General features: G+C 33.4%; 3 protein-coding genes across 3 annotated transcripts; all 3 read left to right on the top strand.

Annotated features, from left to right (window-relative positions):
• The first annotated feature begins 5,082 nt into the window (after window positions 1–5,082).
• LOC139510314 (growth arrest and DNA damage-inducible protein GADD45 alpha-like) lies at window positions 5,083–10,751 on the top strand. Its single transcript, XM_071296826.1, has 6 exons — window positions 5,083–5,346; window positions 6,196–6,300; window positions 7,662–7,785; window positions 8,632–8,724; window positions 8,949–9,099; window positions 9,350–10,751. Exons 1-5 carry the CDS (start codon window positions 5,303–5,305, stop codon window positions 9,054–9,056), a joined length of 474 nt encoding a protein of 157 aa, XP_071152927.1. The 5' UTR covers window positions 5,083–5,302; the 3' UTR covers window positions 9,057–9,099; window positions 9,350–10,751.
• Window positions 10,752–14,304: 3,553 nt separating this feature from the next.
• On the top strand, window positions 14,305–39,811 carry LOC139506622 (uncharacterized). Its single transcript, XM_071295503.1, has 7 exons — window positions 14,305–14,349; window positions 16,216–16,525; window positions 32,325–32,492; window positions 32,978–33,155; window positions 37,993–38,070; window positions 39,064–39,151; window positions 39,344–39,811. Exons 1-7 carry the CDS (start codon window positions 14,305–14,307, stop codon window positions 39,809–39,811), a joined length of 1,335 nt encoding a protein of 444 aa, XP_071151604.1.
• A 17,089-nt stretch (window positions 39,812–56,900) lies between these two features.
• On the top strand, window positions 56,901–59,636 carry LOC139510320 (actin-2). Its single transcript, XM_071296838.1, has 2 exons — window positions 56,901–57,408; window positions 58,379–59,636. Exons 1-2 carry the CDS (start codon window positions 57,283–57,285, stop codon window positions 59,381–59,383), a joined length of 1,131 nt encoding a protein of 376 aa, XP_071152939.1. The 5' UTR covers window positions 56,901–57,282; the 3' UTR covers window positions 59,384–59,636.
• Window positions 59,637–60,948: the final 1,312 nt, after the last annotated feature.

Below are 60,948 nucleotides of genomic sequence, written 5' to 3' on the forward strand. Positions count from 1 at the left end.
ATACTTGTAAGGTGTCATTTAATCGCGCTTTTGTTGCATGTTTTCCCCCACTTTTTCATGTGCATGTCTTGTTGTATGTGTTCATTTTAAAAATTATACCCTCTACCGTAAAAGAAGATATATATGGTGAACTTTGTATTTCAAGCACGTTTAATTTTCTCCAACCTATAGGATAATACTCTCATATAAATACGTTTTATATCAACACCATTAATCATTTGATACAAAAATGTTGTTATACAAATACGGATATTTCTTAGAATTGACGACCATCCTTTAAAAGTTACGGTCATCATTTAGATATTACGGTCATCCTTTACAAATTACGGTCATCTTTTAACCAATTACGGTCACCCTTGTTATGAATTGCTGATTTTGTTACGGTCATCTCGATTGTGATTTACGGTCATCTTAGCGATTTTTTTAAATCGAATTTCCTGTTTCATGCACATTTCTCGGAAGTAATTTGTGATTTCCGTGTGAATCTTTTATAAATTTACATCGTATCGATGTCTCCTTTGTAAGGAAAATGATATAGAAAACAGAAAATACAGATACTGACCTATTTTTTCATCCGACATCTTGGGATGACCGTGAATGCAGTTACGGTCATCAGCTTTACCCCAGTGATATTGCACTGACAGTAGTTAAATGTTCGGTAAACCTTATATTTCAAATTTTGAAAAACTTACTCTTTAGAGGACAAACATCGTAAACGATAGAGTGGTTTAGAGGACAAACATCGTAAACGATAGAGTGGTTTAGAGGACAAACATCGTAAACGATAGAGTGGTTTAGAGGACAAACATCGTAAACGATAGAGTGGTTTAGAGGACAAACATCGTAAACGATAGAGTGGTTTAGAGGACAAACATCGTAAACGATAGAGTGGTTTAGAGGACAAACATCGTAAACGATAGAGTGGTTTAGATGACAAACATCGTAAACGATAGAGTGGTTTAGAGGACAAACATCGTAAACGATAGAGTGGTTTAGATGACAAACATCGTAAACGATAGAGTGGTTTAGAGGACAAACATCGTAAACGATAGAGTGGTTTAGAGGACAAACATCGTAAACGATAGAGTGGTTTAGAGGACAAACATCGTAAACGATAGAGTGGTTTAGAGGACAAACATCGTAAACGATAGAGTGGTTTAGAGGACAAACATCGTAAACGATAGAGTGGTTTAGAGGACAAACATCGTAAACGATAGAGTGGTTTAGAGGACAAACATCGTAAACGATAGAGTGGTTTAGAGGACAAACATCGTAAACGATAGAGTGGTTTAGAGGACAAACATCGTAAACGATAGAGTGGTTTAGAGGACAAACATCGTAAACGATAGAGTGGTTTAGATGACAAACATCGTAAACGATAGAGTGGTTTAGAGGACAAACATCGTAAACGATAGAGTGGTTTAGGAGAATATGTCTCTCTCATTCTTTTGTGTGCTCATAGTGTTAACCAGCTCCGTGTTGAAGGCCGTACTTTAACCTATAATGGTTTACTTTTTAAATTGTTATTTGTATAGAGAGTTGTCTCATTGGCACTCACACCACATCTTCCTATATCTATTTTAATGTTCCAGCCGAACAGATGGAGTTACTCGTCTTATTTTTGAATAAAATTTAAACCAGTTTGCCTCGTAGTTTCAGCCTACTTTGCCTCCTTATTTCATTACGACATTGACAATACACTTTATTTCTACAACATGAATGGAAATGACAGAGAATCACGTTTACGAATAGAAAAACAAACTTTTAAAAAACAATTTCGCTGATAACAAATTAAACACAAAGTTATATATATGGTGCAAATTATCTATATCCGGTTCAATATTACACAAATCTAGGTGTGAACAGATCTTGCCAGACAATAACATATCTTACCCTCTTGTTGACGTCACTTTTCTCACCTTCAAATATTTTCATTTCATACAAGATTTTTTTCGCCGCATATGTCAAGGAAACAATTGTAATTAATATCAGTTAGTACCTCAGAATGTGGGTTGATCTGGTTTAGAATATGGATTGATCTGGACTAGAGTGGACTGAACTGGTGTGGAATGTGGATTGATCTGGACTGGACTGGACTGAATACTTGACAAGAAAGGCTAACTTTTTTTTTAAATATTGCTTTTTCATTTTTATTAACTGTATCAATTTTACATGAGTATTTAAGTTGGTTTACATTTCTATGCCATGCAAACGGGAAAAGAAATAGTGAAATGATAATTCGCTTTTAGTAGACCGGCAGTTTCGTTCAATTTTGTCAAAATAAGCTAAGAAACATCACTTGCAAGTGAATAATTCGACCTCATTTAATCCGTATTTATGTGACCTTCAATTTATCTGTTTAGCTATAGAAATGAGTTACACATTAAAGAAGCGTTTCAAGTAATTAAAAGGAAAAGAATGTCAACATTGAAATTAAAACAAGAAACAAACAATAGGTTGACTGATTCAATCCACAAAAAAACTCATTTTTATACGGGTAAAAACTATGATCTCTTTAACTTACAAAATGAAATCAAAAGACCTAGAAACATCAAATTGCACGTGTTCGCTATTTATCTATATCTATATATCGGGTTATATGAACGTCGGCAATCTTCGGAGGTCATCTCGATGGTAAGTTAGATGACGTCTCGACTTTAATACAGACGAACTGCTGATACTTATTATCGCGTCTATGCATCGCATTTATAATTTGGATTTACTGTTTATTATGTTATAAAAATCAACAAGATAATTTGAGTCAAATCGGAAAGATGAATTTGACAGCTAATGCCCCTTTACAGTAAACTGATTGAATTCTGGTGCTGTTTAAAAGAACCATCAAGAACATGATGATAATTGTATAAATATATATAAATCATCGCGTTATCTTAAGAATTACACTCAGTCAATGCCAATTTAAAATTAAAAAAAAAAAAGTATAATATGTAAAACTTGTAAATAACCATTGCACATCGAACTTGCTTTGGGTCCTCAGCATTTGATATTTTTGTTTATTCAAAACTCGATTTTAAGCATCGATGATAAGAAATGTATTTCCGAAAGCGCATTTTGAGCATTAAATAAGCTACAGTATCTTGTGATTTTGTAGTGTCTTATATGCAGATTCTTTTCTCGGATTTATTTAAGGAGCACACACAGAAGAGAAAACATCGATATCGCTGTATTTTCAGAACTGAAATTTTTAAATTAATGATACAATATAAGTAAAGGATGAAAAACTCGCGATATAGTTTTCCTGCGTGAATCTTTTGATTCAAAATTATCATTTCAGGACAATGTCAGATCATGGTAGTGTTCAATTAAATTTCTAATAAATAATATAAAATATGTAAATTTTTACAAAAACCAAATCATTCACATTAAAATAAATCACTGAAATCAATCGCCATGTTGCAAAACCATATGAGGGGTAGTTCTATTAAACCATATGAGGGGTAGTTCTATTAAACCATATGAGGGGTAGTTCTATTAAACCATATGAGGGGTAGTTCTATTAAACCATATGAGGGGTAGTTCTGTTAGACCATATGAGGGGTAGTTCTATTAAACCATATGAGGGGTAGTTCTATTAAACCATATGAGGGGTAGTTCTATTAAACCATATGAGGGGTAGTTCTATTAAACCATATGAGGGGTAGTTCTATTAGATAGAAAATGAGGGGTAGTTCTATTAGAAACAAAATGTTAAACTTATTCCAATTCTAATTTGGTTTTGTGTATAACTAACCTCATAAAAATTTCTTATAAACAGGTTGCAAATAGGAGGAGGAAGTTTGTCTGAGATGCACATACCGGGAAATATATGACGAATAATACTTGTTTTTAACTTATACATCTATTAATTGCACAAATATGCATGTTGGATTTAATAAATACATCATCTATCTACTAAATCTAATAAACTTATCAAATTAATGTATAATATCTGAACGTGGGTTTCGGCCTTATTTCGTTTTTGTGCAAAACTCAAACTGTTCACTATTAATTGTCTTAGTCTAAATGGTGCATAGTGTGAAAAGGGAGATCACCTCAGTTCTGTTTGGTTTATATAAAAGTCATTTTCTCGCAATCTCGTATCGGGGAAAGTCTGATTAGATATAAAAGAAGATGTGGTATAAGACAACTCTCCCCATGCAAGTCACAATTTTCAAAAGTAAATTTGATTAGAATGTTATACAAAATGGAATTATGTCATAAACAGTACAACAGACACTAGCTGTTAAATTATTGCAGTTTTTGAAAGGATGAAAGGAATATTAACGTTTAATGCCCAAGATAAGACGTGATCAAGAACGTTGTTTGAAAAAGACCCACTTATTTAAATATGACAAGCTTATGTAAGTCTGCAAAAATCAAAAACATTCTCAGCAAAAATCTGAGCTTTGTTATCACTGTGCATGAAATTCATCTTATCACGGTAACACCCCCCCCCCCCTCCCCCCCAACAACAAAAAAGAACAACCAAAAACCAAATAGTGATAGGAACTCTGGGGAAAGGATTGGAAAGCGTTACATAAAGTCTTCTCTAGTTACAGAAAACCATCAACATTTTGAAGATTACAGTCAGTGATTATATATTTGTAAAAGACCTGCAGACAATTACTAGTATCAACCCTGTAATTGTATACTTCCATGTACATTAGAAACGTTGGTTTTCCATTAAATTTAAATTGCAGCACAGTGGCAGATCCAGGGGGGGGGGGTGTTCCGGGGGTTTGAACCCCCCTTTTTTGGCCGATCAATGCATTTGAATGGGAGCATATAGTTGGAACCCCCCCCCTTTACTCTTGGTTGGGAACCCCCCCCCCCCCCCTTTTAAAATGGCTGGATCCGCCACTGCAGCAAGCATACAATAGCTTTATTTAAAATTTGATTAGTCTAAATAAATATGCGTACAGTATTACCTTTTGAAATAATTATATCGATAATTTTTATAAGTAAATGATCTACATTAATTTTCTTTTTCGTGTTGAGATAAATCATTTTCGAACAAAGCAGAATTTGAAGTCTTGATAACTATGATGCTTTAAGTATTGATTTACTTTTTAAAAAAAACAGTTACCAGCGAGAAACATCTGCTGTCGGTTTGTAACCACGGAAGCAGTACTATAAATAGCTAGCCAATCAAAGCGTGGGATTTCAACGGGAACTACCTTTAACTCCGCCCAATACGGAACAAAGAGCAACAAACAAAGATTCAATACACATTTTTACACTTTGTTTTTCCCCAACGGATCTAAACAACAGAAACCTTGGATTTTTGCGTCTTTTCTTCATTATGACATTGCCTGAAGCGAAAAATATGACTGGAGATTGCAAAGCGTAAGTTTTTTTCTGTATTTATATATTTTTGGCAGTAAATCCTGCGTGTTTAAAATTGCGCAATCACATTGTTAAAGCGCAAAATTCATGTTTGTTATGCAATTAATGTTCCATGATATAAAGCCCTTGTATGAATCAGTTACAATTAATATTTTCAAAAAAAGCCTGTAAAATTGTACTTATTGCATACATGGGACCATACATGTGCAAATAAAAAGGGGGGGATGATCTGTCAACTTGTCATAACATACGTTGCATTTAAGCCATGCATCTAGGCATCATCTTGGACGGATTTGTATTATTTTGTATTATAAACGAAAATTTAATTCTTTGTATATAAATTTACTGACGTCTTTGTTCATGTAGCCACGTTTTTGCTGACCCCGCCAGGTCACGTTGTGTAGGCATGCCTATAGGTAACAAGTAATATTTACATCTCCAGACGGCTAGACGAAATGTTATATTTGCACGTTTAATGATCAATATATGTTTATAGTTAAATTGATTTCCTTTCCTTTTTTTATTGCCTGTGCTGCATTTACAAATGCACATCATATTAAATGTTTATAAATCGGAAATTTACATGAATATTTATATCCATATTTGAATATTTAAACCTTGATCGATGACGTCAAATACACATCATGGCTCAATGTCCTACGCACTAGTGAAATTATTTTCTTTGAATAACTCGATACTATTGATTAATATCTACGCCATCATTTTATTCAAAATTGCGAAAAAATTAAATATATAAAACAGTCGTGATGACATATTTTCAGGATTTACAAAATATATTGCTTAGTAGTAAAGCAATCGTCTTATATTGTAATATTTCTGGTTTTATAGGAAATCCATGAATATTGGAGAAGCTATCAAAGAAACTTTAATTAGGGCCATGACTGAGAACAGAATTACATCTGGGATTTATTCATCAGTCAAGATTCTACAAATGTAAGTTGAATATAACTTGGTATTATTTTTTTTATGAACAGTACTGTAATGACGGGGGTTCCCTGGGTGGTTGTTACTTGGCATATTACACCCTGAAAATTGTAGACGAGTGGAGCGAATCATGGAAAAGAATTGTATAGAAAATGCAGAAGAAAAAACATTTTGTCATGCATATTGAGCTTTTAGTCACTGAATGATAATTTGTCATACTGGTCATCTGCTGACTGTTTACATGCTGATTAATTCATTGAAGATTGTGACTAATAAAACCGCTAAGTCGTATGTGGATTGCGGCCAATTTGCCTACACAATCGTGATAGAACGAAAAACGCATTTTGTAGCTTGATTGTTTGTGAATGAATTGTATATTGAACTATATTTGTTAGTGTTAAACGCACATGTTTGTGATTCTGAACATGACATAAAGACATAAAGTAAAATTGATCTCCTCAATCATTGCTTTAAGACTAGTACTTTATTAAGGTCTGACAAGGGGCTACTTCCAACATAGTGAGTTACTTTCACTTCGGTGATCCTTGCTGTATGTTTAGAGTTCAGGAAACCCCAATCCTAGGTGCCTTTACACGATATGACATATTAATGCAATGAATCGAAAAGGATATATATAGCTTAAAGATATATGGTTAGTCCATGTGTGTTGTTTGAATTGACCTCTTCCTAATTAAGTTACATGAAATACTTGCCACTGGACGCTCAGCAAACAACACGCAATTAATGTATATTAGATACTTGTTACGTTCCCATTTGTTATTGTATATTGGTCAGATGATTTCACATATACATGTACATAGACACAGCTGGGGTTGTTTATATTATAATGAAAACATCGTGTTATTCCGCTTGGTTGTATGTATGTATGTTTATGTTTAATAATAATTATATTACATGTAGGGCTGGTTTGAAATTAAAATATTGATTTGAGTAGAACATTCTTTTAGAACTGACATCGTTTGGATTTTGAATTTTGATAGGCTAGCTGATTTATCTAAAATTGTACGTTCACGTTTAATAAACTGCAGGAGCTAACATATCTAAATAGTGATATTTCACAGCCACTTGTCTCATAGTGTGTTGACCTATATACCTTAGACAAGTGCCTTTTGTGTATTTGTGGGTTAGAAAATCTAGGAAACATGTGAAGAACAAGATCAATATATAATTTACGTACAGCAATAAATAATAAATCTTCAAAGAGAGAAACATCAAGGTTTTGATGTGAAGGACTGAGGTGCATAAATAGATAAGAAAATGTTTCCCTTCAGTCATGACAACAGTGTAAAAAAGAAAGATTACTATAACTCCAGTAATATGTTTTAAAACAGTTTTATTTATTTTTCCAGAAGTCCGGAGATGGTGATGTTATGTCTTATCATGGATGCACATCCTTCCGAGGACGTATCAATTCACATACAGCATACATTGATAGAAGCATACTGTCTGGAACAGGACATTCATTTCTTAAAGGTGAGGAGATATGTCTGTTGTCAAGGGCTCTAAGTTCTAGTCTTGCATGGGCATATTTGGTAGATACTATTTGGGCATACACCATCACATCCGTTTGTCATCCCTTTCTTATGTAAATACTTCTGACCAGCCACATTACAGTGGCGGATCCAGGGGGGTCCGGGGGTTGGAACCCCTCCCTTACTCTGGGTTGGGAACCCCTCTTTTTAAAATGGCTGGATCCGCGCCTGCATTATGCCATCTTTAAAAACATTTAATGCCTTTACCAATGCTCAACAAAGACTATGAGTATTAAGAAAGGGAAACTTTCCAAACAAATAAAAGTACCAATGGTGTACACTTCAATATCAGTATTTTAATGCATAGTATGGAACTCTTTATTTTCAAATTAAAATCAATCAAATAATTGTCTGATATTTGACGATTCGTCCTTTTAGTTGTATTTTCAAAATATTCACCTGAATTTTCAAATTAGTTTTTAACAATTAACATATCAATCAAAAGAAGGATTTGTACATTCAAAACTCTATTCTGATAAAAAAAAATGTTAATGACTATTTTATTTTATCAAAAAAAGATCCATTTATGTATTTTCTCTCAAAGTGGAATAGCAGACTGTTAATACCTATAGTTGTTTTAAAATTTCTCTATCATTAGGTATCTAGTTGAGAGTTGTCTCATTGGCAATCATACCACATCTTCTTTTATCTATATCAATTTAGCAGAGAAATTATTTAATATTTTTAGAACTAAATTGAGGACAATGTCCATATAAGCACCACACCTGTACAAAATCGTCTATTTTCAGATCACTGTTTTATAAGCTTGTGTTTATTGTATTTCTAGGTGTCTAATTTAGACAAAATTGGAGAGGTGTTGGAACTCCCTGCTGGTGAATTCAGGAATTCTAAAGTGGATTACAGCTGTGTTCTTGTCCAGGTAGGTGAATTCCTCTTTACATAATTATTTATTATTTTTAATTTTTATCATGAATTTAAGCTTTTATAACAACTTCTGTTAACCTATATCAGACTTGTATCAGGATTTATATATTAATAATGTAAAATAAAAAAATTGGTTGAATTTATGGATTGATGCTGGTGATTCACCTAAAATGCACTTTAAAATTTTATTGGTGTTCATATATAATTTTATTTTTGCAGCACCCAAAATTCCAGAACAACTTGGATGACATGATTGGAGAATTCTGTGACAAATCTTTATTAGCAGACGACATGTTCGCACCACCTGTCATAGATCTACCAGTATGAAAATCCATGATTCCTAATGTTATTTTCATCAGCCTGGTTCCAGGTATGTATGTTTCATTTCTTGTCTGAAAGAATTTATTTTAATTGTCGTTTATTACATGAAATTATTCTAAAACGTGTGCTTTTGTCGACGCTATTTCACTCCAATAAAAAAAATAATTGAAGAATTAAATGGAATTTTGAACAGGAGACTTACTGGAACTTGATTGTTAATATAAAATCGATAATTCCAAATTTTGTTTTAATCATATATAGATGTATAAATGTTATTGAAATATATTGTATCCTTTCAGGTAAAGATAAACAGTGTATAACTGCTGTGAAATGATTGTCAAATCACGATAGTTAAATTATGATTGTCAAATCAGTTCAACATTAATTCCGTCCATACCAGTCGAGTATCGACACTTTTTGAGAAATAGTGATGGGGCCACGATAACCATAACCACCACGATAAACCAATCACAAGACAGCTTACTGACAGTAAAGACTTTAGTGTTGAAAGAGAAGAGTTCAGATTGATACAAATAAAATCTTTAAAAAATGGAAATGCTTTCTCAAATGGTTAAGAAAGATACTTTCAGACGACTTATGAATACATATTTTGGTAGTTATTTGAGACGGAAAAGTAACATCGGGAAATCACGAATGTATTTGAACTTGGTTATTGACGAAAAAAATACTTGTGAAATGATTGAAAGATGACACAGAAATTGAAATTTAGACTAAATACCGGTTTAACTCATGTACCTTCCAGGGTAACGATTTCCTGTCATATATGTGACACCTTTCTATTCGACCGGCCGCTTAAAATTTGCAATTGCATATTGCTATCATGTCGTCGTTGTAGTCCGAAGTCATATGGTTGGACAATAACTTTGGTATAAATGAATGGATCTCTATGAAATTATACCACAATGTTCAATAGCACAAAAGCGAGATTTGGTTTGATTATGGGGGTTATTGTCCCAACTGTTTATGAATTAGTGGTAAACAAGGGGCAAAAAATGCATTTTTCTGGTTTCTAGACAATTATGTGTGTTTAGTGTTTAAGTGTATGGATCTCTTTGAAATTGTACCACAAGGCTCCATACCACAAAGGGCAGGTTTTGATTGACTTTGGAGGTTATTGCACAAACCGTGCAAGAATAAGAGACAACAAAGAGGGGAGGAACGATGTGTTTCTGTTTTCTGAACAAATACTTTCAAGTAATAGTCAACGCATCTCTATGAAATTGTACCACAAGGTTCCGTACCACATACAGGTTGTAATTGATTTTGTGGGTTGTGGCCTTTAATCGTTTAAAAAATAGTGGCCAAAAACAAGACATCTTTCTATTATTGAGTAAGCTGGTTCTAACATTAATTATTTCTTATCGTTATAAAGAAACAACAAATACTGATATGGCATTACTGCCGCAGTTCTTTAAGCATGTCCCTTTGTTTATTGAAAAATTGCAGAATTGTCTTTCACTTACTTACAAGCGGGAGCATAGGTGTCCAATACTTACATTCTTCATTTATTTCACGTGATCTATTATGCTAAATTAAGATTTTCTGTTGGTTGGTTTGTTTGTTGCTCCAGACTAATATATTTAACAGACATGATCCAGTATAAATATTTATATACTCGAGGATATCCTTTTTCAAGTTTCGTTGTACTTACTTCTGATTAAATTCCTAATATATATTTCATTTTATTCTTGCATCAATTTCAATAAGTTCAGTACGGACGTATCGTGCATTCCTGGTGCAGATGTTTGATAGCAGATGGGGCATTAAGATTTACCCTTGTCCGTATGGTCCCAAAATTGGTTACGGTAACCGTTTTCTAACTTAATGGTTAGGGTTAAGGTTAATTGAGTTATGTCCTTTTATAACATTGTATTCTAGCGGGACAACATCTGTGTTCCATGGATACATTTCCCAGTTATTTATAGTTTGACATACATTTTCTGCCCTTACACGAATACACATATCTTATAAAATGACATCTAATTCTTTAGTATTATACACGGTACATGATTTTAACTACACAAGAACTATTAAACTCTATAAAGCAGAAATTTTCATTTATTATTTATTTAACCTTTTTAAATTATGAAGAAAAAAAATATGTGCTTTCATTTCTGACATGTGGAAAAACAACTTAAAATTCAAAGTTAAACGTCTTTGGCAAAAATGGAAGTAATGGAATTCTTTCTTTGATGCATTGTTCAGCATCAATCAATTCATGAGGAAAATGCTATTGGAGCTATTTAAATTTAGTAAGTGATTGATTTTTACTTTCAATAAATAAGTACTTTGAACTTGAAATTCTGCTGTTTTACAAGATCAACATTTCAACCTTAAATTAGAAAATAAACTCGTTACAAAATATCGGTTACTAGAAGTAGTACTAGTAGGAAACACTACAATTTCAAAAGTGTATGTCATAAACTCACGCAGAGTGTATAGCTGCATACGAATGTACAATTTGATCGCTATACAAAAAAATGCACATATGTACAAATAACAAATAACATTAACTTTAGAAAGCTCTTACAAACGAATATAACATCTAGACAATACATCAAGATTCATTAAATGCAAGTACAAATAGGCATATCAATATTACCATAAATATAATATTTATTAAATAAGAAAAGCAAACATATAAACATGAAATAATGCCTGCAAGTATAACCAACAGATTAAAATTAAACAGAAAATGGGTCAAACTCGCCGCTTTAAAATGTCACATATTAAGCACATAAATAAATAGTGAAAACAATCAAATGCGGATCTAGCATGTTTAAAATTCACAATATAAAGCAGAAAGCACTGTTGAAAGAATATAGCAAGACATGACCGGTCAAGACATAAATAGCAGGAATAAAATTCAGTCAGAGTTTAGTATTTAAAGACACTTCAGATCAAATTACCACACCAGCTAGATATGTAGTTTTTAAACTTTTCAAATGAAGCCTTATTTCGGGCCTCATTTTGGACTACGAATTTCGATGTCGCGCTGCTTAATAACTAAAACAAATTTACAACCGTGTTTAAAATATTATAAAATCGTTCAATATGGCAAAAAAGTCATCTTCAATATTTCCTAATTATCGGTGTTTGATAACAATTCATTTCAATTCAATGTTTTATTAAAGTCTCATCTCTCATTACATCACAATGACCTTATTGTGAGTATTTTCCACCACCTATTGCAGTCCATCAAAAGTATGACCAATTGCAATTCGCTGTCTCAGAATCTAAAGTACTATGGGTATTCTCATTGTTCGTACTACTAATTACATCTATGGTAGTACATACGAAAACAAAATGTTACGTCATTGTTGAAATAGCGTTGTTTAGGTAGTTTTTACCAAACGATAACCACTGAACAACCCGTTCATGACTTAGGACAAACTTGTACATATAAATGAAGCGGGTTTAAACGGTTTTTTTTAAATAAGAGTCAACCTTCACCATAAACCTAGATAGTGATGTAACATTACAACATCCAAAAGAAACCTTCCCTATGGAAAGCGAGATAACTCAAACATTTTATATTTCAGAAAGTTCTATTCGTCAAACACTTATTTTGTTAACAAATAATTCTTTTCGTTAAAAATTATGTGCGGATAATGAAAACAGTCTTCAGTTCTGTATGTACAAATGTATGATTTGATCATCTCCTAGCTTAATCATGATGTTTTTAAGGAAGTACACCACTAATATAATTCAGGGTCCCATTGCTTTCTATGTTAAATTCCTCCATTTCACGTAGGCACACCTCTTTTATTTTAAGTTTAAATAAAGTGGCAATCATTGTCAAAGCAACACTTTATGGTGTCTTGTACTGAAAAAATCAACATGCCTTTAATGGCATATAAGAAAGAACTGGTTCCCGGAACTTTGGATGTACCAAAACAGGTACTTCAGATCTGACAAACAGACAAAATGTACCCTCTTTTTAAAATTTGGTGCAGTTTTTTTTAATCATTAAAAATTAAAAGTCCAAAAGTGTTCTACAATGATCACCAGTCCTTCGGCTTTCATTTGATGCCAGAAATACCTAAATATCCTACATATTTTAAAAGTTACACTCATGCGTAGGAACTTTTTTGTGTTAAATATGTACTACTTTCTGGTATGGCCAGTATGTGCTCTCTGACCGGGCCCGAATTAGTGGTGTTACACCTTAATGGCATAATTGTTACTCAAACATAATTATGTCTAACTTCCGCTTCCTGTAATGTTACAAACATGGTCATCAGTTGGAATAATCAACCTTCTGTAGTTATGAAAAAATCACCCAAAAATATCTAAACTTGAAAAATTTATATATTGTGTGCCAGTTTTACGGTGCTGGACTATAGTGTTCTTCTAGAGACTTTTAGTGCAAATTAAAGATCATTAAACATATGGAGAATAAACTTCACAAATAAGTTGTTGTTCGTAGTACCAAATTATTCATTTCTTACACGGACAATATTTAAGCCGATGTTTCAAATGACGAAATTTATTGGAAAGCCTGGTAATTCAAACTCCCTGAAAGTTTGATTATAGTAAAATGACATGATATTAATTTCTTCACAACAAAGTTATTTTCTAGTTTTACACAAAAAAAGAATAACTAGAATACATATATTAATTTTACAAATTCTATGTAAATTGAACAATGAGTTTCAAATATCTCAGTCAGTTTAATGTACTCTGCTAAAACTATACAATAATTTTTCTGCTGTCTAGATGATGTGATTTAACTGTATGTTAGGGAAGCCGTGACCTTGAACTTCGATGTTCTTGGCTGCACTAGATTTTCTTAGCTTTGTTAATTTGTTATGTTAATCAAGGAGATCACTTGTGACTTTCTTTTTTTTTGTCTTAATTTATGACACTGTCTTTTGTTAAGCTGTCAGGGGTTATGTAATAAAAGAATTTAAAAACTGTGACAATTGACAGGTTTTTGTCAAGTGATATATCTGTTAATATTTGCCTTGAGGATAATGTTTGTTATATTTATTTTCTACGTATGTAAATATTTTCAAGAAATTTGCACGACCGTTTGAAATTTGTAAAAAAAATACCTCATCATTCAAAATATGAGCAATACTTCAATATTTTTTATTAATATATCTTCCTACTGAATATTTTCCAAGGTACGATTTTCTATATCGTTTGTGGTGTAAGGCATTCAGCAATCATTTAGTGTCTTGCATCGGTTTCGATTTTAAGCCATGTAAGCCTATCAAGTTGGTCGACGATGAAAACAATAAAAAGTAAAATATTAGTACTGGAAACCTTAAGGGTAAGTGTCATATGATTTCAGATAGAAATATTAAAAGTTGAATAACGAACAAGGATGGACGGCAAGTGATGATCATGGCTAATAGAATAGAGAATGAAAACAGGGAATATATCAAAGAGGCAACAGCCCGACAATATAGCAGAGATCCGTCCAACCCATCAATTTGTCTTCAACGCAGCGAGTTATTCTGAAATGTGCTACAGCTGGTCCCTAAATAATAATGTATTTTAGTTCAGTGAAATGGAAGCCACATTTAATTTCAAAAATACAAATGAACCAAAATTTGAAAGAAAAAAAGACGTACACATTGAAATGACTTACAAAGGTTTGAGGTTCCTAAATTGAGAAAGGCGAAAACAATGCGGCAGAGTAGAACATGTTTTGTGAAATCCAACCATTCTCCTATACCTCTCCCCAATGATGAATAAACAATAGCACAGTAATACACACATCTACAGTGAAACACATTTCAAAAGAACAAAGTTAGAAAAGCAAACAGAAAAAAACTAAGCATGGCAACGATAAACATAAATAAACAAAGAACTACTCGAATTTACTGACATGCCAGCTCCAAACCTTAGTTAAACTGATTGAAAGATTATGTCTTTAACATATAAAAATTAACCACAAAACCTCCAATTTAAAGTTTAGTAGCATACAATCACAAATATATGAGTAGGAGAGAACATATTCCGTATTATGCACACAACTGGTTTTAAAGTAAATGTGTTTATTTCCGATGCAAAGTCCCAAGAAATGCCATCTTTAATAACTTTACAACAAAATCGTAACTATATCCACAGTGAATAATAAAATTGGTGATGCGTCTAAAAGACAATACGACCAAAGAGCAGAAAATAAGTCTGTTTAAATATTTCGTTAGCTGTTGGTGTAAACGAAGACGTTTTTGGTGTGAATGAACACTTATTTGAGTTTACTTTAAAAGAAGATTGATTTATATCTACGAATGTTGATAATGTTTAGAAGTGTTGAACAGTTTGTGATATCAAAAAATCTGGTGTTTTTCAGTAATACAGATATTTTTTCGTTAACTGGCATCAAATACGTTGTTTCACACACGACCAAGTTGAGATATATAAACACCTTAAGATCGTGCTAAGAGAACATCCTCATCTAAAAACGGATAACTAACATTTGGAAATGAAAATCGTCTTTTTTTTACGTAAGAAATATGTTTCGTCCGTAAATGTGAACTGTAACAAATTAATTACAAATTTATACTATCGGTATTTTGTAAAGGGAAATCACTCGTGTAAGCCTAAACATGAATTATGATAAAAGTAAGAATTCAAGTTAAACGAGGAACAACTCGAGAATTCTCTCTAAAAGTTTCTAGAATATGAGCAAAGTTTTGTAAAAACTCGACATATATCTCCAATATGTTACTTCAGTTAATATGAAATTTATTTATATTTACTTTTTAGTAGATACTGCATTGCCAATCGTTTTAATATATCTTTTAATTGTTCTTTTTCCGGTTTCTGTTCATCTGTTATAATTTTCGAGATAAAGCGATTTTTATTCTACACATTTTATCATACATGTTTTTTTACTTGTTTACAAGGTTTTTGACGATCACTAAGTTAAATCTGATGTTGCAAATTAAGCCATGACGGTCTAGTAAGTTGGTCAGCGATCACAAAATTTACAAGTTATATACGAACCTGAAACCTTTCATTCAGAGCAAATTTGAATGAATTTTTTAAAGTATTTTCAGATGGAAATTTTTGTGAAGTTTAATACCGGACGGTAACTGGCGAGGACGGACGCAAAGTGGTGATCAACGCTTAACTTTTCATCCATACAGACTGTAAACTAATTTGATCTAATTGATGTAACGAAAAGTGTTTTGTAAAAAAAAAAAAATCAAATGTCATACATTTTAGGCCTAGCTCTGTTGAACGTTCTACTTTCAATTTTTTCTGTGGAAGTCATAGTTTAGTGTATGTAGATTCATACAAATATTTAGGTATTTGGTTCAGTGAACATGTAACATGGAATAAAGCCGTCAAAGAACTCTCTAAATCTGCCAGCCGAGCTTTGAGCTGTTTGACTGTGAAATTTTACGCTTATGGTGGTATGACATATCAAGTGTTCACAAAACTGTATGAAAGTTTGGTACAACCAATATTGTTATATGGTGCATCGATATGGGGACTTACTTTTACAATTTACAATTTACAATATTTTTATTTTCCAAATTAAAGGGCCCATTAAGAGCATAACATTAATTACAACATGACATAAACATTACAGAGTGATTAAAGAAACATAAAATAATAATTGAAATTCAAATGCATGAAGAAAGGATCAGTGGTCAAGGGGAGATAATTTTGATATATTTTAGAGTATCTAACTAATTTTCTGATTTTCTTAGTTGCAGGCCTTTATCCAGGTATGCACATAAAATAGATAAAAATCTGCTATCTTCATTAATCATGATCCATGAAAAAAGATCATTTATATTTAAACTATCTAAACTGGGGTATTTTTTTTATATAATCAGTGATATCTCTTCTGAGGTTATTGTAAATAGGGCATTCCAGAAGAAAGTGCATTTCATTTTCAATACAATTTGTATTACAATATAAACATATCCTCTCATGTCGAGGTAATATTTCATATTTACCACATCATTGGTAATTCGTTCATGTCTGCCAGTTTCTATTCTTAAACAGTGATTGCTAAGTCTGTATTTTGTTAATAAATGTTTTTGTGGGTGCTTTAAATCTAAATAATTTTCATAGTCAAATGACTTTTTGAATGAAAAATAAGTGTCCAATTTGCCTTGATTCTGTAAATAAAAATCTCGCATTTTCTCCCAATCATTTTGAAAATTTAATTTGAGCTGTTTTTTCAATAAGTTTTTAAATTTATTTTTTCCTAGATTTTTACATATATTTAGGTCAATACCCAATTTTTCACTGTAGAAAATGATATTAGAGAGCCATGAATTATTGGAACTGGTTTGACCTTTACTTTCTATCATTTTTAACTCAGCATAAGCATTTTTCAATAAATCAGATGGAGAATTCTCTAGTCTATGCCAATACATAAACATATGTGTTAGCAAATTTATATAAAGAGGATATCTACCCAATTCAGACAGGACTGCTACATTTGTGCACATCTTTGTAACACCAATAATATACTTACAAAATTTTAAATTTAGCTTCTCAAACTCCCAATCTTTAAATATGTCATAAAGGGACAAATTTTTCCTTTTAGAAGTAATGTTAATAACACCCCAATTTTCACAACCATAAGTTACAATTGGCTGTATACAGTGATCAAATAAATGCAAAAGAGTTTTAATAGGAGGATTAGATGATTTCAAATCTTTATAAAGTTTAAAACTGGCCTTTTGACCTTTTTGGAATAATTGTTTCCTGGCTTCATTAAAGTTTCCAGTATTTTGGATGACTATGCCAAGATATTTGTATTGTTTAACACATTCAATATAATTATTTCCTACATTGAAATTTTCATTAAGGAGTCTACCACTCCTATTGAATATTATAATCTTGGTTTTCTTCACATTTATTTCCATACACCAATCTTTGCAGAATGTGCACAAAGTATCAAGTCTCTTCTGAAGCCCTTCTTTTGAGTCAGATATTAATACAAGATCATCAGCATAAAGTAGACATGGTATCTTTTCATCATTTAAATTGACATCATCATAATTGTTAGATAATATATCTGGCAAATCATTAATAAACAGTTTAAACAATGTGGGACTCAAAACGTCACCTTGTCGAACACCAACATTATATCTAAAAAAATCAGTTATTTTGTCTTCTACTTTAACACACACTTTGTCGTTACTATACATAGATTTCAAAATGTTATAAAAAATACCATTATTTGTATGCTGTAATAATTTGTATAATATACCAATATGAATAACCTTGTCAAAGGCCTTGCGAAAATCTACAAAACATACATACAATTTACCTTTGCCTCTTTTAACATATTTTTCTATGAGACATTTTAGTACAAAAATGTGATCCGAAGTGCGAGCTTTCTTAGAAAAACCAATTTGAGTTTTGTTTATGCTATTATTATCAGATAAAAATTTATCAAGTCTGTTATACAGAATGGTATTGAAAAGTTTGCCAAGACTATTATTGATGGCAATACCTCTGTAATTTTCAGAGTTCTGCGGGTTATCAGATTTGAATATAGGAGTAATGTAGCTCTCAGACCAATTACTGGGATAAATGCCAGATAGAAGAATGGCATTAAAAAGTTTTAGTAAGCAATCTTGCATATAACTCTGTGAAATTTTTAACATTTCATTTGTAATAGTGTCTAGACCTGGACTTTTCCCAGATTTTAATTGCCTCAGGGCTTTTTGGAGTTCACCAGGGGTGATTTTAAAGTCAATCTCACTGAATCCAAAGTTTTTCTTTTCTAATAGTTCAAGTTTACTCTTTATCTCTTTTATCTTGGACTTTATGTGTTCATTTTCAGGAATTGATGACAAGTCAGAGAAATATTTATACCAAATGTCACCATCTATGTTGTTTTTAGTTTCTGAATTATTTTCAAGACGGAGTTGATTGACAAGGTTCCAATAATCCTTTGGATTTTCTGATTCTAGATTGCTTAAACGGTCCAAAATATTTTCTCTAAATTCTCTTTTCTTTTTCCTCCTTAGTTTGGCAAATTGTTTATTAAGTTTTAAAAAAGAGCCACGCACTATCGGATCTTTCGGAAATTTTGACATTAATATAGCTTTATCATTAACATGTTTTTTCAAACTTTTTAAATCTTGGTCAAACCATTTTTTATGATTACATGTTTTTACCCTTTTCTTCTTCTTTTTTAGTGATACTTTGCACACTTTTTCGTATATTGAATGAATACTATATGTGGCATCATTCACATTCTTTTTGTCTAAGATAATTTTGTTATTTAAAAAATATTTTAGCTCATTTTGTATGACAGGATGTGTAAATGATTCCTGGAAATTTTGAATACTTTCTGTGTCCCATTTATACCTCAAAGGAAAGTCTTTCATATGACTTTTATTTTTCTCCAATTGGAAAGATGCTAAAATCTTATAAGTGATTTTGCAATGGCAATCAGAAAAATTTGCCTTAAAATCTGATACATTAAAATATAAAATTTGCTGGAGTAGGCTTTGAGAAACTAAAGCATAATCAACTACACTGCATCCATTAGGTTTGAAACATGTAAATTTACCCGTGCTATCACCACACATACGCCCATTCAAGATACGTAACTGATTACCTATACAAAATTCTAGCAAGTTTTTCCCTCTGGAATCAGTTATTAAATCTTTACTGACCCTTTCCTCTGTGAAACAGTCTACATCATAATTTTCATCAAATAAAGGAACATGGGAGGTGCTGTCACCATCAATATAGTCTTTTTCTGACCCAGTTCTGGCATTAAGATCCCCTACTAACAGGATGTCCCCCATAGACCCATAACTATCAGTTATATCCTTTTCTATTATCTCCAGTAGGTCTGTTTGGCTTTTGGGAGCATAGTATATCAGGCACAGATATATATCTTTGTTTAAATTGAAAAATTCTCTCTTCAATTTTAGCCATTGGTATTCTGAGGTCCCGTTATTCAAAAAATTTACACCTTTACGAATTTCTTTACGTATGAGAATCCCTAGACCACCAAAATATCTGTTATTTTTAGATTTTGGTCTGCAGAATGGATAGTACAAAAAGTTATCAAATTTCAAATGATTTTCATAACCAACATGGGTCTCAGTTAATAGAACTAAATCATTTTGTGCTAATTCTGATAAAAAATTCTTATCATTTGACTTATCATGATGTTCTGACAGCAACCCCCCAACATTCCAGCTGCATATATTTAGACTAGTTTTCATATTGTATCTTATAATAACGTATATATGTATTTGTATATTTATGTGTACACACTACACTAGCCTTTTTTTTTAAATCTCTTATATCTGTATTTGGTTGTACAATATATTTGAATATCTATTACGTTGTATATCTAGATCTATTTTTAGTTGTACACAAAAAATTGAATTTACTCGATATGTTATATAAAAAAAATAGTACTAAAAAATGTTTATTGAAATAATCTCTCTACCTGAGGATTATTTAGCTGATATAATATTCAAAATAACAACACAGCTCAGTACAATTTGTTTAAAAAGAAGATATCAATGAGGTTTATACTATAGGTAATTTTAACAGTCTATCAGTATCCTCTACGGCCACGTCCATAGCCACGTCTGCCGCCTCTGCCTCCTCTACCTCTATAGGGTCGTCCTCTTCCATATCCAGTTCTTCCCTGTGTACTGCGTGGAGGCAAATTAAGGGCTTTATCGATACAGTCACGGATATTTGCAGCTAGTACAGCAGTTCCATCAGGAGTAAGATGAAATTGGTCCTGAGCTATATATCTATTCATCACTTGTCCTTTGTATGCCAAGTTGCTATTGTCGCATAGGATAACAGAGTCATCTCCCCTGAACTTGGTTTTCATTAGAATTGTTATAAGTTGTCCATCTGAGTTATAATCTTCAGAATCGCTTCTCGGTGTTGGCAAGGAGATCACGATCTTGATATTATTGAAACGTGAACGTATATCATTGCATATCCTAGTCATTCTGTCAACACAGTCATTTGGAGTTTTGTTCATTAACTCGTTCGTTAAGGAGTGTAACACAATAACGTTTGGTTCACTCTCAAGCTTTTGGAGTTCTTTTTCTGTTTCGTCAAGGGTATATGCTGTAACTTTGTGCACATTGTAGTCTGGTGAGATTCTAGGGTCTATGTTTTCAGTATTTGAGGTGCCCATGAGAATAACTGATGGTTTTGATGGTCTAGATATTGGCACAGTTTGGAATTCTCCGTCGCCACTACTGGCATGTATTTTTAAACTAAGAATCTCTTTTTCTTTGTCTTCAATGTCTTTGCCAAGAGCAGTAAATGATGATTCTAATGATTCTATTTTGTTTTTCCTTACCTGCATCTCCTTGTTAATTTCACCAAGATCCAGGTCTAGTTTATTAATTTTGTCACTTTGTGATTTATTTTTCTGTGTAAGCATCTCACATTTAGTTTCCATTTTGGTTTTCAGTAGTTCTTTTTCAAGTGTAGTTTCATGATTTATATGCTGAATTTTGCATTTTAGTTCTCCATTTTCTCTTTCTAAATTAGCCTTTTTGTTAATCACAGATTCTACTTTGTCCATCATTTGAGCAAACCTTTCTTCATTTTGTTGAATGGTATGTTTATATGCAATGTCCATTGAAGTCATTTTCGAAACCAGCATGTCAGTTTGTTGTTGACATATTTTATCAAGAGCGTTAGTAAAATGTTTTTCCATACATGTCATAAATTTTTCCATGTTATTATTTTGGTCCACTGTCTGAGACACTACATTTTTTTCGTGTTGTTCCATTGTTTCGTTCTCATTGTTTTTGTTGGATATTTCTTTAGTGCCTGATGGGCTCTTTACGAAGGTGTTATGGTTAATATCTAAGGTAGCCGTATCCGTGATATCTGATTGTAATGTTTGTTTGGCATTTTTAATCTTTGTTGAGTCTTTGTCTTCACTAGTTGACAAATTATGGGCAACAACTTTCTCAACAATTTGGAGTAAGACAGGGAAGTCAATTGTAACGAATGTATCTTTGTGATTTCCTTGTATTTGAATCAGGCCAGTGTTTATGTGTAGTTGTATTTTATACAGTAATGGATTTGGCTGATCTGTCTTTGTTGATGGTTCAATATACGAGATGTAACGCTTTGATCCAAGGGTACAGTTTATCATGGGGAATGCGAAAGGCGACCATGTGAGCAGCTTCCGCGTATAGATTTTGGTCTATGGTTTCAATTAATGTTTGTTTCCCCTTATCAGTTGTTGGCAATTTAAATTTATTTGGCATATGTTCGGTATGACTTTTTACCCCAATATACCCCAACATACCCCAATATACCCCTATACACCTAAAATAAGAGTTTCAACATAATATTATCGAATAATAATATCATTTAAGGCAATTCTATGTTATTTTAACACTATTAATACTTTATTTTATGAAAATATTTAATTTTAAATCACGTTTTTCATTGAAACTTGTTCCGTTCTTGTCAGCCGCTTACGATCACAAAATGACTTTTTACCCCAATATACCCAAATATACTCGAATAAACAGTTTTAATACAATTTCGACAAAAAGGAATGATATAACATGTAGAAATATTAAAATTTAACTCAGCTGTTTACATTTTTGTGCATTTATAGGCATTAAAAACCATTCTTTATTCAGGTATTGACGAAGGTTTCACTAAAAACCAGAACGAACGAACCTAAAAATATAACGGTAATTTTCTGCAATTTCTTTTTTTTTCCCTTAACATGTGGAGATGGAAAATACATATTTGTGTTTGACTTTTCTTTAGAGTTAGATATGATGTATATTTTTAAAATGAAACTCGAAAATTTTTCTCAAATTTTGAAAAAAAAATCTCAAATATTTTTTCTCAATCAAGAAAGAGCTCCCAATCTGTCAAATCCAATTCTCAAATTTTTGTTTTAAGTAATAATCCTTATATGTTTAACGTTTAAAGTTTTCTTTTTATGTTAATAAAATGTATCTATCTTTCACTCAGTGATAATACTGTAGTGGTCCTAAATGTATGTATCTTTCACTCAGTGATAAAACTGTAGTGGTCCTTCAACAACATCTATTAGAATTTGATTTTATTCAACAAAATAATTTGTCCTACATGTACGTATAGCTTTGACCACGGACATATACCGAATGGTCAATATCAATCATCAATGAAATTGCTCTATGGCATTTTTTTTAGCTCGTTGAATTAAAAAAAAATCCATGTGGGAGAAAGTGTTGGGTTTTTTTTTTGTTAGAGAAGTTAATGAAATTTACTGGTAAATGGAGTTACAATGAATCATGGTAGTAATATTGTGAATCTTCTCAATTTAGGAATGATGGGTTGAACCTGGTTTTATGGCAAGCCAAACCTCTCTCTAATTGGCAATGTTAAAACTATCGCTATAATATGACAATTTGTATTTATGGCGAATAATACCCTATAAAATCTTGAAATTACTAAGGCAAAGTTTTTGCTTTTTTTAATTACGAACATCAAAAGTTCTTACTAATCGTTGGCTGAAGAAGAAAAAAAATCAGGACGCATGTTTGCTCAGTCAGTCTTTATATTTCTGTGCTCTATGACGACTACATCATAAGTAGGAGAGATCTATATGGTGAGGGATGAATTAACAGTGTTATAAAAAAAAATACGATTTTTTTTTAATGATTTTGATATATTTTTCTTTCTAAAATCAAATCTTCCATACAAATTCGCATGTTTGCTATTACAAAGGTATATATAGCTATATTAGATATCAACAACCTGAATGACACAATTGTCACAGGAAAATGATTTTGAAGCTCCGTTAAAAATGAGGAGAAAGTTGAAGATATCATATCCCGTTGTCACAGTAATATTTTTGCTCTAGTCCTACAACAGGAATGTACCCACCACCTAGTATGCAACATGTTTCGCCTTTTACACAGTCACAAATATCACAACAGAGACCACCATTGGTGGATGAAATATTTCAACACATGGACAAGAGAAACTTGATAAACTTGAACAAATTGATAGCCTTGTTTCTTCAATTAATGCCAAAGTTGTTCGTCTTGAACAGGGTTCTAAATCTCTCCATGACCGTATGGAACAGGTAGAAAGGTGTTCACAGCACATCAGCACATCAGCGATAACTATGACAAACACAAGTGTGATCTTACGGAACTTAAAACAGAGGCCAATAACATTTCTAAATCTTTAAAAACTATTAACAGTAAGGAAGTTAAAAATGTTGGCCATGAATTTCGATCTTCTTTGTCCGATATGAAGAAGAAAAATGACAAAATAAAAGAAAGTTTTCTGGACGTCTAAATGAAATCAATGTCGATCAATTTGATATTTTACAATATTCCAGAAACTGAAGTTGAAAATTGTCCGGATATTGTACTTGACTTTTGCAAAGTTACAATGAAGCTCGAAAACTTAGATCAAATTCAGCTGTCAGATGCCCATCGTATTGGTAGAAAAGGAGAAAAGACCAGGCTAATATTAGCCAAATTCTCTTCATATGTACATCGTGAACTAGTGCGAAAAAAACGCTAAAACATTGAAAAATTCTTCGTTTGGAATATCAGAACAGTTACCAACAGATGTTCAAAATTGCAGGAAAGAACTATTACCACTCATGAAAGAACTTAGAGACCAAAACGTAAAAGCCTACTTTGTCAGGGACAAAATCCATGTTGGCGGCCAAGAATATAAACCTTAGCGGTTTCCCAGAGAACATGCATACACTTTAAAATATGTATCATGGAACATTAATGGCTTAGAGTCTTGTTATGATGACAATGATTTCTTGAACTTAATAAATAGTTATGATGTCTTATTTTTATGTGAAACATGGTTAAAAAAAAGACATTTTGATAAATATTGAAGGTTTCACTATGGTAACTTCTGTTAATGGAAAGAAATATATAGGTCAAAGAGAAGAAGGAGGTATTGCTGTTTTTTGTACCTCACGAAAAGTCTAATTCTAATCGTATTTATGATAATGATTTTCATGATGATATAGAAAATACTTTTAAATAAATATAAAGGTTCAGTTATTGTTTGTGGTGATATGAATAGCCGCACTGGCGAGCTGAATGATATTCTTGAGACTGATAATTTAGAAAAGTATATCGACTGCGTTGAGCCCGATGAATCTCCTATCGATGCTCGATGGACAAAGTAATAAACGCATATGGACGCAAGTTAATACAACTATGTTACAATTCAGGACTGGTCGTCTCGGTAATGATTCTCTTGGATCTTATACTTTTTGTACATCTAGGGGTCAAAGTGGGTCAAAAGTCAAAGTGTAAATGATTACTTACTGGGTTGTCCCGAAAATTATGATATTATCAAGAACTTTGGTGTAATAGACTTTAATGAATTTTCTGATCATGCTCCTTTATAAACCGTATTTGATATGACAGTGCTTTTGCTGTTTTTGGTAAAACTGTACAGAAACGTAGCACAACATATGTAAATAACCAGATAATTTTGTTTTGACTGCTCATATGATTAAAATAAGAATTATATTTTGCAATACTTGCTAACATACAATTTCTATGCAATCAAATAGAAAATGAGCCTCATCTTCGACAGTATTTGAATAACATTTATTACATATTTTGCTACTTCGGGGAATACCTAGCCTTGATACCTGGCCCAATCATACTGCGTCGAACATGTATTTTCGAATTAATTTAAAAAATTATTGTTGGGATTTTTTCATAAAATATCTAATGAACGTTTTTACTGATCTTGAACTGAAAATATTTTACGTTTTATTTACCGTTATAACTTTGATAACCATTTCAATGAAAAATGTGTGTGAATAGAGAGTGTATATTATTTTGTATAAAAGTCATTGTATATTTCTCGATTTGAGTATAATTGGTTTGAACTTTACCTTGCAGCAATTTAGCCTCAGGTGTACACAGGTGTATATTCAATGAATGTTGTCACTTCGAATGAATTAACAGAAAGGGTATAGCGAGTTTAATACACCGATGACAATTGAGAAACAATAATTTAATTGTTTAAATTATTGAAAATAATTTTTTAATTTCGGAAGTGCATACAACATAAAAATGGAACAATTTCCGATTGCGTTTTATGCATTTAGCATAAAATTAAAATATTATGTTTAAAGAACAGTACTTTTTACCTTAAAAATCAAATGTTGAATTTCCCAAATTAAAAATTATTGCACATCTGATTTACGTTACCGGATTTTTTTTTTAACTTGTGTTTAAATCTGGCGATTTTTAAATGCTTAGTATCGCAAATCTTAGGCAATTTTAAAGTGTTTAATTGAATAAAAATACAACAGTGCAACATGCATGATTTTTTTTTATTTTCTTTTTAACATTTCGTTCTTACTTATTTAAATTCATCTGACAATCACTAACTAAATTATTTGTGAAAAGAATTCCAATTATCATTAATTTCATTAATGGATATACATATATTTTAATTCTAAACTTATACATTATTTTGTTTGAGGATTTTTGTTTACAATTTTTTTTTTATATTCCATGCACGGTCTCTAAAAACACCGCAAAGGACCTCCTTTGTGCACAAAGGAGCACAAAGGAGCACTAAGGACCCCAAAGAAGTTTGATAAGAGCACAAAGGACCTGAAATTTCCTTTAAAGCATAAAAATATTATAATTTCTGAAGAAACATGTAAAAAAATTAATTAATTTCAATAAAAACAGGATAGCGGTCAATTATCAAAATTAGTAGTAAAGTAGTTGGTATAAAAACCTATCTTAGTAATGTATAACTGTTGTTGACGATTTTATATAGAATAATTCGTCACAACCTCGTTGTTCTTGAAACAATCTTTACTTGTATACTTGTAAATAAACTCATCATATATGAAAGTTTCCTGACGTATAAGTGCCATTGAGGATGAGTTCCAGAGGTCCTTTTTACCAGACAAAGCAGAGCGTTTCGTTAATTTGATTGTTGGGACAGACGAGGCCAACCACTTGTATACAGATAAACAGAATTACCATACATGCTTATGTTGTCAGAGAACTATCAGAGAAGATTTCCCATCGTCGAATGGGGTACACGAAGGCTTCCAAGAATGTACAAGTGACATGTCTGACTCTAAACAGTTAGTAAACGGACTTAACAGTGACCTATATAGACATGCATCGACCGCTAATTGTTCTTGATATTTGAAACTGCATGCATATATACGTTTTTGGGAGTGATTATTTATCTTGTGTCTGACGAAAAGTAAATGCCTTTATGGTTATATCTTACCATACGTTCGTTTTGGTTTGGTGAGTGTTCTCTCAAAATAGTAATTCAAAAATTGTTTTAGTGAGATGTAGATTCACACCAATACCGAATTTCGTCTATATATTTCACAAGTATATACCATGGAGAAGCTCTGAAGGTATATACTACTCCCATTTTGTTTGGATGTCAAACATCGATGTTTATAGCAATATTTAATGAATAAAATGATGATGGTAGAAAGAAATAGGAGCGTCATGTGGCAAATATTACATGATCTCGGACCATGAAGTGTCAATCTGTATTTCAATACAACCATAATGAGTAGTATTAGTTACATAGTGTGTTAGTGACCTAATATGATATATACATGGTCAGTAAATTCCATATGGGGTGAGAGCGAAGTAACAATAATACACATAACAGCACTCCTTCTAGTCCTTCGTGGACTAAGGAGTCCTTCGCAGTGTTTAGACGTACCGTAAATTAATATGAATTCAATAATTTAAAACAAAATCGTATCCATCACTTGGTGCATGTCTGTTGTCTGTTCATACAGTTATAACTTTCTGAATTCGTTTTTGTGCAGAAATAAATTTCATAGTATAGTCAGAGACATGTATAATACAATGTATTATGTGTCTCTGGTATAGTTAAAGTATGTAAATTTATTCAAAGGGTATCTTGTGGTCTTGTGGTATGTATATATATATATATATATAGTTGACATTATCAAATGTTGGATCCATTGTTTGCTGTTCGTCCTCTGTTCATTTAATCCCCACTTGGATTAAGACCAATCATTTGGGCTGTTGTCTGCTCTTGGTTGTTTTAAAGTCTCTTTGGCACATTCCCCGTTTCCATTCTCAATTTTATCTGATGTTCATTTTTATTGTACATGCCATAAAATGTATTAGCCTTGTTTACATGAAAATTAAGATCAGAGAATTAAAATATTGTTGAAGAGAAAATATATATCCGTGTTGAATTTGTCTCAATTTGTATATTCAAGTTTGATATCCAACTTCTTAATCCGCAATCCACATTTATCTGACAACCTTGTATATTGTATATTCTTGATGGACTACCATCATTCTCACGTGACCATCAGGGACTGAGACAAATATGTTATGGTATAAACTCTGTCAAAACCAAAATTATTGACTATATCTAATTTAAATTCTTTTAAGCTAGTAAAACATTTCTTGAATGAGTGAAATTATGAAACAATTATTTTTTAAGTTTTCTGTTGTGTTTTATTGTCTGTTGGTCGTTTTTTTTTTCGTTTTATTTTGCCTGGCATTGTCGGTTTGTTTTCGGCTTAAAAGTTTGAATTTCCCATTGCACGTTATATTTTGCCTTCCTTATTGTGCAGCAGCAAATATTTCATGCTAAATTGTGGTCGAAAAATGTGAACACTGAATGAATGTTCGGAGAAGTTATATAGGTTTATAATTTAATAGAATGTATAATTTATACCTTAACATATATGGCATATACATGAACGCCATGCAGTCCTTTTCTTTTAATTAACACATGGCATGGGTAAAATCTCTTTGTTCTTACTGTGCTATTATCTGGATAATGCACATCAAAGGTGCGCATTAACTACCTCAGATATACTGCAGTCAAATCTATTTTTACCTTTAGGGGTGTACGTAATAGATACTTAGGATACTCTCGGTAATGAACACCCTGCTGATAAAATGAAAATTGTATATCAAAAGACAGAAAAATTCGACATATTTTTTTCTAATTTTCATTAAAAAAATACGCCAGATTGCACAATAAATTAAGTTTGAAATTTCTTATTTTTGGTTTAAATTTGAAATTAGGTCTATTTTTTCCTTGTCATTTTCAAATGTGTAGAAGTCGGACCCAATATCGGTTACCAACTTTTTTTTTCTTCATTATCTTTTTGTTCTACGTGTATACAGTTTCTTATAAAAATCGCCGGACAAGCCATTTACGTATACCTGTTACCTAAAGACAAGTCCATTTCCATACTACTTTTGCAAATAACGTTCCTAACGCACGACTAGCAGCCTTTGACAATTCTTTTGCGTTTTAAAAAAAAGTCAAATGTTCATCAAACCAAACTCCAATATACTTGTAACTGTCACTATAATCGATTACTTTATCAGAACATTGGAATATAAAGTTTGATTTACTACAGGATTGTGGTCGAAAATGAACAATCTTAGTCTTATTAATGTTGATACACAATTTCCACTCTGAACACCAATCTGTCACCACGTTTAGCATACTTTGTAAACTGTTCTCATCTGGTGCTATCAATGCGATATCGTCTGCGTACAAGAGAATACTCAATTTGAAGTCATCTATATTCACGCCACAGTTTAGAGAGTTTATACGTTCAGTCAAATCGTATATTGATTATCGGCTGATAAGACGAGTGCCCGATAATTTAGATATAATTGATAAGTAATAAGTCTATTGGGGGATGCCGACAAATATCATCTACATCATAGGTCCACACTACGCGCAGCCAGTGCCGTGCTTTAGATATTTCAAAGGAAACTACATAGGGCACAGTGTGACATATTCTGAGTAATTATCTGTGGCTATAAATGCCAGTGATTCAAAATTTATCGTGTTTATGCTTTTTAGTTTGTTAGTATTTTATGATATTCGAGTGATTTGCTGGTTTCCCTTTTCAATGCACATAGAGAATTCGGGACCATTGAGGCTTTTCTTTTTAAATATACCTCCTATCTAAAAATATGTTTTTTTTTCTCGTTTTCAATCCTAACTAAAGGCTGGAATGAGACAACAAATGGAAGTTTTTTACGACCTTGGCTGACTATACAACCCTTGCATAGTCGGTCTGGAATTAGTAATAAATTATGAAGATAAATGAATTAACAAAATATACGGAATTTCTTGACTTGATGTCTTTTAATGTTATCATTTAGGTCAAGTTTATATATATATCAGACGTACTTATAAATATAATTATTTTCTGTGACTGTATCTTGCATTAATTTGTAGGATCCTTTACTATAGATAATTGAGCTGATCTGTAACAATAACATCTCCATGCCTTATATATCCTGTACTGTAGTACACCGCTAGATTAAAACTGACGAGGAAAGGTAACACACGGCCACCGAAAGCTTTATTATTGTGAAGCCCAGGTGGTCGTGTGGTCTAGCAGGACGGCTGCAGTGCAGGCGATTTGGTGTCACGATATCTCAGTAGCATGGGTTCGAATCCCGCGAGGGAAGAACAAAAAATTTGCGAAAGCAAATTTACAGATCTAACATTGTTGGGTTGATGTTTAGACGAGTTGTATATATGTATATATATATATCACCAAGGATTTGTATAGTCTAACTATACAAATCCTTGATATCACAAACATATAATCCTTCAAAACTTGGTTGATTTTGATAAATGACTAGCCTCGACTTTAAAATAAGAAAGCAATCCATTGAATAAATGGTTCTCAAGTTTAACTGAATCCCACACGGCCACCGAAAGCTTTATTATTGTGAAGCCCAGGTGGTCGTGTGGTCTAGCAGGACGTCTGCAGTGCAGGCGATTTGGTGTCACGATATCTCAGTAGCATGGGTTCGAATCCCGCGAGGGAAGAACAAAAAATTTGCGAAAGCAAATTTACAGATCTAACATTGTTGGGTTGATGTTTAGACGAGTTGTATATATGTATATATATATATATCACCAAGGATTTGTATAGTCTAACTATACAAATCCTTGATATCACAAACATATAATCCTTCAAAACTTGGTTGATTTTGATAAATGACTAGCCTCGACTTTAAAATAAGAAAGCAATCCATTGAATAAATGGTTCTCAAGTTTAACTGAATCCCACCGTAAGATTGATGTCCATTCCAGTCTTTTAATCTCCCCATTCAGGCCGGGGTTGTGGCATCAGAAATTATTTTTTTCGTCTAGATGAATGGAATTTAATAAATTTTATTTTTTACAAGTTTCTAATTTGAAGTTTATTTGAAACTACCAACTTTGTAATTTCTGGTCCGTCCAAGTTTACGTAATTTTAAACATGTGATTATTAAACATAATTTGTTCAATGAAAATTTAAAAATCTTATTTCATGTAGAAGAACATTTTCAAATTTTATTTGAGGCATTAATTTCAAGAATATGAGAAAAAAAATCAAAATTGAAAAAATATTTCAAAACATAAGTAAAAAATTTCATTAATGGATGTATGATAAACATTTCAAATTTAATTAAGAAAATACAAATGTTATTGAATAAAACTTAAATTTGGAGGAGTGAAAAAGAAATAGCAATTTAAAAATTGCCCTGTATATTTTAAGGTCCGTTCTGGTCTTTAGTGTTACCATTATCAGTGATCGAGTTTTACTGGAGTTTTAAAAGCTTCTAAATACACACAAATGTGATAGAGTTGTTTTTTTAGATAAACATGGGTAAAATATCATTCCACAACATTAATATTGTACTGAAACGTTTTATTGGAAGATATTGGGGTATATTGGGGTAAAAAGTCATTTTGTGATCGTAAGCGGCTGACAAGAACGGAACAAGTTTCAATGAAAAAAGTGATTTAGAATTAAATATATTTATAAAATAAAGTATTATTGGTGTTAAAATAACATAGAAATGCCTTAAATGATATTTTTATTCAATAATATAATGTTGAAACTGTTTTTTGAGGTATATTGGGGTATATTGGGGTATGTTGGGGTATATTGGGGTAAAAAGTCGCACCCGCATATGTTCATAAGGATAATCATCATAGATACTTGTCAGGTCTAATGAATGTTGATTGTTCTCTGATAATATTGTCTGTGTTCAAAAATTTTCCGCTGTCCGCCATTTTGTTTATTTTAGTTTTACACGTGGAGTGAAATCACTGCAATTTAATATATCTGCTGCATTTTTTTAGGCGTGATGTTTCTGTTTTGTTAGAAAATCATTATTTCATAATCTGTATCATGTTTAAGAATGATCGGCTGGCAATAACCACAGCTATGGATGTGTTTTCTTCTCTTACATAGAAGCTGCCATCTTAATCAAAGGGAGCTAATCAGCAATACTGAACATAGACTCATTAATAACGTTCAAAACAGGGCTAGTAAAATATTCCTTGGAGTGACTAAATTGACTAGCAATACTGCAGTACAGGGTGATTTAGGATGGCTGTCATGTCATGCTAAACAAAGACTGGAAGTTTTGAGATTCTTTTATAAACTTGAAAATTCAGATAAATACTGGTAAATGCCTCCGATATCCGAAGAACCCCTCGAAAGCTGCGAGGGTACAGTGGCATCCATGTACACTCCCTAACGGGATTAATGGAGATGTGTCACTAACGTATATTTATACAACAATTATTTTTACAAGGACAACCAATCCCCACCCAATTCAACACAAAGGGAGTGCTAGGACACCGGGAAGTCTGTTATTGTGGTGGAGGAAGCCGAAGTACTCGGAGAGAACCACCGGGCCACTCGGTGGAAACAGACAAACCAGAGAGATATCAGAAGATTGATCTCCAGGTCAAAGTAGGGACACTTTGACCAACCGAGGCCCCCAACGTACCCATTCTAGTTTAAACTCCGGTCTGGGTACCAGAGATGTAGGGTGAAAATTACCCTTCTAATGTACTGAGATTTTTAGCACCCCGAGTGAGAATGAACTCGGGACCTTCAGCACTGTAGCCATCGGTCTTAACCACTAGACCACGAACTCATACTCGTACTTTCTATAAGATACATTTATGGTCGAAACGAAAACGTAGATCCTGGAACTTTAATGTGATTAAGTTATTTCGCAATATGTCTGTAGAACACTTAATGCAGCCCGGAATTAGCAAAGAACTATTTTTTAAAGTAGTTAAAAGTAAATTACGAATACTAGAGTAAGTAAGTAAGTAAGTAAGTAAGTAATTTTTATTGGTTTAAAATCCAAAATTACAGGATTGATACCAAGACAATACAAATTTGTTATACACAAAAATACAAACATATATATATCATAGCAATTTCATAAACATTATATGAGGAGGTGGTACCACAAAGTTATTTAGTGCTTAATAAAGCATTTCTAGAAATGTACATGTCGCTTATAAATTTAACAATAATTCTAATTATATCAGTCTCAACACACGTATATAAAAATTTAAATCTTGCTTCATTAGTCATATTTAAAAAAGAGGGAACTATTTCACTAATTTTGGAAAACAGTTGGTCTCTAATTATATTTAGTTTTGTACATTTTAAAGTGAAATGAAATTCATCTTCAACTTCTAAGAGGCACAAAGGACAAATTCTTTCTTCTACAGGGGTTTTAGTGTGACGCCCTTGTTCAATTCTAAGAACACTGTTACTAATACGAATTTTAGCAAAATGCCCTATTACTTTTCTGTCTATATTTAACAATAAATAGTTTTCCAATTTATAATTTTCTTTAAGCTGTCTATATGTTCTCAGCTTATTACCATGTACTGATTTATTATCACAAAATATATTTTCTTTCCAATAATTAAGATATCTATCATTAAGTTTGGTATGAATTGCATATAATAAACGCCTTTTTGAAATAGTATCATGATTTTTCCAAACATGTGAAAAATTTAATGTAGCAAGTAACTGTTCAATCTTTTTAGCAAATCCATTGGTTAATTGCAGGTTGGAACAATATACATCTTTTAGTAAACAATTGTTATCAGATTTGATCACATGCAACCAGAAGCCAATTGACAGTTTTAAAGCTTCTATAAAAACTGGATACATACCAAGTTTAGCTAGTACTGCTAAATTGACAGCTGATTTATTTACTCCTATTAAAGTTTTTGCAAATTTAATTTGGACTTTGATGGTAGCCAATGACCAATATTTTGACTCTAGATTTGTAATATCTTTTATCATATACAGAGACCAAACTTCACTACAGTAAAGAAGTATAGGTTTAACACAAGCATCAAAAAGCTTTAAGTGAGGTAATACATTGATATCTTCAGAAAATAGCAGTTTTCTAATACAAAATATAGCTTTTGAGGCTTTTTTACAAAGAAGTCTCACTGCTTCTGTAAAACTACCAGATGGTTTAAACAGTATACCCAAATATTTATATTCTGTACAGTGTTCCAAAATATTATCACTAAAAATAAACTTGTCTTTTGTAAGTTTTTTACCTGATTTGTTAAAAATCATAACTTTGGTTTTGTCAAGATTTACTGTTAAATCCCAACTAGTGCAATATAAACTAAGCTTGTCAAGGCATTTTTGTAAGCCATTAGCCGATTCAGAAATAAGGACTAAATCATCAGCGTATAACAGACATGATATATCATTATCATTCAACTTGGGTGGTTCACATGTTGAGTCAAAAATAGATGGTAAATCATTAATATATAAAGAAAATAATGTAGGGCTTAAAATACACCCTTGTTTTACCCCAACTGAGGAATTAAAAAAATCAGTGATACCTTCCGAGATCTTTACAGAGTACAAAACCTCTTTATACATATCTTTCATTATACTAAAAAAGGGACCATCTATGTTGTAATAAGACAATTTGTAAAAGAGGGCATCTCTGTTAATAGTATCAAATGCCTTCCTGAAATCAATGAAACAGGCATATATCTTTTTTGATGATTTAAATGCTTTATCAATTATAGTTTTTAGAGTTAAAATATGATCACTTGTTCGACTTCCCTTTCTGAATCCAATTTGCTCACGACAAATAAGTTCATTTCCTTCAAGATACTTTTCTAATCTGTTATGTAAAACTTTTAGAAAAAATTTTCCTAAACAACTTGAAAGGGCTATACCTCGGTAATTAGATGGATCATTAAAACACCCACCCTTGAAAATGGGCTTAATAAAATTTTTTCTCCATAAAGTTGGGTAGATACCAGACTTAAGTATAAGATTAAACAATTTTACATAAACATCAATATTCATATAACAAGATATTTGTAACATTTCATTTGTAATACAATCTGAACCACTTGCTTTATTATTCTTTAAAGATTTTGCTGCAATAACCACCTCCTCAGTTGTAATAAAACTGTTTAACATCTTAGTACATGTGTTACAATCTTTAAAAGTAGTATACTCTTTCTTATCATTACAAACATTTTTATCATAATCAGTATTCATTAATTTATTAAAATATTTAAACCATTCTTTAGGTTGTATGTTAGAACTAGGATCCTTGAAGTTCTCCTTTTTTAGTTTCTTAATTGTATTCCAAAAATCATTTGGACAGCTGTTATTTGAATCTATAATCTGTTTTATCATTTTATGTCTAAATTGTCTATATTTTTTCCTTATAAGTTTATTCAGTTCCTTTTTATTATATAATACTTTGTGTCTAAGACTGTCATTCCAGGGCTCAGTACATAATTTTCTAGTCAGACTCTTTAGGGACCTATACTTAGATTCACATTCATTATCATAATATGGCTTTTTTATTTTTCTTCGTTTACTTCTCTTGGTTTTACCAGGGGTCTTATTAGTATTACTTAAAAAAGCAGCATTGTATAATATTGATGATATACTAGAGACTGTATCATTAACACTTTGAGTTACATTGGAATTACATGTATTATTCTCCTCTATTTTTTGGGTTAAATTATCTACATCAGAATTAATAGTTCCAAAATTCACTTTCAACATATTGGACTTAAAAATTTCTTCTCGTTTAGTAGTCCATTTAACTCTTCTAAGAGTTGGCTTAACATAATTATCACATGACTTATTTACTAATTGAGAATGTATAGTTATTGAAATTGGACAGTGATCAGATATTGTTGGTTCAAATTGTCCTACACTAAAATTGACAATATTTGGTAAAAATTCAGATGAACATAAACAATAGTCATCAATTGACACACCATTATGATTATAGAAAGTGATTTTACCTTTTGAATCACCGAGAGTTCTTCCATTAAGGATTCTTAATTGAGATTCTGTGCATAAGTCAAGTATTAATTTTCCATAGTTATTAGTTTTTTGGTGTACTTGAGTATTTCTAAATTTGCATACACTATCTGCAACATAATTAGTGGGAAGAAAGTTGTCCAAACTGTCATCTACTTCATTTGTTATGAAATCTAACTCTTTACAGTTTATATGTGCATTTAGATCTCCCATAAGGATTACATCCCCTGATATACTATATTTCGCAATATCTGCTTCAAGTTTCTCAAAAATTTGTTTATCAAAATTTGTTCTTAATGTGTAAGATGAGTTTGAAGGAGGAATATATAAAAAACATAAAAATACATTTCTATCAAAACTGAAAAATGTTTTGTCTAGTTTAAACCACATTATATCATCCATTGTTTTATCCATCAACTTTACACCTGATAATATTTCCTTCTTAAAAAATGTAGCTAAACCACCTCTAACTTTATTTGAATCAGATGATCTACAGTTTACAAAACATTTATAACCATCATAGTTTAAGATCTCATTGGTGGGAATATGCGTTTCTGAAAGACCAACAATGTCTGCAGTCATAATTTGACAAATATTATCATCATCTAGTTTACAAACTCTGTTACCACTTATTCTTTTAAATAATCCATTAACATTCCAAGAGCTGATAGATAATTGCTTTGAAACTTTTATACACATGATCAAAATCTAAATTTGAATTAACCATTCAAAATGCACAGGGGTCGGTGAACTGTAAAACAGATAGAGAAATTAAAGTGAAAAATAAAATAGAAAATTACTATCACTGTTTAATTATTTTCAAGAAAACCTTACTTGCTTAAATTATTTGCCTTTTATCCAGCTTTGACTATAATATGTGAAATTAAATAAAAGTGCTTGCCCTCTACTAGCATACAAGCTGGAAAGTTACTTTATATACATGTATTTTTAAAACTATGATAGAGTATAAGTATTACAAAACTGTCTTTTGCCATCCTTGGCTAAATTTATCCCTAATCTACATACTAATAGTAAATACTGAGAAATATAACTTCTGCAGAATCTTATAAAAATAATAATCTGATAATAATAATAATTAGAACCAATAATGAATTCTTAATATATATATACCAAAATACATATTTTAATTAGGAAAACAAGTAATAAATTCTGTTGTCTACATTTTGTACGTTATGTTTTTTTTTTTTTTTTTTAAGATCCAAATTCATGATACTGGTGGAAAACACTGGCTACTGCTGATGCAATACTATCCGCTAACTTTCTGTCATAGTACGTGTTGGGTGGCCCTTGATAGGTGTTTCCTGCTGGAGTCTCAGAGTTTCGTCCTTGATCACTTCGATTACTGCTCTTTCTATTAGGAGTATTGTACGGATACTTGTAATCATTTCTACTGCTGATTGTGTCTTTTTGAGATTCTCTGTATGAGTTCACATATAGATTGTTTTGTGAATGTGGAACCTGGTTCCTGGTTCGTGGGAATAAAGTGTTTCTTATGTTCCCAGCTAAAACACGAACTCCTTCAAATTTATTCAGTCTAAATGAATCCCAGTAGAACTTTTTCACCACATTACCATTTGAAATGAAGTTGCTATTTCTACAAACTTTTATCTTATCAGCTGTGTCATATTTGTACAAAATTCTCTCATTAAACTCTCGTATTTTTACGTTAAGCCTTTCTATTTGTGAAGGCAACACCAGTGAAATAACTACTAATTCTGATTTTTCTAAGGCCTTTTGTATTAAATCAGTATATTTACAAAATGCTTCTTCTGCTGATTCATTTTTCAGGTTATTGATTCCTACATGTATAATGATTGTCTCTGCACAAGAGACCATGTCTACTTGCCCTAAAGCATCTCCAATTGTGTAGGTTGTAAATCTCATACCTTCTTTTCCTGATCTTAAAAGAAGCCTATCAATATCCACAAAACGACAAATAGAGTCATGCATGAAGATGACATCTGTGTTGATTGGTTCAATGATGATGTCATTAGTTTTCTTATTTGCCATGTGAGAGTTTGAGTGAGGTTGAGCAACTTTTTCTGTAGGACTAATAAGATTTTGTGTACTCTCTCGCAGTAGAGTATTTGAAACATTTGTATTGTTTTGTTGATTAACTTCATTTCTTGTTGTTTCACTTTGTTGATTTTGCCTTGCGTTTTGTTTTTTAATCCATGGCTGAATGGGGTTACCTTCACAGTCATATAAAAAGGACTGTATTCTATTTTGTAAGTCCTTGATGACTACATCTTTTTCTTCAATTCTTTCTTTGGCATTACACCTTTCTTTTTCCGCATCTTTTTTTGTGTTATCTATAATAAAAACTAGCTTTTCATTGTCCAAATCAGATTCTGTTTTTGACTTTCTAACTTGTGCAAGTTGGTTTTGAAGTTCTAAGTTTTTTTTCTCCAAATCCTTTTTTACGTTATTCAAATCTTTTTCTTTATTCAATCTTAGGAGCTCGTTATCTTTTTTAAGTTTCTCTATCGTTGAATTTTTTTCTTTTAGTTGTGATTCATAGATTTTTGTATCAGGAGGAATGGGGGTACACTTTATAGACTTGCTCATGTTTTGTAGTTCACTGAGTATGTTAGTTTTCGAGTCACTTTGTAAAGTCAGCAGGTTAGCGAGAGATTTTGAAACTTTAACCAGTGACTCCTCGATGATATCAATTCTATTCTGGATGACAGTAAGGGTTTGTTCATTGATTTTCTCAGATTCATGAATCTTTTCTGGTTCTTTTTCCAAACGTTGTGAATTAACTTTCACAGCTTTATTGGAGATATCAAATTGTTTTTGTATATCTGTACTGGTTATGGAATTAGTTGTGTTTACAAAAAGTTGATCTTGTATTTGTAGGTTTGAATTATCTATGTCATTATTGATACATTTTGGTGTAGTTTCTTCTGTTAAGTCTCCAGATTGTGCTTCTGAAGTAACACTACCTGTATGTCCAGCAATTGATGTTGAAGATTTCATATCAAACTGTTCAGTCTTTTGAGAAACACAAGTATCTGAGTTAAGTAGTGCGTTGACAAGTAATTTGCATTTCTCAAATTGATGTTTACAAAATGATTCCCATAATTTGCCTTGGGTTAGAATTTTTCCTGTTGTCAAATATATTATAACCTATGAACAGTTGTGGTTTACCAAACTTTGGAATGACAATTCGAATGTGAATGGAAACAAGTTGAGACTATATAGACGTTATAAGAAGGACCTTCAACCTGAACACTATGTTACTAACGCAATGCCACGCCACTTACGAAGTAATCTATGTAAACTTAGATGTGGAACTTTACCTCTGTCCGTCGAGACGGGTCGTTATACGAAACCACCAATACCGTTAGAGGAAAGAATTTGTCCATTTTGTAACGATGCTGTAGAAGATGAAATACACTTTTTGATTAATTGTGACATTTACAGTGACTTAAGGTTTAATTTGTTTCACAGAGCTATGGTCATGGATAATTCTTTTTGTACAAAGTCAGATTTTAATCAATTTGTATTTTTAATTCAGAATGCTGAATTACAATACGAGTTATCTATCTTGGTGCATAATATGATAAGAAGACGTCGTGCACTGAAAAGCAATCTGCACTCTTAATTGTATATTTCCGTAAAAGTCAAAGTTAATATATTTAATTTATTTATTTTATTGTTTTTAATTCATGATTGTGTATTTCCGTAAAAGTCAAAGTTACATTTATTTTTTTAATTGCTTTTTTAATTCATTTCAATCATGTTCTATTTATTTACTATTTTAATAAAACAACAAGATAACGTCATTTTATTTTCTGCAATCTGTTTATATAACCTCTTTAAAATACATTCTTTTTATCACATACCATTTATTTTTTAACGTCATACCTTAATTTTGTCATTTCTATTTTTAAAAGACATGTTTTTTATTTTGTGTGTTTTTTTTTTTTTAATTACTTATTTTTAAAAAAAATTTATGATGTGAAATATCCGGACAATTTTAAACATTTTTAACATTTTATTATGTTTTTTTTTCAATTTGTATTTGTTAAATAGATATATATTTGTATATATAGTGTCTCATAAGCCTTTCTAGGCTGGGTATTTGTCTTATTTTATTATTGTGCAATGTATATTATATAATCTGTATAAAAAATCTGTAGACAAGTATGTGACACTTTAATAAAATAAATTATTATTATTATTATTATTATGTAAAGCTTGTCTAAGGGAAATCACTCGTGTGTGCCTAACCATAAATTCGGATTTAATCTAAAAAAACATTAAAAGATGAATAACTCGTGAATTTTATACATGGGTCTGGTAAGTATGGTGTATTATTAATTAAGTCATCGCTTATATTATAAAAAAGAAGATGTGGTATGATTGCCAATGAGACAACTATCCACAAAAGACCAAAATGACACAGACATTAACAACTATAGGTCACCGTACGGCCTTCAACAATGAGCAAAGCCCATACCGCATAGTCAGCTATGAAAGGCCCCGATAAGACAATGTAAAACAATTCAAACGAGAAAACTAACGGCCTTATTTATGTAAAAAAATGAACGAAAAACAAATATGTAACACATAAACAAACGACAACCACTGAATTACAGGCTCCTGACTTGGGACAGGCACATACATAAATAATGTGGCGGGGTTAAACATGTTAAATATTTATCATATGTTTAGTGCTTGATTATTTGAAATTAAGACAAAAATTGTTATTAAAAATGTTTTAAACGCAATGTAGATGAAACTGGCATTATAATGTGAAAAATTTATTGTTGTTTGTCAAATGTCCAGTCGCAAATGTTTGGTGAATATCAGGACTAAGGACTTACGTTTACAATTTCGACATCGATTAATGAAATATTCGTTCGTTTAGATCAAGGATTTGTATCAGAATACTCGTTTCTGACTAGAACCACGAGAAATACATCATACACTACCCGGTCAAAGTAATTAATACTGAATCCTCAGATCCGACTAGAACCACGAGAAATATATCAGAATACACTATCCGGTCATAGTAATGAATACTGAATCCTCGGATCCGACTAGAACCACGAGAAAGATATCAGAATACTCTACCCGGTCAAAGTAATGTTTACTGAATCATCGGACCCGACTAGAACCACGAGAAATATATCAGAATACACTATCCGGTCAAAGAAATATATATTGAATCCTCGGATCCGACTAGAACCACGAGAAATATATCAGAATACACTATCCGGTCAAAGAAATATATATTGAATCCTCGGATCCGACTAGAACCACGAGAAATATATCAGAATACACTATCAGGTCAAAGAAATATATATTGAATCCTCGGATCCGACTAGAACCACGAGAAATATATCACAATACACTATCCGGTCAAAGAAATATATATTGAATCCTCGGATCCGACTAGAACCACGAGAAATATATCAGAATACACTATCCGGTCAGAGAAATGTTTACTGAATCCTCGGATCCTACTAGAACCACGAGAAATATATCAGAATACACTATCCGGTCAAAGAAATATATATTGAATCCTCGGATCCGACTAGAACCACGAGAAATATATCAGAATACACTATCCAGTCAAAGAAATATATATTGAATCCTCGGATCCTACTAGTACCACGAGAAATATATCAGAATACACTATCCGGTCAAAGTAACGTTTACTGAATCATCGGACCCGACTAGAACCACGAGAAATATATCAGAATACACTATCCGGTCAAAGAAATATATATTGAATCCTCGGATCCGACTAGAACCACGAGAAATATATCAGAATACACTATCCGGTCAAAGAAATATATATTGAATCCTCGGATCCGACTAGAACCACGAGAAATATATCAGAATACACTATCCGGTCAAAGAAATATATATTGAATCCTCGGACCCGACTAGAACCACGAGAAATATATCAGAATACACTATCCGGTCAAAGAAGTATATATTGAATCCTCGGATCCGACTAGAACCACGAGAAATATATCAGAATACACTATCCGGTCAAAGAAATATATATTGAATCCTCGGATCCGACTAGAACCACGAGAAATATATCAGAATACACTATCCGGTCAAAGAAATATATATTGAATCCTCGGATCCGACTAGAACCAAGAGAAATAGAATGAAATTCATAACAGTGTAGCTATGGCCATTCATTGACTGGGGAAAATTAGGTGAACGTTCGTCTGTAATGCCCACTGCTCACGACGTACTTATCATAGAAATTTAAACTGTGAGGTCACCAAAGGTTCTAAACGCCTAAATAAAATAATTAAAAATACTAATCAGGAATAACCTTTGTAATTTGAAAATAAATGGCCTTCAGCACGGAGTCTTGGCTCACACCGAACAGCAAGCTATAAAGGTTGAATACTTAAAATTCTTTACTTGATTTTTTGTTATGGTTTGACCATCAATTTTCCTAATATGATATCGTACGTTCTTTCAGATTATTTTTTTACTAAATTGGCTTTAAAAGTTACAATGCATGATGTCGTCTGTTTATGTAGTTCATATGTGTTTTTCGTTTCTCGTTGGTTTTCCCGTTTGAATGGTTTTACACTAGTAGTTTTGGGGCCCTCTATAACTTGCTGTTCGGTGTGAGCCAAGGCTCCGTGTTGCAGGTCGTACCTTGACCTATAATGGTTTACTTTTATGAATTATTACTTGGGAGGAGAGTTGTCTCATTGGCACTCATACCACATCTTCCTATATCTATCTATATCTATACATTTTTTTTTCAACAAAAGAATACATCACAAGAATATAAGTTTTGTAAGAAACGTGAGAAATTGTGTTGGACTTGGAGATAAGGCAAAGTGACAAATATCTGAAAGAATGAATCGTTTTATGGTATTAAACAAAGAAATCAAATGATTTTTTAATTATCCAGAACTCTTCACAAACAAAACCCACATGTATACGCATTGAATAAATAGTAGGCCATTCTTAAATGATCACACCGTAGAAGTAGTTGTGAACTTAATCAATGAGATATTTTGTGAATTAACCCCATCAACTTAATAGTTTTTTTATACAATGGATAAACCTATTTTTTTATTATTTTTAAATAATATCATCTCTGAACATTATTATTCTTATAAATGACACGGTTGTATGTGATGATTATAATAAATATTTAAAACAAATTCCTTTCAAGCTTTGTAAAAAGAAAGTTTCATTTTATGTATCGGAATGTGTAATAAGTGAATATTTCAATCCCCACTGGAAGGCCTCTGACAGACTGGGTGAACATAAAATCATAGCCGTTGACAAACAAGTTACAACCTACAAACGTTTTACTGTCGACCACACTGTTATGCAATTAATTCTATATCAGAATACACTATCAGGTCAAAGAAATATATATTGAATCCTCGGATCCGACTAGAACCACGAGAAATATATCAGAATACACTATCCGGTCTTATGTTTACTGAATCATCGGACCCGACTAGAACCACGAGAAATATATCAGAATACTCTACCCGGTCAAAGTAATGTTTACTGAATCATCGGACCCCGACTAGAACCACGAGAAATATATCAGAATACATTATCCGGTCAAAGAAATATATATTGAATCCTCGGATCCGACTAGAACCATGAGAAATACATCAGAATACACTATCAGGTCAAAATCTCTTTCCTTCTCTCAAATTGAATCGGCACTTTGTCTAAGGGAAAGCACTCATGTACACTTAGACACAATATCTTATAAAAGCTCAAATTATTGTAAAAAGAGGGACAACTCTTGAATTTTATACTTGAAATTTCAGTTTTGTCTGAAATTTTGACATTAAAATAGAACTGTTATAAAAAATCTGTAAAAAGTGGGTAATCATATAAATTTCAAAGTGTCATAGATGTGTGTATGAAAAAGAGATAAAAGTTTAGATGACCTTTGATTAATTTACATGTACTACTATCTCACCATACTATTTTCTTTTTTATTAGAATTACAATTTAAAAAATTAAGAATAAGTAAATCAGTTTATTTCATTTAAATTAATTATACTAGTAAATATTTTTTTTAAGTATTTAAAACGATAAAATAAGAAGTGTTGACAAGTTATTATTTGTTACTCGTCGTTTTTATTGAAATATATTTTCAGATTAAACCTCCATTCCTCAATCATATGAAAAATACGATTGATGTGCTCAATTCGAGGATGTCAATTCTATGATTGCTGTGCTGTAGTCCTGACTGTAATTTCTTCAGATACCGGTTGCAGCAACAAGTGCACACAAGAGTGAAAACGCCACTGAACATAATGGTATAACGTAATGCATCTGTTCATGCGTTTTAAATTTCGTTCTTCTAAAGCACCTTTATGAATTTAGCTTCTTATTTCGAACTATCAGATCCAAGAAAGTGTAAATATACCTAAATATTTAAACTGCACAATCACGGAGAACAATGAGAAACAGTATCTGACAAGTAAATCTTCCTCTTAAAGAGAACCTCTACATGAAATAAACCAAAATTAGGGCGGCCATGAACAGAATACAACAGCCAGCTCTATACTATTCATGGGCCGACGCAAATTGACAGGGTAGTTTCAGGCGAGACGGTTTCAGAAGCCAAATATTTCAGTGAGATATGATAAGACGGTGAATATTAAATTTTATTCCAAATGTACTTATGTTTGATGAAAAAAACTCATCTGTATTGTATTAATGGATACAACATCGGAAATGATACCATACAAGATAAAACTGAAGAACACCTGTCTTAGAATCTCAGTAGTACAGTTTTAAATTAAATCATTCTGTTCATAAATCAAGACAGGAGTTCCGATTCTATATTAATTGAATATAATTTAATTTTGGATGTAACGCGTCTTCTAATTGGCTGACGTTATTTTGTTATGAGCCCATAGACATAATTTAGTCATGTGACCGTGACGTCATCAACGTTTTTTCATGGTTTTCTACGGTTTAAAATGTAATTTAGAATTAAATTATAAGAAATGACTGTAATATTTTTTCTGTCTATTCGAAATAACACGCGCGTTATTCAGTGTGCACCAATTTTTTTAGGTTATTTCTTCATAGACAGAAAACATATTACAGTCATTCCTTAAATAAATCAAGAAGGAATGTTTTGCACCTTCAATACAAGAACAAACTCCAAACAAACCAGCTGTAATGTATTGCATCAACAATACAAGACCGAACAACAAACTCCAAACAAACAAGCTGTAATGTATTGCATCAACAAGAACATAAAATTGATAATAGAAATGGGGAATGTGTCTAAGAGACAACAGCCCGATTAAAGAGCAGCCGAAGGCCACCAATGGGACTTCAACAAAGAGAGAAGATCGCGCACCCGGAGGCGGGCTTCTGGCACCTCAACAAAACATGTTCTAGTTCAATAAAATTGGACCTCACACTAAACTCCAAAACATACAAATTAACTAAAATTTAAAAAAAAAGCATACAAGACTAACAAAGGCCAGAGGCTCCTGACTTGGGACAGGCGCAAAAATGTGGCGTGGTATTAAGGATGTTCGCTTGCCATGTTTTGGAATTTTTGTCAGATTTTCGGGATCCTCTGGCGTAGTTAATTATAATCCTGGGGCCTGTTTATCGAAGCTCTCTTAGGATCAGGACATGTCCTAAGACCAACTTAGGACATATCTTAGTCCTAAATGGGTTTATCAAACATGTTGCAACTTAGGAAAATCCTAGGAATTGTCCTAACTTTAGGATACCAATTTAGGTGTCTTAAGATGGTCTTAGGATGGTCCTAACTTTAGGATATATTTACGATGGTTATTTTATAAACAAATACGGCCGGTTTTGGTTTCATTTAAATCTTATGGCGGGGGAAAACGGGGGGAGGGGGGTCAAAAATATTGCAAAATTATATATGATTTTTTTTGTAATCTCTGTCCTTCCTTTTTATTTTTCACCCTTTTCATCCTACCTTTTTTATTAGTTTATTCTGAATTTTTTAACATGAATTGTCATCCCCCTTTTTTTGCAAACTTGCTCATCCTGTTTTTTTTTATTCCAAACTCCTGTCCTGCTTTTCTGAAATAACATCTTAGCACCACCTCCCCCTCCTAAAAAAATCAAATGGTATCTCCTTACATGATGCTGATGCATATTACATCCAAATCCCCCTTTTCAGCACCTTTGGTTGCAACATTTGACAATTTACCAAAAAAGCTTAGTTTTACTCTATTTCCACGTCGACCAGGAGAGTCTGTTGTTTTGCATCCGTAAAATTCGAATTTCGGCTCTTGCTCAAATACACACGTAATAAAATAGTTGAAGTTATCAGTATTTATATGAAAAATGCACGAGATTTGCCTTTGGACTTTTAAGTATTAAACCGTGACACTTCGAATTCAGCTCACTCAATGCATATAGTGATTTTACCAATTACATATTTTATTTTAACTTTTTACAATTAGTTTGTTTAGTTCTTATATAAAACGTAATTATATTATTTGTCTTAATATGTTTTGTTTCATAAAGTTTAAATACATACAATTATAATATATAAATTATTTATAACCTTTAATTTTAAACTAATAATTATCTTATAATTGTTAATCCATTTTTTACTTATAGTAATTGATTAAATTTGATACATTGATTTCATTTTTAATTTGCTATTTGTTTTACGCCAATACTTAGGACAGCAGTTAGGACGTCCTAGCTAAGATAATCCTAAGATAGCTTCGATGTGCATGCTGAGACGTGTCGTAAGTCAGTCCTAACTTTATCCTAACTTCTGTCCTAAGAAATTCTTAGGACCGATCTTACGACAGTTTCGATAAACAGGCCCCTGGTACCTTTGATAACTATTCAACCAGTTGAATGTCTTCAAAAAATTTGCCCATTGACCCCCATTTTTCATTTTATAAATCTTTTACATATACACAATGTATATATATATATTTAGTATTAAATTTATATTAAGATCCATTTTGTTACATCTTATAGTATCAATTTTAATTTCTTAATTTCTTAATTTTTACCTAACCTCACGCAAGTACATCGCGAAGTTTCCCTTTAAGTCAGTGCGGGTGGAAATTTTAAATAATATAGTAAAATTCTTAAATCCAAGTGTTAAAATTACTTTCAACAGCTCAGTTTTTTGTAAACGTTTCATGCTATAAAAAATGCCTGAAGAAATTGTCAATTTATGAAAAGCCTGTAACATAAGCAAAAGCAATTAAGGGATTAAGAAGGTTTATAAGATGCCAAAACGAAATAACCATTCATTTAAATATAACAATACGTGTTCGCTGCAAGGTTTTGTAAGTCGAACAATGTATTAGTAATTTATTGTCCAAACTGTTGCAGATTATAAGTAATTAAATAAATAGAATTATAGAAATCCAGTCCTTTCAAGTTTAGCCAAGATTATGGCAATAAATCCGTCTACAACACTCATTTATATATGTAAGACAAAGTCTACTGACTAGAATAATAATGTATGAAATGAAATATATGACAAATATGGAAAATAAAGTAAAACAATTGAACTAATTCAATGTGGATAATAATGAATTTCACATATTCGAGTCTTCACAGTCAGGCCTATAATATACATTACAATTCTTGTCAGGCACTTTGAATGAGGGATCAATGAAAACATGAAAGATGATCTAGTCGAGGGAATTGACCGACTTAAATTACTATGAATGACAAAAGAAATGTCCCAATTACGTCTTTTAAAACGTAATTGAAGACATGAGATCATATTACAATCAATGCATTATATATGTCTTCTGTCCTTTCTGGAAACAATCGAATTTAAAACACCTTTATCAGATATAGCTGATTTTTTTGTGTGGGTCAACACTACAAGTAACTCATGATTGTATGAAACAAGTTATGTTTATCAAAAGAGGACTTCTATACATTTCCTTATTTAACAAAATGAAAAACAAAATTGAAACCAATAGTAGTAACGTTGTATTATTTCATTCCTATTTTTTAAGGGGAGGGTATAGATTTTCGGTTTTGATAATAAGTGCATATGCATTTATAGCTCGTCTTTAATTAAGCGAGTTAATGCTGGTCGATAAGAGCCATGCAAATAACTACTGATGTTTGGGTTTTTTTCTTTGCAACTTATTTGTGGTATATGCTTCATTTGTTAATTGCATATGCAGTCTCTCAGTATGTTTTGACACTAGAGAGGGTTACTGGAATACACGATAATATCTTACAAGTTACAAGGGAGCTATAAGAACCAAAAACTATCCATAGACTACTTAAAGATTAAATATAATGCTCTCGCGGTTGTCAATGAATCTGTATCTGGCATGCTTTTATGAAAAATTCCTAAAATGAAACAATAATCACTGGTGAAAACATCATGGCTTTTCATACTCTGAATGAAAACATTCCGTAGAACTATCAGCAGTATGCATTTGATCAAGGCTAAACTGTTTATTTTTCTTTTTCTTGTATTGTTTTTTTCTTTTTTTGAATTAACAAAATCGTGCTCTTCTGTACTGCATAATGAATACTAATTCAAAGATTAGCCGCCGAAAGTGGTGTCGGGATTATTGGGATTATTATCATATTGCAGCAGCGCGAGTGTCTTAATTATTTGATACAGTATTATTTTAACAATGTTTCCCAGAGTCTTAGGTGAGTTTTTTTGTCTATGATATTGGTGTTAACATGGAGTACAGCACATTTTCTGAGCTGATTGTATGCTTCATTATTGTTTACGTTTTGTTGTTCCACGGATGGAGAAAAAAGGCTGAAAACCACGCTTTCATATTGCAGATCTATTTAGTTCAGGTTAATTGTTTTTTTTGGTGAGTGAGTGTGGTGTTAGGTTCCATCTGACCAAATTAATACAACAAGCGTTCATAAAAATCTAATTCATATATCAACCCTGATGTTCAGACAATTTTGACAGGAGATTCTAGTAAGAGTTGTGTATCCCTTGTTTCAACGATTTGATATGAGACGAACATTTATCCTAAATTAGGACAGACACTGTTATACAAGGGAGGGACAGACACTGTTATACAAGGGAGGGACAGACACTGTTATACAAGGGAGGGACAGGCACTGTTATACAAGGGAGGGACAGACACTGTTATACAAGGGAGGGACAGACACTGTTATACAAGGGAGGGACAGACACTGTTATACAAGGGAGGGACAGACACTGTTATACAAGGGAGGGACAGACACTGTTATACAAGGGAGGGACAGACACTGTTATACAAGGGAGGGACAGACACTGTTATACAAGGGAGGGACAGACACTGTTATACAAGGGAGGGACAGACACTGTTATACAAGGGAGGGACAGACACTGTTATACAAGGGAGGGACAGACACTGTTATACAAGGGAGGGACAGACACTGTTATACAAGGGAGGGACAGACACTGTTATACAAGGGAGGGACAGACACTGTTATACAAGGGAGGGACAGACACTGTTATACAAGGGAGGGACAGACACTGTTATACAAGGGAGGGACAGACACTGTTATACAAGGGAGGGACAGGCACTGTTATACAAGGGAGGGACAGACACTGTTATACAAGGGAGGGACAGACACTGTTATACAAGGGAGGGACAGACACTGTTATACAAGGGAGGGACAGACACTGTTATACAAGGGAGTGACAGGCACTGTTATACAAGGGAGGGACAGACACTGTTATACAAGGGAGGGACAGACACTGTTATGGGAGGGACAGGCACTGTTATACAAGGGAGGGACAGACACTGTTATACAAGGGAGGGACAGACACTGTTATACAAGGGAGGGACAGACACTGTTATACAAGGGAGGGACAGACACTGTTATACAAGGGAGGGACAGACACTGTTATGGGAGGGACAGGCACTGTTATACAAGGGAGGGACAGACACTGTTATACAAGGGAGGGACAGACACTGTTATACAAGGGAGGGACAGACACTGTTATACAAGGGAGGGACAGACACTGTTATACAAGGGAGGGACAGACACTGTTATACAAGGGAGGGACAGACACTGTTATACAAGGGAGGGACAGACACTGTTATACAAGGGAGGGACAGACACTGTTATACAAGGGAGGGACAGACACTGTTATACAAGGGAGGGACAGACACTGTTATACAAGGGAGGGACAGGCACTGTTATACAAGGGAGGGACAGACACTGTTATACAAGGGAGGGACAGACACTGTTATACAAGGGAGTGACAGGCACTGTTATACAAGGGAGGGACAGGCACTGTTATACAAGGGAGGGACAGGCACTGTTATACAAGGGAGGGACAGACACTGTTATACAAGGGAGGGACAGGCACTGTTATACAAGGGAGGGACAGACACTGTTATACAAGGGAGGGACAGACACTGTTATACAAGGGAGGGACAGGCACTGTTATACAAGGGAGGGACAGACACTGTTATACAAGGGAGTGACAGGCACTGTTATACAAGGGAGGGACAGGCACTGTTATACAAGGGAGGGACAGACACTGTTATACAAGGGAGGGACAGACACTGTTATACAAGGGAGTGACAGGCACTGTTATACAAGGGAGGGACAGACACTGTTATACAAGGGAGGGACAGACACTGTTATACAAGGGAGGGACAGACACTGTTATACAAGGGAGGGACAGACACTGTTATACAAGGGAGGGACAGGCACTGTTATACAAGGGAGGGACAGACACTGTTATACAAGGGAGGGACAGACACTGTTATACAAGGGAGGGACAGACACTGTTATACAAGGGAGGGACAGACACTGCTATACAAGGGAGGGACAGACACTGTTATACAAGGGAGTGACAGGCACTGTTATACAAGGGAGGGACAGACACTGTTATACAAGGGAGGGACAGACACTGTTATACAAGGGAGGGACAGACACTGTTATACAAGGGAGGGACAGGCACTGTTATACAAGGGAGGGACAGACACTGTTATACAAGGGAGGGACAGACACTGTTATACAAGGGAGTGACAGGCACTGTTATACAAGGGAGGGACAGGCACTGTTATACAAGGGAGTGACAGGCACTGTTATACAAGGGAGGGACAGACACTGTTATACAAGGGAGGGACAGACACTGTTATACAAGGGAGGGACAGACACTGTTATACAAGGGAGGGACAGACACTGTTATACAAGGGAGGGACAGACACTGTTATACAAGGGAGTGACAGGCACTGTTATACAAGGGAGGGACAGACACTGTTATACAAGGGAGGGACAGACACTGTTATACAAGGGAGGGACAGGCACTGTTATACAAGGGAGGGACAGACACTGTTATACAAGGGAGGGACAGACACTGTTATACAAGGGAGGGACAGACACTGTTATACAAGGGAGGGACAGACACTGTTATACAAGGGAGGGACAGACACTGTTATACAAGGGAGTGACAGGCACTGTTATACAAGGGAGGGACAGACACTGTTATACAAGGGAGTGAGGGAGGGACAGACACTGTTATACAAGGGAGGGACAGACACTGTTATACAAGGGAGGGACAGACACTGTTATACAAGGGAGGGACAGGCACTGTTATACAAGGGAGGGACAGACACTGTTATACAAGGGAGGGACAGACACTGTTATACAAGGGAGGGACAGACACTGTTATACAAGGGAGGGACAGACACTGTTATACAAGGGAGGGACAGACACTGTTATACAAGGGAGGGACAGACACTGTTATACAAGGGAGTGACAGACACTGTTATACAAGGGAGGGACAGACACTGTTATACAAGGGAGGGACAGACACTGTTATACAAGGGAGGGACAGACACTGTTATACAAGGGAGTGACAGGCACTGTTATACAAGGGAGGGACAGACACTGTTATACAAGGGAGGGACAGACACTGTTATACAAGGGAGTGACAGGCACTGTTATACAAGGGAGGGACAGACACTGTTATACAAGGGAGGGACAGACACTGTTATACAAGGGAGGGACAGACACTGTTATACAAGGGAGGGACAGACACTGTTATACAAGGGAGTGACAGGCACTGTTATACAAGGGAGGGACAGACACTGTTATACAAGGGAGGGACAGGCACTGTTATACAAGGGAGGGACAGACACTGTTATACAAGGGAGGGACAGACACTGTTATACAAGGGAGTGACAGGCACTGTTATACAAGGGAGGGACAGACACTGTTATACAAGGGAGGGACAGGCACTGTTATACAAGGGAGGGACAGACACTGATATACAAGGGAGGGACAGGCACTGTTATACAAGGGAGGGACAGACACTGTTATACAAGGGAGGGACAGGCACTGTTATACAAGGGAGGGACAGACACTGTTATACAAGGGAGTGACAGGCACTGTTATACAAGGGAGGGACAGACACTGTTATACAAGGGAGTGGAGGGACAGGCACTGTTATACAAGGGAGTGACAGGCACTGTTATACAAGGGAGGGACAGACACTGTTATACAAGGGAGTGACAGGCACTGTTATACAAGGGAGGGACAGACACTGTTATACAAGGGAGGGACAGACACTGTTATACAAGGGAGGGACAGGCACTGTTATACAAGGGAGTGACAGGCACTGTTATACAAGGGAGGGACAGACACTGTTATACAAGGGAGGGACAGACACTGTTATACAAGGGAGGGACAGACACTGTTATACAAGGGAGGGACAGACACTGTTATACAAGGGAGGGACAGACACTGTTATACAAGGGAGGGACAGACACTGTTATACAAGGGAGGGACAGACACTGTTATACAAGGGAGGGACAGACACTGTTATACAAGGGAGGGACAGACACTGTTATACAAGGGAGGGACAGGCACTGTTATACAAGGGAGTGACAGACACTGTTATACAAGGGAGTGACAGACACTGTTATACAAGGGAGGGACAGACACTGTTATACAAGGGAGGGACAGACACTGTTATACAAGGGAGGGACAGACACTGTTATACAAGGGAGGGACAGACACTGTTATACAAGGGAGGGACAGACACTGTTATACAAGGGAGGGACAGGCACTGTTATACAAGGGAGGGACAGACACTGTTATACAAGGGAGGGACAGACACTGTTATACAAGGGAGGGACAGACACTGTTACACAAGGGAGGGACAGGCACTGTTATACAAGGGAGGGACAGACACTGTTATACAAGGGAGTGACAGGCACTGTTATACAAGGGAGGGACAGACACTGTTATACAAGGGAGGGACAGACACTGTTATACAAGGGAGGGACAGACACGGTTATACAAGGGAGGGACAGACACGGTTATACAAGGGAGGGACAGACACGGTTATACAAGGGAGGGACAGACACTGTTATACAAGGGAGTGACATGCACTGTTATACAAGGGAGGGACAGACACTGTTATACAAGGGAGGGACAGACACTGTTATACAAGGGAGGGACAGACACTGTTATACAAGGGAGGGACAGGCACTGTTATACAAGGGAGGGACAGGCACTGTTATACAAGGGAGGGACAGACACTGTTATACAAGGGAGGGACAGACACTGTTATACAAGGGAGGGACAGACACTGTTATACAAGGGAGGGACAGACACTGTTATACAAGGGAGGGACAGACACTGTTATACAAGGGAGGGACAGACACTGTTATACAAGGGAGGGACAGACACTGTTATACAAGGGAGGGACAGACACTGTTATACAAGGGAGGGACAGACACTGTTATACAAGGGAGGGACAGACACTGTTATACAAGGGAGGGACAGGCACTGTTATACAAGGGAGGGACAGACACTGTTATACAAGGGAGGGACAGGCACTGTTATACAAGGGAGGGACAGGCACTGTTATACAAGGGAGGTTAAGGTACTGTAAGGGTAGCAAAGTATTCATCAAAATCATAACCTATGTCGGAAGTATATATGTTCCCCTCATCATGACAATACCATAACCTATGTCGGAAGTATATATGTTCCCCTCATCTGTAAGGGTAGCAAAGTATTCATCAATATCATAACCTATAGCACGTTCGCTTCTTATCTTAGTTTTATACTTAACATAATTCCATGCACTGAAATCTATTAACTTTTTTTCAGTTAAAAGAATGAATGAATTCGATGACCCCATTATATTCTACACCTTGTCCATACTTGAGTTATTTCTGAGCTAACCTATTTAAAAGAAATTATTTAAATTTTTGCTCCTGTATAATTATTGGTTTTTGTCTTAATGAAATATCTCATATTCAAAATCATGAATGTAAATATCTGTGTTCGATAAACGTCAATGTTTAAATGCCTTAATATCTTATACATGTATGTATAGTTCAAATACAACACTTAAAATATGCGTACTTAAAGAATGTCACAATGAAATCTTTTATATATCTAAGCCAAAGGGTGTATATATTACAGTCGAATAGAACGACCTCTGTTTAAATATCCAAATATGGAAATATCTTTATAGAGTTTACGTCGTAAGTTTTTATCGTGCGAAAACCTATATCTGAAACAGGAAAAACGAAACAGCTCAAAGGAAACAGAAGTCGAAAAGCTTAAAATTCCCTGCGTTCTACCACGAAGTAAATAATCTGTAAACTGTCCTATATATATATGGTGTAATAAACAATTTCCATATATAGGTACATTAACACTGTAGAATGAATATGCTTGGTCAGCATTTTTAAAGAAAGTGATATTATGTTCGCTTTGGAGTATATCTGAAATATGACCACTGAAATTGAATTCGTATCCTTGTTTAATTTCTATATTTATATTTTTTTGATATATCAACATTCCCAAACATTAACATGCACATTATATACAGCTTCCTTCTCAAAAGTGTAAAAAACATTTGAAGTGTAAAAAACACTTTTGACGCCACATTTTCATTTAATGTTTGTCATTTTTAAAATAATTTTAAAATGACAAAACTTGCAAAAATCTGTGTTCACGTAAACAATATAATAGACACTTGGATGGTGTTTTTTTCTAATCCTCACTCCTTTGCAGCGGTCAATAAATTTTTAAAATGCGGTTTACATCTTCCGCTGAAGAATACAAACATGTTAAATATTTATAAGATAAACTAGTAGTCAGCTTTGTGAGGAAAATTATATAAGTTTTGTTTCCATTATGACATTTTTCAGTTATTGCAGCTTTTGTTCAAACATTTTTGAATGGCGACATAGTATTTAAAAAAGCTATCAAAAGTAATCCTTTTTTCAAGATCAAAATGCGCCCCCCTTTTTGTGGGGAAAATTTGGTTGATTATATAGGGAATCACTGAAGCATAGCTGGAGTGGGCCCCAACTTATGAAAATTCCTGGATCCGCCCTGCAGACCGTCACAGTCAGCTTTTATATTTGTTGTTTGTTTGCTGCACCGTTCCACTAAATAAATATCATGTCATTCCCCGAGTATGAACGAACATTGGTAAGATTCTAACCCTGGTAATTACTGATTCATCGATGACTGTCTCCATTCCGTCCCCAACACAAACCATCTGCTAAAATCAATGTCTTGACTCATTTTCTATCTGCTCTTTTGTCTTCATCTTGTCGCGATAAATACTTTGTCTGAGGGTTTAAATAAATAAAATCATACATCTTAAAAAATATCAAAACGTACACCAACACCAGTAACCAGATCATATATTATTGATTGTTAAACGTCTCATCAGCTCAGAAAAGGCTATGTTGCGACGAACCTGATTTTAAGCTTTCAGCAATTAATTCAAGGATTTTTGCAAGAATTTTCAATGTTTCACATTATAAATGACTATTTGTGTTCTTAGAAATACTGCAAAAACTATAGTAGCATAATAAGTATAAATCATGTGACAGTCATATTAGACGGACACAGACAATCTTTCAATTCATAACTTTTTTATTGCTGAAAACAGAAAACAAACACTTTTTATATATAAAATGCATCTATCAATATGTGTGATCATTGATCATTTTGTTACGTACATTTATACAACCACCCAAAGAAAAATTAAAGAAAACTGGTTATATTGACAGTCGATATTGACATATACATGCATTATTTATGACGGATGATTATGGCTTAAAGGCGAGAATGTCTCACATGTACTCATACACAATTTGCACATGTGGCTGAGAAATCAAAGAATTTTAAAATTTGATAGAAATTTACTGGATTTTGAAATTGTTGTGTTTAGTCTTGTTAACGATCCTTATTTGTATTGTAGACCAATAAATTATTTGATAATAAGACAGTTGTATCAGAATTAATTTCACTGAGTTGGTTGGAACCCCCCTTTTTTTATGAAGATCGTTGCCGATTTGAATTGGGATATATAGTTGGAATCCCCTTTTTAAAATGGCTTTATACGCCCCTAATTGGTTTGTCTATATATATATAAATTTGTATCCTGGGCTTGTGCACGTGTATTTGTTCCTCCTTACTAAACCTGTCCCTGTCGAATCGAATATTATATACCCGTTCTTCCGTTATAAGAAAAAAATATAGAATCTTATTTACTGCAAAATCTTTCTTACGTACTCAGTTTAATTATAGTAAAACTCCTATTTTAATAACATATATATTACGTTTATTTTTATTTTTCTAATATTACTAATTATGCATGTACGTCTGCACTCCCATTACAAGAATGTAACATGTTATTCAAAGTCGACGTAATCATATAGAATAAATCACTGTTATGACATACTCTTATCTTTTCTATTTGTCAAATTTTAATGAAAACAATCAGGATTTATCTCACCTGATGATTAACAGTAAATGCCACACTAACGAGTTGTAAAAATACCTGTGTGTCCATTACCTTTTAGGTGAGGTCATTATGAATATTCAGTAGCTTAACCAATCAATAAACAGGACGTTTACCATAAACAGGCATACGGCCTGTTAAACTGAGAACTTTTCCGAGAATCGTATGCAAATGATTCATTCCGAATAACCATATATGGTAACATTTGGCTTTCTGTTCCCAGGGTGCAAAGGTGAGAAAGACGGGAGAATAAAACTAGTGTGAATTTTAAATTTTCACAGTAGATCGTTGAGAACTGAACAGTAAGGTTGTAACAATCCAAATATCAAACTAAATTCAAAATGTGTGACGACGATGTAGCCGCTTTGGTAATTGACAATGGATCTGGAATGTGTAAAGCTGGATTTGCAGGAGATGATGCTCCAAGAGCTGTATTTCCATCCATTGTTGGCAGACCCAGACATCAGGTTTGTAATTAAAATTTTAATTTTTAAAATCTTTGCATATTGTTTAAATTATCAAACATGGTTAACAGTGATACTATTGATTTATTTGAGAATTTTTCAATCAAGATTTACATCAATTACTTTTGATTAGGGATAATTATATTTTATTTGGTGTTATGATGTCCCACATCGGGTATCTAAAAAAAATACACCAAATTATGGTAGCAATCGTGTTTTATATTTAAAGACACATTTAAATGCTTCATTTTTCGTGTAAAAATCTCGTGAATCGCAGATTTAATCGAAACATAATAAGATTGTTTGAATATGATGAAATATGCCGGTACACGTTGCCGGTGCCCATATTTGGAGATGAGTCATGATCGGCAGTTAGCCACGCCCCTGTGTGTACTTTAATGAAAGAAATTGAGAGATGATTTATCCACATGACATGCAATATGTCTACGTTGACTTTCTTACATTTCCATTTTTATTTAAAACTTTTGTCTAATGATCAGAAATGCCATTGGTGTGATCTTTAAATGCTTTATCGTAGCTTTCAATGTGGAACAACGCCTTATATGGTGACCACTTGAGACAATGGCAGTAATCACGTGTTGCTAATGACAACTGATTTGAATATTCATACTTTTGAATAATTTAAACAATGTTGTATCGGATATATTTGAAGAAAAAAAAAATTAAGCGATTGATCCTGGATCGACAAATTATGTCCCGGATTGAACTTTGTCACAATTTGCAAAAAATACCCTTGATTGTATACCTTTTTTCCCTTTTTTTTTAATGACTAAATTTTTACTACACGCCAACGAGTTATTAAAAACAGAAATAAACATGCGAAGATATGTCTATTTTCAACAATTACATTAAAATTTTGTTTTTATAAATCCTCAATTCAATGTTGTACATAAATCTATATATGTTGTCTTGTGTAACAAAAAGTACATGTTCATTCATTTGTGATTTTCAGGGTGTAATGGTCGGTATGGGACAAAAAGACAGCTACGTTGGTGATGAAGCCCAGAGCAAAAGAGGTATTCTTACATTGAAATACCCAATTGAACACGGAATTGTCACAAACTGGGACGATATGGAGAAAATCTGGCATCACACTTTTTACAATGAACTCCGTGTAGCACCAGAAGAACATCCCGTTTTACTAACAGAAGCCCCACTCAACCCTAAAGCCAACAGAGAAAAGATGACACAGATTATGTTTGAAACCTTCAACTCTCCAGCTATGTACGTTGCTATCCAGGCCGTATTATCTTTATATGCTTCTGGTCGTACTACTGGTATTGTGTTGGACTCTGGTGATGGTGTCACCCATACCGTACCCATCTATGAAGGTTATGCACTTCCTCATGCTATCATGAGATTGGATCTTGCCGGTCGGGATCTCACAGACTATCTTATGAAAATTCTCACAGAGCGTGGATATTCATTCACAACCACAGCCGAGAGAGAAATCGTAAGAGACATTAAAGAAAAATTGTGCTATGTAGCATTAGACTTTGAACAAGAAATGTCCACAGCTGCATCATCATCATCATTAGAAAAAAGTTATGAATTACCTGACGGACAAGTTATCACAATCGGTAATGAAAGATTCAGGTGCCCAGAAGCAATGTTCCAACCATCTTTCTTGGGTATGGAATCTGCAGGTATCCATGAAACAACATACAACAGTATAATGAAATGTGATGTTGATATCCGTAAAGACTTGTACGCTAATACCGTATTATCTGGTGGTTCAACCATGTACCCAGGTATTGCCGACCGTATGCAAAAAGAAATAACAGCACTTGCTCCATCAACAATGAAAATTAAGATTATTGCTCCACCAGAAAGGAAATATTCCGTATGGATCGGTGGTTCCATCTTGGCTTCACTCTCAACCTTCCAACAGATGTGGATCAGTAAACAAGAGTACGACGAGTCCGGTCCATCCATTGTCCACAGAAAATGCTTTTAAACTACAAACTATCATGTTCAAAACTGCAATTATTGTTATGTTATATACTGGTGCAGATAGCATACTTTTGTATCATTGTTAAAACTTTATCTCGAGATCTGAAGTTAAATATAGATCTGAAAACTAGTAATGATCTGCACCGTTCGTTACAGTTCGTGTAGTGGAGAACTCCAAGCAAGACGCTTAATTCGAACTATTTTGTATTACTTTTATAGAGTTCTTCGTTGTACACAAATAAAGCTGTAAAACCCAATTTGATGTGCTTTTTAAATATATATATGTAATGTTGTTTTTGGTTAAAGGTATAATGATGCTTCAAGTTGTTTGATCTGAGTTTGCCAGAACGAGGTGTGTTCTGCATATTTTATTTGGTCTCCTCGTGTCGGAACGAAGAGTATCCATGCTTATTTTGTATTCGTGTGTGGTCTCGATATTCCAGTAGTACTATACCCTGCTTTGTGTTTTTGTTCTCGACAAGCTAGTTGTAGAACACCCTGCTTCATGTCGAATGTGGTCCCTTCATTTTGTTTTGTGATCTGGATTTACGATAAGCATAGTCCGTTTTATTTTGTCTGACGTTTCAATGTGTCTGTATAATACTTTGCTTTATTTTGAGATTCTTGTGGTCTATAATAATAATATTATAAAAAAATCTTTATTTAAAAGAGGGTAACTCAATTAGAACTAGTCTAATTTTCATTGAGGACCTAAAACAATGCGTCTCTGTGTTCATAGTTTACATTTCATTTCGGTGTCTGCGATGTCACACTAGACGGTAGTATAACACATTATAGCATAGTACTTAATACCAAGTACATAGACGAACAAGGGGTAACCTGACATTTTGATAATAAACGATTCACGGAACAATACTGAGGGTAGTTGAAACATTCTGCCACTGAGTCGAATTAAAATTAAAAACAACTTCATTCCTGTATATCATACGACATAGTTCGCTTCACACTTACATATATTTATTTGAAAACAAGAAACTAGCATGATAACATAGCATTTCTTCAAGCCTGAAAAAAGTGTACAAGCTTGAGGTATTGAGCCATTTAAATTTATCCTGATCTCGTGGTTCAGGATTTATAAAACACTTACGGGGGTGGATTTGAAGCCTATATCTTCGATATGCTACATAATATCAACGAGACAATTAAACAGTACACCATACATACAGGTATATATGTCAAGAAAAGAACTACAGCCGTAGGGCCCTTTCAGGCATCACAACATTTAGCCATTTCTCATTCCGCTCGCTCTGATTATGTTAATTACAGTACATTAGAACATAGACAAGACAAGACCAGACAATTTTATTCTTTAAAACCACTGTATACACATTGGTACAAAGAATTAAATAATAATACATAGTATGCAAAATAAATTGTGCACATGAAAAGATAGGAATGTTACCATTACTATTAATATAAATATATACAAGAAGTTATTATATTAGAAAAACAAATAAGACACCAGGAAGACCTGCTACTGAATTTATAACCTTTATAAATTTGCATATATTTTTTAACTTATTTCTATGTGTTGTTTGTAATAATTTA

This window comes from Mytilus edulis, chromosome 1, assembly GCF_963676685.1.
Source record: "Mytilus edulis chromosome 1, xbMytEdul2.2, whole genome shotgun sequence".
NCBI classification, from domain to species: domain Eukaryota; kingdom Metazoa; phylum Mollusca; class Bivalvia; order Mytilida; family Mytilidae; genus Mytilus; species Mytilus edulis.

Bases quoted from the DNA above. Each gene is read 5' to 3' on its own strand.
- LOC139510314 (XM_071296826.1), top strand. From the start codon at position 5,303: ATGACATTGCCTGAAGCGAAAAATATGACTGGAGATTGCAAAGC. The intron at 5,347-6,195 runs GTAAGTTTTTTT...CTGGTTTTATAG, and splicing joins ATGACTGGAGATTGCAAAGC to GAAATCCATGAATATTGGAG. The intron at 7,786-8,631 runs GTGAGGAGATAT...TTGTATTTCTAG, and splicing joins AGGACATTCATTTCTTAAAG to GTGTCTAATTTAGACAAAAT.
- LOC139506622 (XM_071295503.1), top strand. From the start codon at position 14,305: ATGAAAACAATAAAAAGTAAAATATTAGTACTGGAAACCTTAAGG. The intron at 16,526-32,324 runs GACTTACTTTTA...GGGAGCTAATCA, and splicing joins ATATGGTGCATCGATATGGG to GCAATACTGAACATAGACTC. The intron at 39,152-39,343 runs GTATGTCCAGCA...ACCTATGAACAG, and splicing joins CTTCTGAAGTAACACTACCT to TTGTGGTTTACCAAACTTTG.
- LOC139510320 (XM_071296838.1), top strand. From the start codon at position 57,283: ATGTGTGACGACGATGTAGCCGCTTTGGTAATTGACAATGGATCTGGA. The intron at 57,409-58,378 runs GTTTGTAATTAA...TGTGATTTTCAG, and splicing joins TTGGCAGACCCAGACATCAG to GGTGTAATGGTCGGTATGGG.